The following is a 58915-nucleotide window of genomic DNA, read 5'->3' as shown; positions in this document are numbered from 1 at the left end:
GCCCAGTGTTGTTTGAAACAGTTTGACTCCTGTGGTCAGAAATTGACCATTGATGCGTGGGGCAGAGGGAGGCTGTGCAGTAACAGACAGGCTACAGTGTGTAAGTGTATGCTGATATAGTGGAGCTCATAAAGTGAATAAAAAAGGAAGATTGGTGTTTCTCATTAAGTGGTCAGTTTGTGGAAGCACAAGGTAGGTGTTTCTAATAAAGTAGACAGTGAGTGGAAGTACAAGGTAGATGTTTCTAATAAAGTGGACAGTTAGTGGAAGCACAAGGTAGATGTTTCTAATAAAGTGGCCAGTGAGTGGAAGTACAAGGTAGATGTTTCTAATTAAGTGCTCAGTAAATGGAAGTACAAGGTAGATGTTTCTAATAAAGTGGCCAGTGAGTGGAGGCACCAGGCTAGTGTTTCTATTAAAGTGGCTAGTTAGTGAAATTACAAGGTTGCTGTTTCTAATAAAGTGGCCAGTGAGTGTAACAGCTATTAAAAGTTTAACAAAGCTAGACGGGTCAGTCCCTGTCAGTCAGTGTTTGTCTTATGTTTTCTAATAACACAGTTGGCCATTACTGAATGATCTTTAGACTTAAATTAGAGGGTCTGATCTGTCTTGTTTGCCAGGCAGTTTGTTTTGATGGAATATTTGTCGTTGTTATTTTTAATACGCTCTTAGGAGCTGAGATGAAACTTACCAGAAATCTCATTAGTAGTACACAACCTCAAATCACTTTGTGCCCACTCACTTCTCAGCTTTTTCCGTATTCAATTAAACAGTGAATGCATGCCAGTTCTGTTAGCCTTCAGATGAGAATGAATTAATATCCTCAGAGAAAATGGCTCTCCCTGTATCTCTCTCTCTCTCTCTCTCTCTCTCTCTCTCTCTCTCTACCATTTGCAAATAATCATGAGGAGTATGCACACAAGGTTAACTGCAACTAAATATTTGATGGCTAATATTAAAACACATTTAGCATGATGACCCCGCAGTCAGAATTCAGCCTGAGTTGAATCTCCAGTGTCCATGAGAACAGCACACCAGGCCACGTTCTGAACTGCAGAGATGGACCAAATTCAAATGTATTTGCTCCACGTTTGAGCTGGAAGTGTTATGTATTTCGTTTTGCCACTTTGTAGAGTTTGGAGACTGAAACAGATATTCAAGTACACTGGTTTGGCAATGTTGGAGTTCTCTGGTTCTCTGGTTCTTTGGAGTGATGCCATAAAAGAAACACATTTGCTTCTCCAAAGAACCTCTTAATGAATGGGTCTTTAAACAGTGGGGCAGATTTATTAAGAGAGGTGCTAGTTACCGATAGTCTACCAACACTTTGCGCTGGGAGGGACGGCTAGTTTAGGGGCCTGGGACCATAGAACCTGCTATACAAATGGTCACAGGCATAACTGCATAGTTAACATATTAGTAGCACAATATAAACACCTGTTTGGCTCATGTATTTAACGTATAGAAGCCTGTTTATTAATCTCAGTGTTACTGAGCTCTGCTAAAGCCTGAGTAGACTGATAAATCAATGTGATCAGTTATTAATCTCAGTGTTGCTGAGCTCTGCTAAAGCCTGAGTAGACTGATAAATCAATGTGATCAGTTATTAATCTCAGTGTTACTGAGCTCTGCTAAAGCCTGAGTAGACTGATAAATCAATGTGATCAGTTATTAATCTCAGTGTTACTGAGCTCTGCTAAAGCCTGAGTGGACTGATAAATCAATGTGGTGATCAGTTATTAATCTCAGTGTTACTGAGCTCTGCTAAAGCCTGAGTAGACTGATAAATCAATATGATCAGTTATTAATCTCAGTATTACTGAGCTCTGCTAAAGCCTGAGTAGACTGATAAATCAATGTGATCAGAGCTGAAAGTTTGATATAAATATAAAACTGTTAATAACAAAACACTTGATTGAAAAGATTTTTAAAAAATCCATTTCGTAACACATTTATAACATTTGTTTTTTCATGAAAGTATCTAATAATTATTTGTGTTATTACACATTCACAAATTTGGCAGTTCTCATTGGCAACCAAAACAGGACGTAACTAAAACTGTGGTTGTGTTTGCATTTAAAATAAAGAAGAGGCTTTTTATTTGAAAAGAATACATTACTGTCAATCAGTGACAATGAAGAAGAGTAGAGCAGTTTAAAACATTGTTTTTTCTGGAACTACTTGGTTTTTGTTTTTTTTTCCTTCATATTTCCTTCATCACATTAAGAATATGTGGCATGGCTTGTATTCACAAGTGTTTTTCCACTGAAAATCAATAAATGTGTTCAAAAAACTCTCTTTTTTGTCTGAGCATGAAGAATGGCAGCCAAGTTTGCACCAGAAAAAAGATGAGCTTATCTCAGGTGTTAAACAGCACACAGTCAGTACGTTTGTTAAATCAGAGTAGATTCATCTATTATAATAATCACTTCTCAGCGTTCTGTGCTTTGACAGGGGAACTCAGGAAAACTTTAGTCAGTCACAAAAGTCACTTTAATAACTGATCAATGTGATCAGTTATTAATCTCAGTGTTACTGAGCTCTGCTAAAGCCTGAGTAGACTGATAAATCAATGTGATCAGTTATTAATCTCAGTGTTACTGAGCTCTGCTAAAGCCTGAGTAGACTGATAAATCAATGTGATCAGTTATTAATCTCAGTGTTGCTGAGCTCTGCTAAAGCCTGAGTAGACTGATAAATCAATGTGATCAGTTATTAATCTCAGTGTTGCTGAGCTCTGCTAAAGCCTGAGTAGACTGATAAATCAATGTGATCAGTTATTAATCTCAGTGTTGCTGAGCTCTGCTAAAGCCTGAGTAGACTGATAAATCAATGTGATGATCAGTTATTAATCTCAGCGTTACTGAGCTCTGCTAAAGCCTGAGTAGACTGATAAATCAATGTGATGATCAGTTATTAATCTCAGTGTTACTGAGCTCTGCTAAAGCCTGAGTAGACTGATAAATCAATATGATCGGTTATTAATCTCAGTGTTACTGAGCTCTGCTAAAGCCTGAGTAGACTGATAAATCAATGTGATCAGAGCTGAAAGTTTGATATAAATATAAAACTGTTAATAACAAAACACTTGATTGAAAAGATTTTTAAAAAATCCATTTTGTAACATATTTATAACATTTGTTTTTTCATGAAAGTATCTAATAATTATTTGTGTTATTACACATTCACAAATTTGGCAGTTCTCATTGGCAACCAAAACAGGACGTAACTAAAACTGTGGTTGTGTTTGCATTTAAAATAAAGAAGAGGCTTTTTATTTGAAAAGAATACATTACTGTCAATCAGTGACAATGAAGAAGAGTGTGAATCTTCCCTGTGTGCTGTATGTAGAAGTTTTCAAATGCTGTATTCTAAATGTATCTGTAATGCATTCTGAATATGCTACTTCGTATGTATTGGAACAGGAAATACTACTGAATACATTTAGAACATTGTAATCAGTATTTAGCCAGTAGCCTTCCCAAATTAATTTATGAATAAATAAATAAATATTTGGTGTATTAGTTTATGGTTCTATACTGCATTACATTTCAGTGTAACTGCAGTCACATCACATCACATTTGTGTATTCAGTTTATTTATATAGAAGTAATTCTGAATTGTTCCGAATGTAATTAACTGAAGCGTTTCCTAAAAAACGGGAGCTGAATTGAATCACTGTGAGGTCAGATTTTCGACCTTGGTGTTAACCCAGTCAGCAGGTGATTTAGAGTAATGGAGGTGCTTCAGTGGAGCGAGGCAGGTAAAGCTAACTGATAACCAGCCACAAGCACTATTATTAGCCTGCAGCTATTGTGAAACGGCTCAGCGGTGTGCGAGAGTGAGTGTGGGGGTGTTTGTTTTACTGTGAGTGGTCCGGAAAGTGGATATGTGTGTTTGAACAGTAGCATTTAACACGTTATTGTGTTTGTCTTTGAGCTTTTCTATGTATAGAAGGAAGGAAGTTCCCAGCCTCTTTCTTAGAACTATACACCCAATTGGTGTATCGGTAAGTACCTTTTAAATTCACACTATATGCATGTTAATATATATTTTTTTCGATGTGTGAGATGATACATACTGTTAATCAAATAAACATAGATTTCATGCTATAAAGTGTGTGATACCCAGGATGATTTATATAGATCTATTTAACACAATTCATGATATTCCTATAAGTCCCAAACGTTGTCGGGAATGGTAAAACTATACTAATACTATCAGTTTGGCTAGCATGCCTTGGATGGTTGATTACCTAAACTGTTTTATGAGTGGAGAGAGTAAACGTGAGCTGGAATAAGCAGAGTAGATCCACTACTTCTCCATACTGAGAGGAACCATTTGAGGTGGTTTGCGCATCTGATTAGGATGCCCCTGGACGCCTCCCGTTGAAGGTTTACCAGGCACAGCTTACTGGGATGAGACCCTGAGGTCATCCTAGGACCCACTGGAGGGATTTGGCCTGGGAGCGGCTCGAGTTCCCCCAGAAAGACCTGGAAGAAGTTGCAGGGGACAGGGTCGTCTGGGATTCTCTGCTTTCCCTACTACTACTATGGCCCCATCTGGACCAAGCGGTTTAAGATGATGATGATGGTGATGATATTTCCTTCCAACTGAAATTGTGATGCTGTGTGAGCCTGTTGGACAAAAGAGCCTAAATGGGACTATAGCATGCAGTTAACCTGCCTCTGAAGGGAACATACTCAGCTTATATGTGAAGGAAAAGACAAAAAGAAAACGAAATATATGTCGGTACCTTTTTTTCAGGAGTATTATCAGTCCCATGTTACATATAGTGTTGTGACTGTGACTGCTGAATAATTGGTTTCACTGACCTTTTAAATTACATATGATGGGCTAAAAAGTGGACCTATCAAAAATTAGGAGCTTGAGTATTGGAACCAATTGATGCTGCCAGAGGTCAGGACTGTTGCTCTGTCTTCAGACAAAGAGATTGGGTTGAAAAATGGTGGGAAGTGGCTGACAACACAGCAGGTGCGGGAGGCCGAACAGCGAAACTCCAGCAGCAAAGTTTTGAGCAGAGAGCCGCTGAGCAGTGATGTAGTGTCTAGGTATGCAGGGAAAATTGTAGGCTTCTTATGTTATCAATACATAATGGCCTCAGCTTCTTCTTCTCTGCATTTCCCAGGCCTCAACTCAGATTCAAAATACATTGACGTTGACTCACTGCAAAAAACTGAAAGCTTGACTGAGATAGCGGTGGATAGAAGGGTTGCTCAGCAGTGACTGCAGGAAAAAATGAAGTGGACGTTTAGGACCATAGTGGAGAGCGTCAGGATTTTGATTGGCAGTAACAAGGGTGAAAGGAGTTCAAGAAGCTGTGCAGATTTTTGTCATAATTGCTCGTGAGGCCCCTTAGTGGCTCAGGCTCCTGTGCACACAGCCATAAAACTCATGAGATGATCCAGGGTTAGTCAGTTTACCCCACTTTTAAACTTCCTTGAGTGTGTTGAACATTAGAGCTAAGTCTGCTGCAGTAAAGGAGCATGAAAAATGCTGACTGTATACGGTCTTTGCGCAGGGATGTAAAGATGATACGCCTACGGCAGCAACCAAGGAAAGCACTGAAGGAACTATAGCTTTATTGGAGCGCAGGCATTTTCATTATTTAGATATTGTAGCTCATACTGATGCATTTTTGACACTGATGTGTTATTTCCAATGAAACGAACGCCACTTTGAAAGACCCTAAAAAAGAGAAAGGTTGCAGTGCGCATCAGTCTCTCTCTCTATCTCTCCCCCCTCTCTGTCTCTTTCTCTCTCCCCATCTTCTTTTCTGCTGTATTGTTGCTCCATCCACCCACTTACCTGCCTTTCTCTCCATCTAATAACATCACACAAAACTTTCCTTTTCTCTCCCTCTCTTTAGCTGCCAGACTTTCTGGTCTCTTAGCAACATGACTCATTTCCTTTGAGACGGACGAGGCAGATGAAGTTGTGTGGATGGGATGTGTGTGTGTGTGTGTGTGTGTGTGTGTAGTGGGGGTGGTGCTTATTGAAAAGTGTGTTTTTGGGTGTGCATGTGTGTGTAATAATAGTTTCTTCCCGCTAATATGATTATCACATTAGTATCAAAGTGAAATAATAAAAAACATCACAGCACAAACAGCAGCAGCCTGGGTCCCCACTGTGCTGCAAAACAAGTGTCAGTGGGTCAGTTTGTACAGGTAGGTGTGCATAGATAAATATATACATACATAAAAAGAAATCAATAAATAGAGCAATACACCTATATATATATATATATATATATATATGTATATATATATTTATATGTATATATATATATATATATATATATAGAGAGAGAGAGAGAGAGAGAGAGAGAGAGATAGATAGATAGATAGAATGACAGACAGACAGACAGATAGATAAAAACAAAATGCAATGATGTGCAAATCATTTAAACCCTATTAACAAAGACAACATATCAAATGTTGAAACTGAGAAATTGTATTTTTTTATATATATATTTGCCCATTTTCAATTTGATGGCAGCAACATGTTTCAAAAAAGTTGGGACGGGGGCATGTTTACCACTGTGTTTTATCCCCTCTTCTTTTAACAACAATAGGATTTCAGCTGCTCAACAGTTTGGGGTCTCCTTTGTTCTATTTTTCATTTCATATTATGACAAATGTTTACAGTGGGTGACAGATCTGGACTGCAGGCAGGCCAGTTTAGCACCTGGACTCTTTTACTACTGTTGTAATATGTACAGAATGTGTTTTGACATTGTCTCGCTGAAATAAGCAAGGCCTTCCCTGAAAAAGACATCATCTGGATGGCAGCATATGTTCCTCCAAAATCTCTATATATCATTCAGCATTTAAGTTGCCTTTACAGATGTGTAAGTCACCCATGCCATGTGTACCAATCTAACTGCATAATATCATGGATGCTGGCTTTTGAACTGTGCGCTGATAACAAGTTGGATTTTCCATGATTTTCAAAAAGAATTTAAAATTTTGATTTGTCAGACCACAGGACACTTTTTCAGTTTGCCTCAGTTTATCTTAAATGAGCTTGGGCCCAGAGAAGGAGGCAGTGTTTCTGGATCCTGTTTATATATGGTTTCTTCTTTGCATGCTAAAGTTTTAACTTGCATTTTTGGGTGCAGCAGTGAACTGTGGGCACTGACATCAATTTTTGCTCTTTTACATTGAAAAATGTAATTCCTGAGTTGCCTGCATAGTCTTTTACAGAGTGGTGAGTCCCTCCTCCTCTTTACTTCTGAAAGACTCAGCCTCTCTGGGATGCCCTTTTTTATATCCAACTGACCTGTTACTGACCTGTTGCCATTTAACCAAATTAGTTGCAAGATGTTCCACCAGAGGCATTTTCAATCTCAAAATGTTATGCATTGTTTTGCTATGAAACGGTGCGAAACAGTGTTTTACAGGCTTTGAGGTACATTTTCTCTCATTTGATGGTATGTCAGAGGTGTTGCACAATCAGCAGCTATGTATGTATAAACACTGCTGTATTACAAAGGCAGTTATTGGATTCCAATAAAGTTCTCTACAAATACAGCTGCTGCACCTCGGCAGCAGTTGAAGAAGTTAGAAGATGTACTTTGATGTGTTAAACACATGTATGTACCCATTTTATCAGACTCTGAAAATTCTTTGAAAAGAACTCAGATAAAGGCCTTCTCAGCGCCATTGTTGCAATGCTTGCATAACACAACAGGGTGTTTAATGAATCTCCATTTCCCTTTAAATAAATTACGTTTTGTCAGGGTGAAATGCAGCCCAGGGGTTTCTTTTTAGCATTACACAGTTTTATCAGTCTTTTGTTGCCCCTGTCCCAGTTTTTTCAAACACGTTGGCTGACGGCAAATTCAAAATAGGCATATGTTTTTAAAAAATAAGACGGATTTCAGTTTCAACATTTAATATGTTGTGTTTGTACTATTTTCAATTAAATATAGAATATAGATACACAGACATAGATGGATAGATAGATAGAAAGACAGATACACAGACATAGAAAGATAGACAGATACGCAGACATAGATAGATAGATAGATAGATAGATAGAAAGACATACACAGACATAGAAAGATAGATAGACAGATAGACAGATAGATAGACAGATAGATAGATAGATAGATAGATAGATAGATAGACTGACAGAGACAGATATAGACAGAAAGATAGATAGACAGACTGACAGATAGATAGACATACATAGACATAGACAGATAGACAGACAGATACACAGAGATAGATAGATAGATAGATAGATAGATAGATAGATAGATAGATACATAGATAGACAGATAAACTGACTGACAGACTGACTGAGATTAAGGAAAGGCCTTAAATTGGTCCCGTTCTGCTCAAATTAAGTTTTTGTTGATGAATGTATTTTTTTGCGCTCAGTCAGTTCATTAACTCCTGTCAGTCATGTTCTCTGTAGGCTTTGAAGACGATGTGAAAGGTTTCTGAATGGTTTCTAAAGCGTGTGGAGATCATGCGTAAGCAGTTAGTGCTGAGTGTACAGCTGAACAGGGCTCCTCTCAGGATGTGCTGTAGAATAAACACCTGGAGTTTTTACCACATTCTCACACCGAGCCATCAGCTCCCTCACAGCCCAGTAAAACCATCAGCCTTTTCTCCAGGAACCAGCAGATGCGGCGCTGTGGCAGCAATCAAAACACAGGCAGCTCCAACACACTGAGTGCTCTCGCGGCGTGCGAGCGTGAGAGGTAGCAAATTAGGGGTGGTGACATTTAATTCTCCTCTTTTGGTGAAGCGCCTCTCAGCGCTCATGAAGAACGGCAATTAGGCAGGTGAAGCGACGGGGGCTGTTTTACTTCCCCACCTGTCATTCATATCCAGGTCATTCGCAGGTCACCCAGCGGAGATTTCATCGCTACAGCTAGCACTGCAATTAATTGCTGGGGAAAGTCCACCAAATCTTTCAATTTGTGCTTGGCTGAACAGAAGGTGCAGTCTGGTCCAGTTTGAGATGCTTTACATTTTTAAAACCTGTTAATATTTATAAATCATGTAGTGCATGTCTGGGTGTTTTGAGCACAAATAGGCATTTTAATCTTTTTTTTTTTTCCTTTGTTCTCAGATACATCAATAAAAAATTCAAATATTCCAAAGAGGAAAGAGGGCACTGTCAGGTGCTGTGAAGTCAGAGTGTTGTTAAGATATGTGTCTTTTCCGTAAGGCTGGGCATTCTTTTCCATTTTTCCATGAAAATATCCACATTTTGAATGAAAAGTACTCAACAATCCTATATATTGTTATGAGTAAAAAACAGAAAATCATCATAGGTTTAGCATTAAATTGCCACAAGCAACTAGCATGAGAGATGATACATAACTGATGGTTGGATGGATTTAATTATTTGTCTTTCTGTTTTAGGCTGATTTTCTGTTTTATCTTTGTGTTTTAGGCCGATTTAGTGATTATCTCTTTGTTTTAGGCCAACTTAATGATTATCTTTGTGTTTTGGGCCAAATTAGTGATTAATCTTTGTGTTTTAGGGTTACTTAATGAATTTAATGGTTTATCTTTGTGTTTTATACTGATTTAGTGGCTTATCTTTGTGTTTTAGGCCAATTAAGTGATTTATCTTTGTGTATTAAGCCAAATTATTGACTTATCTTTGTGTTTTGGGCCGGTTTAGTGATTAATCTTTTTGCATTAGGGTGGCTTAGTGAACTTAATGGTTTATCTTTGTGTTTTATACTGATTTAGTGGCTTATCTTTGTGTTTTAGGCTGATTAAGTGATTTATCTTTGTGTTTCAGGCCAAATGATTGACTTATCTTTGTTTTAGGCCAATTAAGTGATTTATCTTTGTGTTTTGGGCCAAATTAATGATTAATGTTTGTGCTTTAGGGTGGTTTAGTGAATTTAACAGTTTATCTTTATGTTTCATACAGATTTAGTGGCTTATCTTTGTGTTTTAGGCCAAACAAGTGATTTATCTTTGTGTTTTAGGTCAAAGTATATCTTTGTGTTTCAGGCTGATTTAGTGATTAGTCTTTGTGCTTTACGATGACTTAGTGAAGTCTTTGTGTTTTATACTGATTTAGTGGCTTATCTTTGTGTTAGGCTGATTTGTGATTATCTCTTTGTTTTAGACCACTTTAATGGTTTATCTTTGTGTTTTAGGCTGACTTAGTGATTAATCTTTGTGCTTTAGGGTGATGTAGTGGATTTAATGATTAATCTTTGTGTTTTATACTGACTAAGCGGTTTATCTTTGTGTTTAGTGATTTATCTTTGTGCTTTAGGCTGATTTAATGATGATTTTTGTGCTTTAGTAAATGGAATGAATTCAGTAAATGAATACTTTAATGATCCACAACTACTATTCAGATATTTCTTTTAGGCTTCAAGGCATGAGGTCCTCTTGCACTTGGAATCCTTTTCATGTACTGCTTCAAAATTATGTAATATTTTATAATATCTAATATAACACAACTACATTATACTTTGGTTCAATAGCTAGGACATTAAAACTATGTACCTATGTTGAACCATGAAACTGAAGTGTGTGCAATGTGTGGAATAAGACTGGAATAAGAATAAGGCTTATACAGCAACACTTATGCACCAATTTAGATACATTTGAATTGCAAATAAGCCCTGATGCAGTTTGATGCTGGGTTTAGAAATGCAGAATGAGGGCAGGAAGGTGATGCTGCCCGCTGAAACACATCGGCACTTCGCCCACCTGCTTCGTACAAGCTTAAGAATTGATGTTCGATTTCAGAAAATGATCGAGAAGTTGGCAACACTCCAGCATTTGGGGGCTGGAATGGCCTGAAGCGTGTGTGATACGGCTTCCATTAAAAGCTTGTTTCGTCTTCTGTTGCCTGTATTTCACACCCACTCTTTTATTCTGCATCTAGAATTAGTGGACGTCTATACTAACTACATTTAGTATTTGTCTTTTTACGTGGGAGAATGAAAAGACCAGATATATACAGAAAGTTGCCAGCTTAAAAGAAACACCTATCTTGTACTTCCACTCACTGGCCACTTTAACAGAAACACCTACCTTGTACTTTCATTCACAGGCCACTTTATTAGAAACACCTACATTGTGCTTCCACTCACTGGCCATTTTAATAGAAACACCGACCTTGTTCTTCCTATCACTGGCCACTTTTTTAGAAACACCTACCTTGTATTTCCACTCCCTGGTCACTTTATTAGAAACAGCTACCTTGTGCTTCCACTAAATGGCCACTTTATTAGAAACACCTACCTTGTACTTCCACTCACTGAAAACTTTATTAGAAACACCTACCTTGTACTTCCACTCACTGGACACTTTATTAGAAACACCTACCTTGTACTTCCACTCACTGGACACTTTATTAGAAACACCTACCTTGTACTTCCACTAACTGGCCACTTTATCAGAAACACCTACCTTGTACCTCCACTCACTGGCCACTTTATTAGAAATACCTGCCTTGTACTTCCATTAATGGTAGTGTGTGTGCTGGTGGTAGAGTGGTGATACTTGTATTGCTTGTACATAGGCTTTGTAGAAGAAGTGTGTTTGTCCTCAAGTGTGTTTGCTTCCTTTGATTCAGTCTCAAGATTGTTTAGTCTCAGAGAAGTGTTTGTCCTCAGTTCCTTCTTTCATCTTCTGATTCAACAGTAAAAAAAAACCCTCCAGTTTAGAATGAGAGAGAGAGAGAGAGAGAGAGAGAGAGAGAGGGGGGGGATTATTCAGCAGCTTTGTTCCTAACTCTCTCATCCACTTGGAGATATGACAGAATGAAAGAGCTTGATGATTTGAGCTGCTATTTACCATTTAAAAACTGAACAGCATGAGGACCAATAATGGTACTTGGATAGTCCAGACAGTAAACTCCTTAAACTCCAGGCTTATTATTCAGTGAGAAATTCTTATCCTTAAAGGCTTATTACTCATTAGCTGCTTGAATTATTCAGTAAATCATATTACAGCTGGATTAGTTTTCTCTGAGGAAGTTGTGTTGGATTTCATTGGCTGATTTGTTCGACAAAGTATTTGTGTAGTTTCCCCAAATTCCCACAGCTATTCCTATATTAATAGGTCACTGCCTAGATGTTCACATCAATGTTGCACCACAGGACACACTCAATAAAAATACCAACACATTGCATGGCTGTGGTTTTGTTATTCCGTCAGCATGAGGTGGATTGGAGCACTACTGAGGGACCTTCAGGTTCATCAAAATCCAGAAGACTATTTACTCAAAAATTATTGCTGTCAAACTGTAAAAACTACACACTGCATGGATTAAAATGACTTCACAATAGACCCTTTTCACAAGAAACGGAAGTGCATAACTGCTGGGTAAAACAAGTTCCGCTGTTGCCTTACGGGCAGGTACTAACCTCAGAAATACAGGCGTTCATATCACTTCAGCTCAACACAGAAAGGTGAGACACTTTGTCATAGTTGCCAAGATTGAAATTCGAAGATCCAGAAGTGTCCAGAATTGTTGGAGAACCAACCACCAAAAATGAGTCCAAACTGAATGAAGGATATAAATGCTTTGTGGAAAAATTCCTTCACAGCTATTAGATTACAATAATGTCAACTAACGTCTATAGAGTAATAAATAGATGGATGGTGAAAATAACTATAACCACAATGCTAGATTAGCACCTCTGTAGACGTTTACACAAACACCAGCTCCAGTGAACGATCATCTACTCCCCACTGAACACTCGCTCTCTCCGATGCTGACAACTTTTGATGAAGACAATGAAAACTGTTCCTCTGAAAGCGGCTGTAGCAGCAACTTTAAAGCACAAACTACACGTTAACGCTGACCAGCAGCTATGAAATGAGGTTCTTTTCCTCTGTTTCCGCACAAACTAATTATTCCTCTGCTGATCGTCAGCTGACAAACCACTGAAACTGAGACATTTGTTTTTGCTTCAAACTTGGACACTTGAGTGAGCTGTACAAGCTCTACTTATCATTGTTGTTATTGTTAAGCAGCGTATTCCTGCAACGAGAACCTCCAGGAGAAAATGTGTAGAAATGTGAAAGGGCGCCTATTATTAGCATTAGACTGTGAAAAACTACACATCCTGCAGATTCACACTGGTTTACATCACAGGTCTCTTTGCCAATCACCTAAATTCGAGAACCTCCCCTGGAAAAAGGAATTCACCTGCAGAGCATAATACGTAAGGTATGTATTCATGAGGGTCAGCAATGTTTCCTTGGAGTTTGAAGAGTTAAACTGTCCACTACACTAATTGGCTCTCTATGTCACTCTCGACTAACTGGTGAGGAGAGATGCTGAGGGAATACATGGTCACATTATTGGAAATTTCTCTTAGAGCCATTCCAGTGTCTGAAATAGCTCTCAGAGATGTCAACAAGTCTATAAGGCCATAAACAGTGTGCTGTAATATAAAGCCGTACAACTTAATTGCCTCAAGCTCAGTAGTGAGAGCATCAGTTTACCTCAGTGGGAATCTATAAATCTATTAACAGCCTGTTTTGCTATTCTCCTTAACTGCTGGCCAACTGGCATACACATATGTATAGCCGTGTCTCTTTAATATCCAGGGAGCTAATAGATGGTCCAAATCCTGCTGATATTCACTGTGGGTTTGAATTATTGATAATGGCTGAGGCAGCTTGACTGACAAAGGCAAGAGTGTTGCAAACAGTAGCACTAATAAATCGCTGTTCTCACCTGTTTATTTCCAAAATGGTTAGGTTATATAAGGAGGAAAAACATTTGTATTTTCTTAACTTTAACTTGGGATTTTATTCCAAGTAAGTTTTAGACCTTTGCTTCCAAACAGGAGGAACGGTCTGGAGGCTTGCTGCCATGTGCAGCACTAGGGAACTAGCTACCAGCATGCCGGCGCCCTCCGAGGGCACTTGTCAACGCTAGAGCCCGTCCCTGCTGCCACATGGGAATTACAAGGTTTTGATGTGACAGTGATGATAAATAATACTCTACCTCATGTGTTTTTAGGTTTTCTTTTCACTGCAATAATTTTGACCAGAAATTGTGTTTGAAAAGCTACCAGTGCTGCAACTGAGTAGAACCCAGTTTCTCTTAAGCACTCAGCGAATGTTTTGCGGAATGAAGTTTGCAAAGATTGCGCAAAGCTGAAAGCGTCTTCATGAGCTTACAAGCTTGCTCATTTTCTGCGGTTTCCTTTCGCCTGTCGCATAAGCTCGTCTACTTCAGGTGACGCTGTGACAAGTTTATGATAAGTTCCATGACTACTGGAAAACGATCATAGTTCTAGTTATGCTGATGTGCGAGTTATTGGAAGCGTATAAACAAATGCTAGAATAAGAAGAGGAGGACAAACTGTTTTTGCTGCTCTGTCTTTGTGAAGAGAAGGAGCAAACAGAAAGACGCCACCAGCATCTTCACTCCAACACTTCACGCATTTGTTTGCTTTTAAAAATTTGTTTTTTCCACTTTGGCAGCAAACATTTGAATCGCTACCAAGAATTTCTCTGATTTCTCTTCATGAGTTTAAAACACTGAGTGTCTTTATAATCTCTAAGCATCGAATCATATCATAAAGGCATCGATACCTTCATACCTGCTGAGAGTCGTTCCTTAAAGTTGTCCATCTTTGTTTCATGGCACGCCTCTTTTGCACCGACCAATCACAGGCTTTGTCCCATAGTGTTTTCGTGTAGCCCAGATGTTAAGTGCCATTTTGTCCTTTCAACAAAAATCAAACCATCTTGGGAGCCGCAACATTTTATGTCCATTTTACCATCTTGGCTGTAAATATGTCTCAGTATGTGCTGATGTTCTAGTATAACCTAAACATATAATATAAACGAAAACGCAGACTTACTTTGCTCTGCTTTAAGCTTTAGCTCAGCTATAGCTGCTTTTCTCACATCTCTGGCAGGACACCCTTCCAAAAAAGTAGAATGGTTTCTTGTAAAACATCTCTTAATGTTCGATTTTTTTACCAGGCTGAAGTCAGCTCCTCATTCGCCAGCTTCTTGTTCGAATTGTCAGAATGTATGAACTTTGCAAATTAAAATGTTTTTAATGTTTGACAGTTTCTCGTCGCAGATTAAACGTATCAGGAAACCAGCTGGAGTGATTATAACAAGTCCATTATCTCCAAATCATTGATGTTTGTCTTAAATCTTTCTCTTTGCCTTTTCATTAGCTACTAGCTAGACAAGATTGTTGTCTTCATTGCTATGGTGACCAGCAATCTGCGCACAAACCTTCAGAGTTAAAGGCTGGTAAATTAGCAGATATAGACTACATTAACTCCAGTGTTTAAGACCATTTATTGTTAAAACTGTGTTGAACGACCAGCAGAGCTTTATTTTACTGCAAAGGATGTTTATTTTAATTTTACCTAAAAATCTAATTTTGCTGTGGAGCCACAACAGGGCAGTAAAAGAGCCGCATGTTACCAACCCCTGGTCCAGGAAGTCCAGCTGCCATGTGCCCAACATGGTGAGTGAAGCCCCCACCACATCTGTGGTTGGTCATGTTCTCCACAATATATTTCTCATTCATATTATTTGCAAAAACCAGGTGAACTTGGTCTCAAGAGGTATACTGAGGCCTTAAGGCATTGTGGGGTTATAACTTCACCTGAAGTTCTGTAGAGCTTTCGAACATGGTGGCCTTTCCTATGATGATCTAAACTTTTAGGGACATAAACGTCAGTGCAAAATCCACTTAGGCTGTACTTATTCAAGAAACATAACCTACTTCAACACATATGCATGTAAACTGCTAAAACTATAAATAGCTCTTTCATAATAGTTCATAAAAACATGCAAACAGATTTGAGTTTAAACGTAAATGGCAGGTTTGATGGATTCGCAAGGTCGTGAGAAAAGTGCTAGATAGATGCCTATGCAATTACACCAGTTTTATTTTTAGACATATGAAGTTATTATGTCCCATTTGCCGAGTGTGTCCTCGCTGTCACAACCATCATAGTTTATTTATGAGAAATTGGCAGAAATGTGTAAACACCACCATGCTGCTTGAGGTCACCTGTATTTATTCCCATTCGCTCTCACTTACCCACTTACTGAAGCATCTCTGTGGCTTGCAAAGACAAAGTACAAAGGAAGGAAGCGCAATGCCGACAAACAGTCACAAAATATTTATTTCACTCATTTTTTTTATGAAATATAGAAATCTAGGATTTGGTAAAGAGATGAAAAGACGCATTGAATTTAGTACAAGATTTACCAGTTGCAGAAAAATCCCCATCTTTTAGTAGAGTTGACCACTGTGTCTTTATCTTCTCTGACCACTGTGTCTTTATCTTCTCTGACCGCTGTGTCTTTATCTTCTCAAAAGAGTGAAAGCCAGTTAAAAAGGGACAGCTGGTGGCAAACTGACAGTAAGAACACGTAGGACACGAAACAAAGTCTGTCTTCTGTAAATAGATTTCATATACATTAGGCACCTGAGTCCAAGACGGCATAGCTGATGGGAAACAGACACTTGCACTGGACCAATGCAACAAAACTGGGCTGCCTTCGAGGACGTGGGCTCGGCATTGCATTTTCATCCTTGAGTTAATGACTCTGTTTGCACAAGGGCCCCATAGAAGTCCGTGCCAAGAGGTGGGAAATGTCATGGTGTTTACCAGTAGCCCGCAGCACTGCTTGGCTCTTTGTGTCTCCATGTCATGTGTGGGCAGGCCTCAGTGGGCGGCAAGCATCCAATGAATTCGTAGAAATTCATTACGATCCAGAGGCCAGTCCAGTCACATGGTCATCTGGTTGCTGCCCACGGCCAGAGCTCACTGCTTTTTCTGCCAGGCTGGACTGTACAGTTTGTGTGTAACACCACTGAGGAGGAATGGGTCAGAATAGGAAATAATCACAGTAAACAAGATGGGTTTTAACCAAACAGGAACAAGAGTACAACACTTGACACCTAAGCATTTTCTCAGTCTTTTCTTTTCCAGTCTTTTCGTCAACAGTCACACCAAACTAAAAGCTGTGAAATCCATCACCAACAAGGCATCGCGCAACACCAGGCTATCAACAAATGCAAACTGTAATCATTTATAGCTGCTTCTTATGCGCGGCCGCTGTGTGTGAACGGGTAGGTGGATGTGGTTGGCGATGATGCAGTAGAGCTTGCCATGGACCTAAATGTGCAGACTGTGATTTATTTACAGCTCCTTTACAAATGATCTGAATGTCAAATGATCTACCTACACTGTTACACAGAATCCTCCCAGACCATTGTGTGTGTGTTTAAGGGTCTGGTCGAGTGGGTGGGTTATTGGAGAGTACAATATGGTCGTAATAGGAGGCACTTAGAGCCATTATATGTTAAGAAAGGCCAGATGCATGTGGTCAGTCTCAGAGAGGCTGGTGCTCTTAAGCTCTTAAGCCCAATGTCGACATGTCTAAGCAGTAACATTTAAATTACTGGTAGGAGGCCATTCATTCACACTCACTGATGAATTATTAATGATATTTTTTAAACATGATTTTCTCCTTGGCTAAATCTTGGTGGTATGCAATTGCACATTATACTGGGTATATTAAAGGTCTATGTCTTGGTCCCTGCAGATCTTAAGCCTTGTTTAAGATGGGTTAGCTACATCTAAGGAGGTAGTGTAATATAATAGATATGGACAGGATTTGTGAATTTAATCCAGTATGAATCTGTAGTGTGTATAGTTTTCATAGTCTGACAGTAATAATTGTAGTGATTTTAATCCAGTATGAATCTGCAGTGTGTGTAGTTTTACAGTCTGACAGTAATTATTTGAGTGATTTTAATCCAGTATGAATCTGCAGTGTGTAGTGTTACAGTCTGACAGTAATAATTGTAGTGATTTTCATCCAGTATGAATCTGCAGTGTGTGTAGTTTAATCAGTCTGACTGTAATAATTGTGGGTGATTTTAATCCAGTATGAATCTGCAGTGTGTGTAGTTTTCATAGTCTGACAGTAATAATTGTGGAGTGATTTCAATCCAGTATGAATCTGCAGTGTGTGTAGTTTTCATAGTCTGACAGTAATAATTGTAGTGATTTTCATCCAGTATGAATCTGCAGTGTGTGTAGTTTAATCAGTCTGACTGTAATAATTGTGGGTGATTTTAATCCAGTATGAATCTGCAGTGTGTGTGTAGTTTTACAGTCTGACAGTAATAATTGTGGAGCGATTTTAATCCAGTATGAATCTGCAGTGTGTGTAGTTTTACAGTCTGACGGTAATAATTGTGGAGTGATTTTAATCCAGTATGAATCTGCAGTGTGTGTAGTTTTACAGTCTGACAGTAATAATTGTGGAGCGATTTGAATCCAGTATGAATCTGCAGTGTGTGTAGTTTTACAGTCTGACAGTAATAATTGTGGAGCGATTTGAATCCAGTATGAATCTGCAGTGTGTGTAGTTTTACAGTCTGACAGTAATAATTGTGGAGCGATTTGAATCCAGTATGAATCTGCAGTGTGTGTAGTTTTACAGTCTGACTGTAATAATTGTGGAGTGATTTTAATCCAGTATGAATCTGCAGTGTGTGTAGTTTTACAGTCTGACTGTAATAATTGTGGAGTGATTTCAATCCAGTATGAATCTGCAGTGTGTAGTTTTACAGTCTGACAGTAATAATTGTGGAGCGATTTGAATCCAGTATGAATCTGCAGTGTGTGTAGTTTTACAGTCTGACAGTAATAATTGTGGAGTGATTTTAATCCAGTATGAATCTGCAGTGTGTGTAGTTTTACAGTCTGACTGTAATAATTGTGGAGTGATTTCAATCCAGTATGAATCTGCAGTGTGTAGTTTTACAGTCTGACAGTAATAATTGTGGAGCGATTTTAATCCAGTATGAATCTGCAGTGTGTAGTTTTACAGTCTGACAGTAATAATTGTGGAGTGATTTTAATCCAGTATGAATCTGCAGTGTGTAGTTTTACAGTCTGACAGTAATAATTGTGGAGCGATTTTAATCCAGTATGAATCTGCAGTGTGTAGTTTTACAGTCTGACGGTAATAATTGTGGAGCGATTTTAATCCAGTATGAATCTGCAGTGTGTGTAGTTTTACAGTCTGACGGTAATAATTGTGGAGTGATTTTAATCCAGTATGAATCTGCAGTGTGTGTAGTTTTACAATCTGACGGTAATAATTGTGGAGCGATTTTAATCCAGTATGAATCTGCAGTGTGTGTAGTTTTACAGTCTGACTGTAATAATTGTGGAGTGATTTCAATCCAGTATGAATCTGCAGTGTGTGTAGTTTTACAGTCTGACAGTAATAATTGTGGAGCGATTTTAATCCAGTATGAATCTGCAGTGTGTGTAGTTTTACAGTCTGACTGTAATAATTGTGATTTTAATCCAGTATGAATCTGCAGTGTGTGTAGTTTTACAGTCTGACTGTAATAATTGTGGAGTGATTTTAATCCAGTATGAATCTGCAGTGTGTAGTTTTACAGTCTGACAGTAATAATTGTGGAGCGATTTTAATCCAGTATGAATCTGCAGTGTGTGTAGTTTTACAGTCTGACTGTAATAATTGTGGAGTGATTTCAATCCAGTATGAATCTGCAGTGTGTGTAGTTTTACAGTCTGACTGTAATAATTGTGATTTTAATCCAGTATGAATCTGCAGTGTGTGTAGTTTTACAGTCTGACTGTAATAATTGTGGAGCGATTTTAATCCAGTATGAATCTGCAGTGTGTGTAGTTTTTACAGTCTGACAGTAATAATTGTGGAGTGATTTCAATCCAGTATGAATCTGCAGTGTGTGTAGTTTTTACAGTCTGACTGTAATAATTGTGGAGTGATTTTAATCCAGTATGAATCTGCAGTGTGTGTAGTTTTACAGTCTGACAGTAATAATTGTGGAGTGATTTTAATCCAGTATGAATCTGCAGTGTGTGTAGTTTTTACAGTCTGACAGTAATAATTGCAGAGTAATGAATGTGGCCTGTAGTGTAATGCTGATATGAACATCTGGGCAATTAAAAAAACCAGGCTTTCTGTGGGATTTACTTCATCCCAAACCAATCGGCCAAATGCCACAGAGATTACATTACCTGTCTTCCTCTGGGAAGACTAATCCAGCTCCAACAGTATGTAACATGAACAACAGGCAGAAAGACGAACTTGACAAACTTCTGCAGAGGTTGGCCTTTTAACGTTTTAACCTCGCTTGTTCCCGAAAAGGTTGGGATGCTTTGCAAAATATAAATACATAAAACAGAATGCAATGATTTGCAAATCATGCATTTAAACCCTATATTTCATTGAAAATAGTACAAAGACAACTATACAACTAGACAAATACAAATGTTGAAACTGAGAAATGAAACTGAGAATATGCCCATTTTGAATTTAATGCCAGCAACATGTTTCAAACAAGTTGGGACAGTGAAATGTTTACCAAGTCTTTTTTTAACAACATGCTGTAAGCATTTAGAACCTGAGGAAGCCAACAGCTGTAGATTTGAAAGTGAAATGTTTTCTCAGTTTTGCTAGGTTTTCAGCAGTTCAGGGTCTCCTTTGCTGTGTTTTTCATTTCATTATGCGGCAAATGTTTTTAATGGGTGACAGATCTGGACTGCAGGAAGGCCAGTTTAGCCCCCGGACTCTTTTACTATGAAGTCATACTGTAGTGACTCTTTAGCACAGAGGATGCAGCATCCATGATTTCCAAAAAGAATTTCAAATTTTGATGTGTCAGACCACAGGACACTTTTCCACTTTACCTCAGGCCATCTTAAAAGAACTGGGGCCCAGAGAAGGGGGCAGCATTTCTGGATCCTGTTTATATATATGGTTTCTTCTTTGCATGGTAGAGTTTTAATTTGCATTTGTGGATGCATCAGCAAATTGTGTTCACAGACAGTGGTTTTTGGAAGTGTTCCTGATCCCATGCAGTGATTTCCACTACAGAGTCATGTCTGTTTTAATGCAATGCTGCCTGAGGGTGCAAAGATTACGACCAGCCAATATTGGTTTTTAGCCTCACCCCTCGCATACAGAGATTTCTCCAGATTCTCTGAATCGTTTAATGATATTATGTACCATAGATGGTGAAATCCCCAAGTTCTTTGGTAATTTTCATTAAGAAACACTATTATTGAATTGTTGCAATATTTGCCTGTGCAGTCTTTCACAGAGTGGTGAAACCATCCCCATCTATACTTCTGAAAGACTCAGCCTCTCTGGGATGCTCTTTTTATACCCAATCATGTGACTGACCTGTTGCCAAATAACCACCAGGTGTTTTAAGCATCACACAGCTTTATCAGTCTTTTGTTGCCCCGTCCCAACTTTTTGAATCATGTTGCTGAAAATAAAATTCAAAATGGTTTAAATGATTTACACATCATTGCATTTTGTTTTTACTTATTTTTTGCACAGCGTCCCAACGTTTTTGGAAACAGGGTTGTAGACTGTTACCTGTCAGTGCACTTTGATGCCTCTTCAAGTATTGTTTACAAAAATCTGAAATGCAAAGAAAGATTTTTCTATCCAATAAAACACACATTTGTTTTTAAAGGCCCCTGAGGGAGGCTTCTAAAACATATTTACAAAGGATACATAAATACCCATCCAAGAACAACGCAAAAAACAAACTGATCTGTAACCAGATGCAGATGACCACAGACTGTCAACGGTGTTAATGTGTCTATGTAATCAACGGTCAAGTCAAACAACAGAGTTTTGTTTACATAAGTGTCTGCTTAATGTCATAAACTGAAGCAGCACCCTTGAAGTAAAGCATTTCTGATTCAATAAATGAAAATCAGCTTTGTTTCACTGTTATGGTATCAATCAGGTTGGAAAAAAGCCCAGGACAAATTTAGAGAATGTTCATGCAAGCATATTGAAGAAGTGATTTTTGTATCACACGAATCGCACAAGATGGAATTTGAGAACACAGGCAGAACAGCGATGACATCATCTTTACAAACTCTATAGTGTGTACAAGTGAACAGTAAGGCCAACTGCTGCTGAGGAATATTCCATAATTTAAGCTTCTATAATTTACAGAATAATTACAAAAGAAATAGCATTAATGTCGGTACATTCTCGTCTTGGGTAGAGGTTTCAGTCAGGGCTCACAAGAGAAGCTGCAAATTTGAACAAGGCTCCAGTGTGGCAGTTAGGCTAAACATTACAATGATAGAAATACTGTGGCTCTGTTTCAAGTAACGTATGAGACATTTTTAGAGTCATGTTACAAGTAGCTAATCTCCAGTGAGGCGTTCTTCTCCACAGGTTCCTCTGGCAAGGGTTTCACACTGCCATTTTTTGCCCCGTTTAGCAGGGTTGTGGATGGTCCATAGCCAGAACCTTTGCCAAGCCCATCCCCACCTGGGCCTCTCCTGTCTGGGGTACAAGGCTCAGACAGCCCTGGAGCTAATGGCCTCTCGGAGAACAAGGCACGGGCACTCTCGGCCTGTCCGCTGCCATTTCCGTTCTGGGTAATCTTGCAGATTTCAGTCATCTCAGTCACTTCCTCCCTGTCCTCTTCCTCATCCTCTTCTTCATCATCTCTTACCACCCTGCGCAGGCTTTCTCTGGGCATCAGGATCTGCCTGCGCTCTTCTTGCTCCTGGCGCTCTGTTGGTTCGTGGTTTTCCACCTTCCTAGAAGAGCGGCACAGTGCCTTCCGGAAACCCCGCTTGAAGTTGTCAGAGAGGAAACTGTAAACGATGGGGTTGGCACAACTGTTGGCATAAGACAGGACCACCACAAAGTAGTAAAGGCCCTGAAGGTTGTTGCTGGGTGGAGACACGATCAAGTTTATGATATTGAGAGCATAAAAAGGGAGCCAGCAGAAAACAAACACGGCCACCACTATCACGACCATGCGAGTTACCTTGCGCTCAGACTTGCGCCTTTTGGTAGAAGTGGCATGGACCTTCTTGCTGGAGCTCCGTATCTTGACCACAATGAGCAGGTAGCACATACAGATGACCAGCAAGGGGAAGAAGAATCCCACCGTGGATGTATAAATAATGAACGCGGCACGCCAGATCTCATATGGTTGTGGCCAGTTGATATTGCACGTACCTCCTTTTTCAGAGACGTCGGCAAAGATCACCATAGGAAGGACCACCAGGAAGGACAAAGCCCATACTGATCCATTCACTGCCTTGGCTACCTGTGGCCTCCTCCACTTGGAAGAGCGGATGGGATGCACCACGGCCAAGTAGCGGTCAATGCTCATCACTGTCAGACAGAAGATACTGGTGAACATGTTGATTCCGTCAACTGTCATCACCAGACGGCACATGAAAGAGCCGAACGGCCAAGACATCATGGCATTCTGGACGGCCAGGAACGGGAGGCCTAGCATGAAAAGCTCATCAGCAATGGCCAGATTGAGGATGTAGATGTTGGTGACGGATTCTGTCTTGGAGTAATGTAGGACTATGTGGATGACCAAAGTGTTTCCAGCCAGGCCAACGATGCAGACGATGATGTATATGAGAGGGATTAGTACTCCGGCCACTCCTGTGCCTGGCCGGTCTCCAGAATTAGTTCCATTGGCGCACTTGGAGTTGTTAAAGTGGCATGTGTTATTGAGGAATGTATCATTAAAGAGGAACCCTGGGAGGGAGATGTTGCAACAAAGCTCTGCTATGGCAGAAGCGTCTGCAGAGGTAAACTCCATCATAGCACTGGTACCCTCTCTCTCAAGCTGTGCTCAGCTGGTGGCCACTGTCCTATGAAAGAGTGAAACAGAAAATGTCATTTTCTTTTCAGTGTTCCCTGACACTAAAAGCCACACTTTGGCATGTAAAATGCACATAATTTTGGATTGACTCCTACATTGCTCAAAGTCAGAATGACAAAGAACACATGGTATATGTCAAAATCATTATAGAAATAGAAATATATGCAAGCGATAGCAAGAGTATGACTCTGGGCTACTTCCCAGACACAGATTAAACTTCATTCTCAACCGTCACACATAGCTAATTTTGATTCTTCACTGAAAGTTTTTTCTGTGAAGGGCTAGATTTCATATTTTTCAGGGAGACTTGCCTATAGTAGAGTTTTGAAATGCACTGCTTTTGTTTTTCAGATAATCTGACAGGCCAATTAGGCAGTGTTTGCTTGACGTTCAAAGGCAGAGACGTGAGTGATGAGAATGGCAAAACGTGCAATTAGAAGATGTCATTACACCGTGCAAATACAGACATGGAAAAATCAACAGAGGCCATGAGAAGAATGAAACAACACCGACGAGAAGAAGGAGGTGGTGTAGGACGTAGGGGAGCAAGGGAGGTTAGATGGAAATAGTAATTCAAAAAACATAATTAAATGATAACGGGGTGAGAAATAAAAGGACCAAGCCAAACGTGGTGGCAGTGGGCATGAGTCATGCAGGAAACAATTAGAGGAGATGGAGAGGAAGTGAGAAGGGCCGCTCTGGGATGAGCTGCCATAAGAAGTGTGTGTTTGGCCAGCGTTGTGTATCTATTGAACCCTCAGACAGTTTAAACATTGCGTGTTCCCACATGCCACGGCTAATAATTGACATTTTACCCAGGAACCCTGGAGAACTGAGCAAGCTACGGAGATCATAATAGCCATGTAATGTGCGTGTGTTCATGCATGTGTGTGAAGTGGATATTCTGGATGGAGCTGGGCTCTTTCACTGCATGAGTAAGTGTCCTTCAGTGACTGAGACTATGTGTGAATGCAAATGGATGAAGGCAAAGCAACCTTGTCCTCATGTTCTTATTCTCTCTGGACAAACAGTGGCCTGCTTACGTCTGTGTGGAACATTCACACCTGTGCACACCACAGAGAAAGCCATCTCTCTCGTTTTCTCCCTCCCTCCCTCCCTCCTTCCTCGTCTCCATGAAGATGAATATTGGAAATGCTGGCTTTAAAAGAACAGCTTTCCCTTCCCTTTCCTATTCCGATTAATTTTGACATTCTAGTATCCACAAGAGTTACTGAACGGATATCTGGTTAACTACATACTTTGACTGAAATCACCACAGGGCTGGACCTGGAGGCTCACTCTTTTAGTGACAGTGCTGGTGTTACAAGGGAAAAATCAGTAGCACAAATATTTACCAGAGGAATGCACATGAAAACATGTTTAGTTATTCAAAAAAGCTGAGAAATCTGTTGTTTTTGTGTTAGATGAAACAGAAGCTCTTCAAATGTGAGCTAACCGATACAAGAGTTGATGCGGATGAGGACTCGTCCTCTTACACAAGGCATTTTCTCCTCAGTGGACAATGTGCCAACATGTTTGTCAGAGAAATATATTTCCGTTGTTTCCACTGAGAGCTTGTTGTTGCTGAAAAACACTTATTAGGGGGTTTCAAATTTCTTTCTTGTTTCCGTTTTATTAGCCTAAGTTTAAACTTTGTTGTTTTTTAAATAATAGAACGTAGAGATCAGATTCACTCTTTGTCTTGGAAGAAAATTTTATTTGCATTTAAGCATAAGCTTACAGTCTTAAAAAGATGGTTCTTCAGGGTTTTTTAGTACAGGCAATGGTTCTAAACACCCAAAGAACCTTTTGCATGCTTAAATTGTTCTTTGCTTGGTGAAATTGTTCTTCAGACTGATGGAGAATGCATGTATGGTTCTATGTAGAACCTTTTCGAAAAGGGTTCTCAATAGCACCAAAAAGCTTCAATTGTTGGATTGTCAAGCTTGGCATCATAACAATAGCAGAACCCTTTTTGGTGTTATATAGAACCATATGCAACATATTCTCCATCAATCTGAAGAGCCATTTCATGCTGGAAAAAACCCTTTAAGCATGCAAATGGTTCTTTCAGTGTTCATGGTTGGATATAGAACCACTGTCTTTCCTAAGGAACCATTAAAGATGTTTTTTTTAAGAATGTAGATTAGATCAAATGTTGTTAAGATTATAAAAAAATACATATTCAGCTATGTGTCCAAACTTTTGACAAGAATTTTGTTGATTTTTAGAGTTAATAGTATGTCATTTAATATCAGAAACCGCATAAAGTCAGTTTTAAGCTCACTTAAACTGGCTGTAAAATGTCCTGGCTGATCAACTCCATTTTGGGATGTTAGAGAAGATGTGTTTGTTTGTTTATTTATTTATTTATTGATTAACTGGTTGATTGATTAAATGATTGACTGCTTGCTTAACTGTCTCTTTAAGATTAACCCTGATGTGGTGTTGATGTGTTTGTTACTCAGTGGTCTGGTGGACCCACCGCATTACTGTTTTGAAAATCAATACAGTCATAACAATTTATATAAAAATACCAGATATTTAAAATATCACAAGTGTCCAGCGAAGGGTTCTCCTTTAGTAGCTGTAGCCAGTCAGCAGCCTGTCCATGTTGTCCACTCTCACACACACACATATACAAACACATACACACACAGACACACACATACTAACCGCAGGCCATGTAGGAGGAGAACAGACTGAAGGAAACAGCACCTCCGCTCTTTTACTCCCAGCTGGTTCACCCAACACCACATGTGTAATATAAATGTGTGGGGGGTGAACAGAGTGAAGACACTGAAAATGGGTTATTTTATATGTTTTTCACAGAAAATGAGCAAAGGCCAAACTAATTTGAGGTAATAATAATAAATCACATAATTTTTTCTTTTGATAAACACTGAAAATGGGTCCCACAGACCCCAACACCACACAAGAGTTAAGGTCTATTCCACATCAATACCGCTATTCTATCCTGCTTCTCATTCACACCCGTTATTGATCCATCCATATTTTCTTCAAAGCCAGCCATTGGTGTGAATTCTTTCGGCAGTGGCCTTGTGCACCCTGTTTCTTTTTCTGCCCTGAGTCTAGTTTCTGGACAGGCAGTGTGTGGTGCTGGCCAGGCAGTTTTACAGAGAAACAACAAAAGCTCAGTCCACACAGCTGCTTTTAGGAGTTCACTTACATGATATATAGATATCTTTCATCTGTACAAGAGAGGTGCAGTCATTAAATGCTGGATGAAGACAGATTTGGGTGAAATATGTCATAATTTAATTTTATGACCTTTAACAACCTTCACAAAATAATCAAGTGACACATATTTGCAATTAACTAAAATGAAGAATGCATATAAATGTATATAAATATAATTTAGATATTAAATACTCTATTTTCTTGTGCAACAGGATTTCTTCCCTGCTGTCTGGCACCAGGTATGAAAAACAATCCTATTTTTGTGAAGAGTTGCATCATTAGTGGGACAGTGGGACATCAACAAGCCTGAGGTCTGTGTGTGTGTGTGTGTGTGTGTGTGCGTGTGTGTGTGCGTGTGTGTGTGTGTGTGTGTGTGTGTGTGTGTGTGTGTGTGATTTGTGCATAAAATTCTTACAAGCTACAGACTGTATACATTTATGGCCAATTCACACCAGATGTGCTTCTGGGTTCCATTGCAATCAGAGATTCATTCCACGTCGGCTGTGCTTGACATCTTATGTCCATCAAAATGCCTTCGAACCTGACACACAGAACGTCCAGTCAAATCACACAAACCTGCTTTCCATAACGTCCTAACAACATTTAAAATAATAATTTATTAAAATGTGATGATCTTGTTGATCTAGAATATGCCTGGTAACTCCTGAGCTGTACTACACACTTTAAAAAGTTGCCTCTTCAAAGGTTCTTTAGTAAAGGCAATGATGCTATTTAGAACCATGAGTTCTGTAAAGAACCATTTGCATGCTTTAACGGCTTTGCATGGTGAAATGGTTCTTCAGATTGATGGAGAATGTGTCTTATATTGTGACAAGCTTGATACTGTAACAACAGCAGAACCATTTTTGGTTCTATATAGAACCATTGGTAACACTTTCTATGAATGTCACGTTTGTAAGCGTCTATAAACACATTTATAACATGTTATAATGCCTTCATACAGCATTATAAACATGATTAGAAACATTTATAAAAATGAATTACACTTTATAGCCATGTTTATTATACATTATGAAATGATAATATAATGCATTATAAGTAGTGTTGATAACATGTTATACTGTCAGTGTCAAAGAAGTCAGTCCCAGCTTGGAGAGCGTAAAGTAAAGTACCAAGCTAACGGTGGTGTACATTACCTTTCCCACATTGGGTAAAACACTGATGGCAGCTCTAGTTTAAACTCTGACATTTGAAGCCTGTAATGTGCTTTATTGTGAATGTTTTAGTGTTTCAGTAAATCCGTCAGTAAATACTTCAACTTGAAGCCTCACTCTGAACACTGGAGGAGGCTTTAGTACAGTACGCTTCACTTTACTTAGAGCGGACAAATACGACTTATGAGCTCTTATAATTTGTTATGATCAGTACTTATAATGTATTATGTTAACAATTCATTATGCATAATAAGCATGGCTATAACATGTAATGCATTTTTAGAAATATTTATAGCCATGTTTATAATGCCTCATGAATGCATTATAACATGTTATGAATATGTTTATAGATGCTTACAAAGGTGACATTCATAGAAAGTGTTACCGTTAGAACCATTCTCAAAAAGGATCTATATAGAACCATATACAACACGTTCTCTATCAATATGAAGAACCATTCCATGCTTAAAAGGCTCTTTGCATGGTGAAATGGTTCTTCATATTGATAGAGAATGCGTTGGATATGGTTCTATATAGAACCTTTTTGAAAATGGTTCTATATATGTAGGTTCTATGTAGAACTCATGGTTCCAAGTAGAACAATTTCCTTTGCTAAAGAACCTATGATATGCCGAAGCTTTAATCTGACTCAAAATAGTGAGTCAGATCTGCTGTTTGTACTGTGAAGCTGTAAAACTGCTATATAACTATATTAATCAGAAAAAGGAGACACACAGTCGCTTGTGCTTCACATACGCTGACTATGTCACGTCTAGTGTGAATTCGGTGTTACTCAAAAAGGTGCCCCCACTGTGAACATAGAGCACTCAGAGTATTCCTCAAATACTCTGAGTGCTTCATGCAGAGGGAAAAAAAAACTCATTCTGTCTAAATTTACTCCTGTAATCAAGTGATGTGATCTCTAAATGCTGTCATGGCACCTGCTTTTAAATGAAAAGAAAATGACTTTAATTTGCTCTTCTAATTAAGCGATGTAATCTCTCGGCGCTGTCGCTATGCCTATTTTTAAATGAAAAGATGACTAAGAAAAGAAGAAATACTGAGATTTTCATTCTGAACATGCATTAGGAACAAACAGCATTCAGTCAGAGGTCGATGGCGTCCAGGCCCCTGAACCTCTTTTCTGCACATAACTCTGGCTTAACTCTGGCATAACTATGGCTGAATGATTTGCCGCAAACATCTAATTGTGTTTCTTCTTACCAATATTGTTGCTTCAGGATATTAAAAATATATTAGTAGTGTGATTGTATTGATAAAGATCAGCCTGCATTTTTTTTTTCATTTTTCCTCAATTTTCTCCTGAATTTAAACGTACCGTGTTCCAATCACATGACACCACCAGACCAGTGCTAAGAGGGCGAAAGCCAGCACAGGCTTCCTCTGAGTCCTGTGAAGACAGCTACCGCATCTTTTCGAACTGCCGCTAACACAATGCCATTGGACGTTTGGATTGCGCTTGGAGGAAAACACCAACCGCCAGTTCTGTTATGTCAGCTAACAGATGTCTGTGCTGGCTAGCATCATCACGCTGAGTAATGGGGGGAAACGGGGGGGCCATCCTACCCAACCAGAGAGTGAGGCCGATTGTGCTCTCTTGAACACCAGCCTGCATTATTTTAACCTAAATAATTTACTTAGGTTGGATTGTTGGATTATATGAACACCTCAACGCTCACAGTAAGGAATGTTCTGAATGGTTAGAGGGCTCATTTGCACAGTGCAGTTCTGCAATATCAGTACTGTAAATGTAGAGGAGGGTGATAAGACAAAATATATCATGATACTTCAAAAAGTTTCCTTTACACACTTGTTATGATATTTATTTTTTATTTCCAGTAGTGTCATATAAAAAAAAATCACATTAAAAACCCTAAATCCAGTGAAACAGGACTAATTATGCCCTCTTTGTAATGAAACATGTAGTTCTTCAATGGTATAGAAGTAATGGTGGTATCCACGATATGCCAAGAAAAGCATATTGTGATATATTCTATAGAAGGTTGTTGCGATAAATATCGTTATATTGGTCAGCCCTATGTAAATGCCAGTATCACAGCCCTGATATAAGCAAAAAAAGAGAGATCTTTCTTGCAAATTAAGCAAGGGGGAAGAGGTCAGCTTCATCTGAATAAAGGCCAACTCTAATCAGCCTCCTCAGACGGTGCCACATGGGAACCATTTGTCTCTCCAGTGAACAGGCCTGATGCAGAGTGACTGCCTAATGTGATTATGAGCACTGCTACCAGCACTGCAACGACACTGCTAAAGGCTGGTATACACACCATGATTTCTGTGAGAATTAGACAAAAACCACAAGTAGTTTTTTGGTCAAGACTTAAAATCAGTGGTTTCTGCAAATACGGGCTGTCCACATTTTTGATAAAGGTACCTCAACAAAAATGTATTTTAAGCATCGGAGCCTGTAACACAAGTTCATACAATTTTGAAACTTTTAATATGACATAAATGTGCCTTTACTGTAAATTTAATAAGAACTGAATGAACTATTCCAGTAAGAACATGTCACAGTCAAGACGTCCTTGCTGGCCTGTTGCATTGTGTTGAACAGACAATACCTCTTATATTTGATGTTACATAAAAATGAACCTGTTTTAAAAGTCTATTTAAGCAAAAGATGATATTCACTTTGCTTTTCTGTGAATCTCATGTCCTCTTTGGCTAACTCACCCATCAAAAAGTAGGCTTGCTTTTTAAAGACACCCTACTTTAGGTCATGTGGTCAGTGTCACAGTAAAGACGTAAATTATGGGGCAGACATTTATAGGAAAAATGACATAAAAAGCTGGGAAACAACAGTAATTATCTCAATACAGTTTGATTTAACATTAGTACAGTGTAGCTTCAATTACAATAATGTAATTTTGACATTTAGTAGTTTTGACATTTGACATTTTGACATTCTTTTTATGTATTTGAAGAAATCAGAGGTGTGAGACCTGAATAAACCTGCTGTCAAAATATGCTTCATAAATTACATTAAACTAAGGACCAATTTTGTGTGTGAAAGTATTATGACAATAATAAAATATTGTATGCTTTATGCTAAAAATGCTATAAAAATTGTTTGGTCAAAGTACATAAATATGCATGCATGTTGTAGGTGTTAGTTTATATTTCTATATTTTATTTATATTTATTCAAAACCTACATTAGCCCATCACATTTAATGTTGCAACTTGTGGACCCAGTTAGCTTACCTGGTGCTGTATTGGTGAGTGAGCTGTACTGCCACTCTTTTATAGCAATTAAATGATCAATATGTGGCAACAAAATCATTTGGCAAAGCATTTAGTATTGTGCCGCTTATATGCTGCACCTCCAACCTAAACGCCCCATCCCAGCATGCAGTGAAAGCATATGGCCACTGTTATATCACAGTTATATCACAGAGGTAAACAAAAGAGTTCCATCAGACAAGAGCATCTCCAAAGAACTGCAAGCACCTGTGCAGAGTGCGGTTGCTTTTTGATGTTATTACGCTGAGAGTTCCACTGATGTCTAAGGGGCCTCAGGCTTTGATTGACTCTTTGCTTTGTTACTTGATTGAGTTTGGATGCACTTTGTTTCTTTGTGCTAATTGCAAAAACCAGCCACGTGCTTTTCCATTTATATCCACTTGTCGACCTGCACCACCTGCCATTGCCATCTCCCCCTCTATCTCAGCGCTCCTGCCCTTTGATATGGGCCCTCTTTGATGCTGGTTTGACTCTATGATAGGCTGGTTCTTTAGCGTCCTTTTTAAAGTGGCAGGTCAGTACCGTTGTCCTCCTACTCTAGACCTCTACTCCGGTCAGACCACAGAAACTGAGCTCAGCTGTGGCTTTGCTGTGTGAATATGGGTACTTTCTTCCTTGAAGCACTTCAGCTCAAGCAGCCTTAATCTAATCCAACATTCTCTTACCATGTAAAACGCAAAGGCTTTGGTCAATGCATAAAAATTTCATTATGTATCGGCTCTGCAGTGCATAATTCATAATACGTTCAAAGTAAAACCACTGTTTATCGTTATTATTACATGAACGTTGCATTATGTATGTTTTAAGGCCAAAAGATGAAGTAAAGAAAGCAAAACTCTCCTGATTTCTCTCTTTTTTTCTTCTTTCTTAAATCTGTTTATTCTGATTTAGGCTGATTCACTTTCCTGGAAGCAGTGCTTTTCTACGCTCCCATGCTAGTGGATTACTAGACTTGTTGAAGGTGAAAGCAATCTTATCTGCTGTTGCGGCGCAGTTTGTCTACAACACTTCTCAGTTCAAACACATAATCTTTTTAAGAAAACAAGCCAGGGTAAAGTGTGCTATTAGATCCGATGCAGCAATACATCAAAACAGCAGCATTAAACTTGTATATAGTAACTCTAATTTCACACTTAAGTTCCCACATGTGGAGATTACAGCTTTTGCAGGCTTTTAAATGGACTCAGCTAAGATCTAATAAAAACTGTAATGCAAGAAAATCACATGCATGATTCAAAAACTCGTACGAGCGCAATACTCAACAACACACCACCATGTCAGTGTCACTGCAGGGCTGAGAATAATCCACCACCCAAATAATACCTGCTCTGTGGGGAACCTCTGGGGGTCCTGACCACTGAAGAACAGGGTGAAAAAGTATGCAGAGAAACAGCTGGACTACAGTCTGTAACTGTAGAACTACAAAGTGCTCCTATATGGTCAGTGGAGCTGATAAAATGGACAGTGTAGTGTAGATATAACGTAGATGAACCTAATAAAGTGCTTAGTGAATGTATTATTTAATATTATTTAGTAAACAGGTTAAAATGAAGTTAGTTCTCTCTAGTTCTGTCAGTTCCCAACATGGTGATTTTAACCTTTCAAGACAGCATTACTATGTTAATTCAGTAGCATAAAATAACAGCAAATTATGTATAAAAAAAAAACAAAAAAAAAACATTTCCTCCAGTAGTTTGGTTTTGGCGTGGGTCCTCAATTAAAGGATCGGCTTCAGTTAAGAAATTTCACTTCGGTGCATCTTTAATAATCACTAGCACACCTTATGATGCTTTAGCAAGGTGCAAAACACAGTTCTTGGAAGTGTTACTTCTTCTACACACCACATTTGTGCTAACTGACTGGTTTTCATTCAAAGGCCTGGAATATGCTGTGTAGAGCAGAAAAGCATCCATGCATACACAAAACCCATAAGAGTTTCTTTCAAAGGGACTGAAAAACAACAAGCAATCTATCACCTTTCCTGTCTGCAATCCGGAAGCGTTCTCTCTAATGCACATCTTGGTGGAACACTGTGCCAAGATTTCAGCACTTAAGCACTCCATGGCTCAGATAAGAAAGCTTTCAGGTACAAATTGGCCCTGCTTTTCTTTTTCTTTAGGACAGGTACAGTACAGCATGTGACTGGATATACATAGATAATGGTAGAAGATAATATCCTTAATGTAAGTCTGGACTCTCAGAGGTTTAGAGCCATTACTCCTTAATTTACATAATTATTGAAATGCAATTACATATTAACTTACATTGTGATAACTCTAGGGCTGGGTGGTTTAATAGTGGTAAGGTATACAGTAATATTTAAAAATGATGATGGTATTTGAAAATTATGACAGTGTCAAATTTCTGTTCCAAGTTTATCTAGTACACAGCCAAATAAACACAGTGTACTTGTGAAAAATGATTAAAATGTAATTCTTTTGTTACCACCAGCAATAATTTTGGATGAAAAATACAGTTTGACCCAATAAAAATTCCCTACAATTTCCAACATTTTCTATTGCTCCAACACTTTTCTACTTATCTGTCTAATGTAGCATAGCTTGCATGGTACTTCTTTCAAACTGTAATGGGATTACGTGTGGAGGTCAGACACGCATGTGGAAATTTCATACAAAGCTGGACATGGATAATCTATATAGAGGAAATTTATGTTTTAAATGCATCATGTATAATTAATATTGCTCTGTTAGAAAGTCAGTAACTGTAACAAAAGTCAGTAACTGTAATACGATTAGAAGAATATAAACTGTAACACACTGCACTATACACTTAAAAATCATGGTTCTTTAGGGGTTCTAAATAGAACCATGAACACTCTTTCTAAAGAACACTTTACATGATTAAAAGGTTCTCTGCATCGTGAAAGCCTTCGTCAGATTGATGGAGAATGTGCTGTAGATGGTTCTAGCAGCTTTTTGAAAAGGGTTCTATATAGCACCAAAAAGGGTTCTTTTTTGTAACAAGCCTGACATCATAACAATAGAAGGACCCTTTTTTGGTGCTATATAGAATTCAAAAAGATGCTATACAGAACTATCTACAGCACATCGTCCATCAACGTGAAGAACACTTTACCAATGCGATGTACCCTTTAATCCAGCAAAGCGTTCTTTGAGTGTTTTTGTATTTATATAAAACCATTTTCTTTATCAAAGAACCATCTACAGCACATTCTCCATCAATCTGAAGGACCCTTTTACGATGCGAAGAACCCTTTAATCATGCAAAGGGCTCTTTAAGAATTTGTGGTTTTATACAAAAAAAAATTTTCTTCATTAAAGAAAGAATCAGATTATTGTAACGAGGTATTACTTTGTACCTCGTTAGTCCAAACACTGCTTGCATTCTTCAGTTTGCTGGATATGCTAATATGCTAAAGGTTGTCACTGAAACCTGTAATGCTGGGAAATCTGCTAAATATAAAAAGGCACTTATAAATGTTTTAACACCATATGGGGTGCGTGGTGTTCCCCTGTTTGTTATCTCTACACCACACAAACGGTGTTGTATACTAATGTCTGCAAAAACACAGCGGGGGTGGAGGCTGACATTTAGATATTCATCTCTGTCTAATGTTTGCCAGTCAGATCATCACGGTTTTAGGCCTTGCAGGTCGTAATAAATCCATGCTCTTGTTGAGGGAGGCCTGGCCTGCCTCTGTGCTTAATGGGACATGTTCTACATTTTAATAAGCCAGTTATCTGATACACCAGCTGAGACAAAACATGAATACAACTCAGAAAGTCACATGGCTATTGAGAAACTGTGGTGGCAGATCATAGTGGACATGAATCAGGCATCCTGATCTAGGACTGGGCAATAAAATGACAGCAAAAGTTGTCAATATCAAACTCTTTTATATATATATATATATATATATATATATATATATATATATATATCAATAGTGTGCAATAGACATATTTTTGATAAACTGATTATGCTCTTCTGTTTCTCGACTCCAACGTCAGCAGCAAAAGTTTGAAAGGTCTCAGTAATGCGCTAGAGCTTATTTCACACTTTTACATGGGAACTGAAAGGTGATGAAATGTAAAAGAGTGAAATTACTGGTAGGGCTCATATGTGAGCAGAGGCCAATGTATTACCGGCAAAGACAATGATGTGTTACTTACAAAACACTTTTGTTTTTACGGTTTTGAGTTTTTGAAAGTGAAAAACATCATGAGAATGTTTTTGTACACAACTGTATTGGCATATCACTTGAAAGAAGAGGCAAAAAACGGCTCCTTTGAGAGTGTGGGGCTACTACTATGCAAAAGTGACACAGTATGGCCGACAAAACACAGCATTTCTGTGACATTTCTGTTTTTATAATGGAGTTTTCAGCATTTTGCATTATTGTACTTTGTGAAGGAGCCGTTGGCCATTTATGCTGAGGATGTCATATCTTTTTTAATTGGAATGTCATGGTAAATGTTTATGCATACATACTGGTAATATACTAGACAAAATATTTAAAAAATACAAACCCAATTTCACAAAAGTTGGGACAGTAGGTAAAATGCAAACAAAAAACAGAAAGCAGTAATTTATAAATCTACTTTAACCTGTTTTTGAACAAAGGACAAGATTTTTAAAGTTTTATCTTATCACATTTATTGTTTTTTGTAAATATTTGTTCATTCTGAAATTGATGTCTGTAACTTATTTAAAAAAAAGGTGGGGCATAGGAAACATAAGACGAGGAACATTGAGGAATGTTTAAAAAAAACATCTTAAACAGGTGATACAATCATGCTTGGGTAAAAAAGTAGCATCCAGGAAAACCAGAGTCCTTTATGAACAAGGATGAGTCGAGGCTCATTACTTTGCCTAAAATGCATCAGCAAAAAATTCAACAGTCTAAAAATAATGTTCCTCAACCAGACATTGCAAGGATTTCGGCATTTCACCCTCTACAGCGCATAATAACATCAAACAATCAAGAACTAGCAGAAATCTCTGTGCGTAAAGGAAAAGGCCAAAACCACAACTGAATGCTCATGACCTTCGACCCATCAGATGGCACTGCATTAGAAAAGGTCATTATTCTGTGAAGGATGTCACAAATGGGCTCAGGTATATGTTGACAAACTGTTGTCAATAAACACCATTCGTTGCTGCTTCCACAAATGCAAGTTAAGACTTAGTGGAAGTCATATGTCAACAACGCTCTGGACTCAAACTCATCTAAAATGGACTGATGCACAGTAGAAATGTGTATTATGTGCTCTGATAGGTCCACCTTTGAGACTGTTTATGGAAATAACAGAAGTTGTGTTCTCCGGACCAAAGAACAAAAGGACCATCCTGATTGTTACCAGTATAAAGTTCAAAAGCCAGGGTCTGTCTTTTGATGGTATGGGGAGGATATTAGTGGGTAACCTGCACATCTGTGAAAGCATTAACACAGAACAGATTTTAGAGCAACATATGCTGCCTTACAGATGATGTCTTTTTCAAGGACCCCCTGTACTTATTTCAACATAACAACACCAGGCCACAATCTGCACATGCTCAACAGCATGGCCACGTAATCAGAGAATGCAGGTGTTAGACTGGCCTTCCATCCAGAACTTTCTCTCATGTAGCATTATTAAATATGAATAAATAACAGAAGAATGGCAAAAAGTTCTGCTTTCAAAACTGGATCAGTTTGGATCTTCAGCCCCAAATGATTCATCAGTGTTGTTAAAGGGAAAGCTGATGTAACTTAGTGGTAAATGTGCTCCTGCCCCAAGGTTTTGGAACGTGTTGCTGGCATCAAATTTGGAATAAGCGTATATTTACAAGAACTAAAAAGTCAAGTATTGTGTTTTTGTGCTGTTATCAATTTCATACAGGTCAAACTGAATTTATTAATCACTGATTTCTGTTTTCATTAGCATTTCGCACACTGTCCCAACTTTTTTAGAAATGGGTTGGTACTATAGGTGGCACATTCACAACAGCACACACTAAAGAAACAGATATTAGCATTAGCATTAACTGCTTTCATTGTTGAATGTATGGAGAGTTTAAGAATGTTTTGAAACATCTCAGAACAAGAAGAAATTGTGGCAAAAAAAGACTTCATGTCCTCTGCAGTGTGGAACTTGGTCAGCTTGTATAAATCTTATATAACATTTTCTAATCAACTGTATGTTGCTTTTCTCTGGGCGCAAAATTCCATACAAATGCAAATCGTCATTATCTTATAACATGAAAAATGTATTGTGTTAAGATTTTGGTCCACATAGCCCAGCCTTCCCACAAAGGGTTCCTGCAGAATCTGTTGCGAGTGTAGAAACTTCTTGATAAATGAGGTCTTAAGAAAAGCTCTACACCTACTCCCAGCCATGATCTTATTGAAGTCTTAACTTCTCATCACTTTGAAATACAATCTTCAAATGTGAGTATATTGAGTATATTGCATCAGAGCAATTTGGCAGAGATAGCTTTCGCACGGCTACTTTGGTGCAAAAGAGGTGCTAAAATATGATTCATAAGATATAGAATGAAGATAATCATCACACGTTTTCTTTGAGGTGTTTCAAGCTCATGTAAAAGATGCTTTTTAAGTTGTAGCAGCATCTCCAGTGATAACAAAAGCTTCTCATACTTTCATCTGAATAACGTCTCATTCGTAGCTCACTGAAGAGGAGAAAGTGCAGATTTGAACATTTTAATCAACACCACGTTTGTGTTTGTGGGTAGAAGAGGAGATATCTTATGATTTGAATTTGATGAAAAGATATTGTTTGTTTTTATGTTTGTCATTTTTTGACATTGAAACAAACAGAAAAAGTCACACAGGCAGATTTGAACCTGTCAGTATATAATCTTCTAAGAGTTAATCTGCCTCTTGTTATGAGGTGGTCAGTCAGCCTCTCTTGTAGGGGTCAGAGGTAGGGTGGTTCAGTGGGCTGCTTCTTTCGCTTTATCTCTCTTTCTGGGCTTTACCTGAGGACTAGAGCGAGACTGGATGGATTTCACTTGGCTGCATCATCCCGCAAAGCATCCGTTTAACATGCCTAACACGTTGCCTGCTTCAGCAGTCTGCCTTTCTAGTCACTTTAGGCCGCCTTCTGTACACCAATGATATACAAATGGTGGTACAAAGTAGGGGTGGGCAATATAATGATATGTTATAATTATCAAAATAAATTATTAAATTAGGCCTGTGCCAGTAACAGAATCCTGTTATTCGCATAAACCATGTGGGTATTCTTATTGTTTTGCTTTATCTTTTATTTGACCAAGATTAAGCTTCAACTTTCACACTACAAATGTGTGTGCTGCTGCATCTGCTTCAAAGTTAGGATCTGTCTCTAAGAAAAAGTGATATTTCTATTGTTATTATTATTATTATTACTACTACTACTACTACTAACCCATACTACTACTACTATCTCTATCAGTACATCTGCTGAGGCAGCAAGGAACATCACTGATGGTGTCCAGAGGTACTTCTACTACTACTACTACTACTACTACTTCTACTACTACTACTAATAATAGTAATAATTAATAAAAATAACAGCGGTGGTGGTTTTGAGACGGTTCCTAGCACAGCCGACGCAGGAGCAAACACAGTAATAGTGTAGGATGGAGCTTAATTTTTTTGTCAAGCAAAAAACCTAACAATAGAGCTGTTCTGTAAAGTGGTGTTTGTAGTCTGCTGTCATCTTTAATTAGGCCATGAAACTATAATTAAACTAGTAAACTTTACCATTCACCGCTGTGTTGTCTGTAGCCGCTTCGCAGCTTAGTCTGCTTGTGTACTGTTAAAATAAATTGCTGTTTTAACTTGAACAAAAAAAGTTCATTAGTGTTTGGGCTGCCTTAAAAATTTGAGTTAAATGAATTTCGACTTGTAAGATAACGGAAGAAGAATCTGTGTTTTATGCCCTATCAACTTATTATCGTAAGGTCAAATAACTCAACATTTTAAGGCAGCCAGGACACTAACTAACAGGGGGGGGGGCAGTCATGGGCTGGAGGCTAGGGAACCAGCCTTGTGACTGGAAGGTCGCCGGTTTGATCCCCTTAGCCGACAGTATGTGATTGAAGTGCCCATGAGCAAGGCACCTAACCCCCAACTGCTCCCCAGGCGCCATGGATAGGGCTGCCCACCACTCAGGGCAAGTGTGCTCACTAGTGTGCATGTATGTGGGTGTTTGCTTGCATTTATGTTAAATGCAGAGGTCTAATTCCTCTGTGTGCGAACACAGTTGGCTAATGATTCTGAATTCAAATGTACACAGTAACATTAACTTGGCTTTTTGTACATTCACACACAATATTTGTGTCCTGCTATGGTCTGCCCGAAATAAACGAATAAATGGACAACATTTTTTACCAAAAAGCAATGTTGTGTCCTTATCTTTACACATTTGCATGTCCAGTTAAGGACAGCATGTACATGTGTAAAGGGCAACACACTCTGTGTTCACTAAAAGTGTTGATAATATGACAAAAATGTTCTAAAACTACTCAGGAAGTGTTATTAATTAGCTACATTTTTTAGAGTGCACCAAAAGAGTTTGTAAGCAGCAGTCAGAGCCATCACACTGAGCTCACAGGATGTTCGTGCATTACTATATTTATATTTATTTGCCATATTGCCCATCCCTCTCACCAAATGCATTTGCTATGCCATTCTTTCCTTCTCCCTCTGAATCAGTCAGTCTTAGACTAGGATCGATGGAGCCTCATATGCTTGAAGGTCAGGGTCAGTGGTAAGTGCTGTTAGCATTTTGCTCTGTTTGCATGCCGTATCTCCATCTCGGCACGTCTGAAAAGCCTTTATCTACCTGCAGTTCAGATGATGATAACTGCCTCTGGCCATTAATGGGTCAACATTCTATAGACTATAGTCGGCGCAAGGTTGCAACTCATTGTATTTCTGCAGTGTTTGGAGGTCTTGATTTGCTGAAATGTTCACACTGCCATGCTGCTGTCATTGTTGTTCCAGCTATGGCTGAACTGTGTGTGTGCTTGTATGCATGTTCTTATATTGCGTTCAAAATTAGAACAATGCATAGAGAGGTTCTGAAAAAAAAAAAGAACAACACATAAATGCTATATTAAAGCCTAATACATACAACCTCAAAAGCTAGCGCACAAGGCTTGTAGCCTTGGCTCGATATGTTTGGATTCTTCAAGTGCTTTGTAGTCTCATTTTGTGCATACTCTTGTTAGTTTATTGAATTTATGTCAGGCTCACTTTAATAAACCTTTCACTCACATACGTATGTTGCACGCTTGACGTGTTTATTTGCATTTATATTAAAAACATACCGCACATGTGGCACACGTGGGCGGGAATGGAGTTTGGACAGGGTTTTTCTGTGTGTGTGTCTATCTCACATGCATTAAATTACCAAGCAAGCAGCAGGGGCCCTCCATCTGGGAGTTTTCCCATCCTCCTCCTCAACTCTAATCAGCCAGGAAGCCTCGAATAAATTATCAGAGACATGATCAAGCACTCGTCTAAATGAGCATGACATGTTAATGCTGTGATTTGAACAATGCTCACCCTAAATCGCTATAGGCAGCGCATCACACCTTGACTTTCACAAGGTCTCCAGGGTGGCACCGGTCTCTTGGGAGCCAATTCTGAATCAGCGGATTGTGAACGCTTTGAAATGGATTAGGTCTTATCGCCGTCTGTGCCGTGGGCAGTAGTGTAGAACTCTGCATGCCGGAGCGTCTGTGCACACTGTGATTCTTCAGGTCTCCCCCAGGGCTCAACTTTGTCCAAATTATAGAACGAAAACAGCAAAAAAATAACCCAAGATCATCACCACAGCGTTCTCAAGAGTTCTCTAAACCCACCCCCTCACAGAATGCTCCACGCATCTCCAGGGGTCCTTCTGAGATCAGACAAATGTCCTTTCTCAGATCTCTATCTCAAGTTCCTAAACTCATTGTGAATATCAGCACAGCACATTTCCCTAGTTTGAAGCAGTGGGTATGCTGTGACTGGCTGACCCCATCATGGTCAGCAAGACTAGGCAAATTAATGACACATTTGTGCTGCGGATATATAGTCCTGGGGCAGTACTAGAGAAACTTCCTATCTCAAAAGGACAAGATATGAGTTTTCACAAATTCGAATTACAGAAGCTTATTCCATCTTAATTAAGGAACTTTATCATATCTTAATGAATACATCTCAAGTCAAGAAATCCTAAATTACTTGAACGATAATCTATTATTATTTCTGTTACCAGACAACTGACAATTTCTGTACAGCAACATGTTATCAAAATAACATAAAAAATGTACAGTGGTGCTTGAAAGTTTGTGAACCCTTTAGAATTTTCTATATTTTAAATTTGATCTAAAAAGTCCTAATAGTAAATAAAGAGAACCAAATTAAGCAAATGAGACAAAAATATTAGACTTGGTCATTTATTTATTGAAGAAAATGATCTAATATTACAGATCTGTGAGTGGCAAAAGTATGTGAGGCTTTGCTTTCAGTATCTGGTGTTACCCCCTGATGCAGCAATAACTGCAACCAATCGTTTCCAATAACTAGTCCTGCACATCAGCTTGGTGGAATTTTAGCCCATTCCTCAGTACAAGACAGCCAGACAGCTACTGATGTAAAAAAATAGTCAAAACAAAACAAAAATGTGATAAACTGGAAGTTAAGAATATAGTGAGTGCGCCCCCTGCTGTTTAACATGACTCCACCGCTCCTAGGTTTCGGTTTCCATTTCCCAAAAGCTATAGCCGGTGTGCGATCCATGCTAATGTTATTCCAGCCACGCTCAGTTCAACTCAATCACCTCATTATTCACCACCATCGCTGTAATATTTCTTTTGGTGAGTTTTCATTAACATTAACACATGAAGATAATCTGAGGGAAAGCATTTTTGAACCACAGAGGAAAAACAAAAAAACAAAAAACATTTTGAAACCACTATTTTGAAGTATGAATAAGTGCATTGTCGTTATCCTAGCTATAGTAAGTCCCGTTATGTTGTCCTGCCTGTTACAGTGTCCTAAAAAAGATACAGCAGAACCAGAAGGTTAAAACAGAGTTTAGGATCCTGTTGGGATTCTCCTAACGTTAGGACAATATTTAGGAAATTTTGTTCTTCTGTGTTTTCTTATCTGGAGTTAGGATCCGATTATGAACTTAGAAACTGTTGTGCTCTATAATAGCTATTGTGAGGTTGTCATGGTGCCTCAACAGATAAGATTTCGCAGTTACAATGTGACATGAGCATTTTTACCTGCTTTTTGATTAATATTCATCATAAGGCAAATTTAGTTATAGCCTCCAAATGTAGTTAAAATAGCTAATAGCAGTTAGGATAAATGTTAGGGGACATCAAGATTCTAAAGGTCTGTTTACCAATTTTTGACCCTGGCAACCAGCCTGGCAACAGAAAAACAGAATAAAAGGCACAAGTGTTCCTAGATTTTATTCTTTTCAATACCCTATGCATTTTAAGAACACCTTGAAAGCTTTGTTTTCAGTTTGTTTGCTAGCTTTATGAGGAGCATTATTTTCTTGGCTGTTGAAAATAGACTTGTAATGTCCCTGACTATATTTCTTTCTTGCATCCAAATTTCAAATACAATGGTAGCAATACCAATGTAAGTGAATATCTTACTGTTCATTGTGCATTTTTGGAGGTTTAGAGGTTAGTGGCTCCACACAAAGACAACATTCCTGCCATTCCCTAACCACCAAACTGCTCACAGACATTCAGGAAATATGCCAAACCCATCAGAAACAACCACGGGGATCAATAGAGGCACCTCTAAACATCAGCCCTTACAAATGTCACCCAATCAGAATGGCACAAATCAACCTACAAAACATGTAAAACCCCTACCTGAGGCATCTCACACCTCTCGACCATCTACAGAGGAAGAAGAAGATGAACAACAACAGAGTGGAAACAAATTGCTACCGTTTTCACAAACTATCCCTCTCCCGAATGATGTCATTGGCTGTATGAGTCACATACATTCAGCGGTGGAAAAAAAAGAAAGAAGCTGTATTTAAGTGAAAGTTTGGTTATTGGGTTGAAATTGTAATTGAAATCACTGAGTCAAAAAGTATCTTCATTTAAACATACAACTCTGTAACATTAAAACTTATAACTTAAATATAACACAATGAGTAAGGACTAATGCTTTTTGAAATCGAAGGAACTTAAATATTTTAATGCTGGGCATGAGCCAACAGGCTCTAATTCCATACAAATTAGATTTTTTAAATGATACAATAAAATATGTAAGCATTTGAAGGTCTAAATGATAATGTAAGGAGTAAAAAGCATATTTTTATCTTTTGGAAATGTAACTGAGTAACAGTACCAGTATTCAACTTCAATAATTACATGAGTAAAATACAAATCTTGCAAAACGACACTTAGTATAGTGACAAAGTGCAGATACCTAAGTATTTTTCAGAACCCCTCTATGCATTGTATGCTCAGGGCATTACTGTATTTGTCTAACCTTATCAAACTGTAATTAATCTCCATGATTTTATTAAAATCTGTCCAGATTAGACGGTGTGTGTGAAAGTTTACATCAGGCGTGGGCTAAAATTAATTAGCATGGTATCTTTTTGATTAGCGGCTTTGAAGTACTGTTATCAGGTTACTCCCAGGCCTAGTCCACGTTGGTTATAGTAGAATGGATCAGCATGTATAATTGGAGCTTTTTGTGAACTACTGTGTTTTCTGTGACTGTATAAAGGAAGCACCGTGCTGCCTTTTTTGTTAGATGAACTAATATTTCAGAGCAAGCTTGTCCTCACTTTCAGAATGCAATTCACATCACTACTGAAAAGCTTATTTAGAGTAAAATAAAAGGCCACTGAAGTGTGAACTGCATTCCTATTCATGTGTTTGTTTAAAATGGTGGCCTGAGGCACAAACAAAATAAAAACTGATGGATTTTTGGCTTTGTTAGATCACGTTCTTAATATATCCAAATCAGCACTAAGAAATCACCTTATTAAGAAAGAAGAAAAGTAGACCAAAGGCATAAGCTGCATAGACCATAATGTCTTTGAAAACAAACTCTGCACATCTGCACAGACCAGACGTGCTGTACATTTATGTACATCTGTCAGTGTAGTTTTGTTGAGTTACCACAGAGCACCCACTGCTGAGTGAGCTGATAGGGCCTACGGTGCCCACGGTTAATGCAGAACTGAATCGAGCACATGTGTCTGATAGAGGCTGAAAAGAGATCTGTTCTTGTCCTTTCGCTATAATGGTGAACTTCGCCCACGGTCAGAAAATATAGCGGCGGATTGAGTGAACGAGAGAGAGGGGGAGGGAGAGAGAGAGAGAGAGAGAGAGAGAGAGGGAGAGAGAGGGAAAGCCAGTGAGCCTGAGAAAAGGTAAATACATTTTCATAACCCAAGGCGCTAGGCATGAAATCATAAAATGATCTATGACCAATAAACCGTCTACTACTTACTGCTTATTGGAAGCTGACAGGTAAATGATTGATTGTGGACGAGCTGACAGCAAGTGTTTAACCCTTTAAACTCCGAACTAATATAAAGTTAGTGCTATGAATTATTCAGTAACTACTATGAATCATTCAGTAACTACTATGAATCATTCAGTATCTACTATGAATTATCCGGTGACTACTATGAATCATTCAGTAACTACTATGAATCATTCAGTAACTACTATGAATCATTCAGTATCTACTATGAATTATTCAGAATGTACTATGAATCATTCAGTTACTACTACAAATTAGAAAGTAACTATTATGAATTATCCAGTATGTACTATGAATCATTCAGTAACTACTATGAATTATCCAGTGACTACTATGAATCATTCAGTAACTACTATGAATTATCCAGTGACTACTATGAATCATTCAGTAACTACTATGAATCATTCAGTAACTACTATGAATCATTCAGTATCTACTATGAATTATTCAGAATCTACTATGAATCATTCAGTAACTACTACAAATTAGAAAGTAACTACTATGAATTATCCAGTATGTACTATGAATCATTCAGTAACTACTATGAATTATTCAGTATGTACTATGAATCATTCAGTATCTACTATGAATTATTCAGTATGTACTATGAATCATTCAGTAACTACTATGAATTATTCAGTATGTACTATGAATCATTTATTTACTACTACAAAGTATTCAGGATGTAGTTTGAATCATTCAGTAACTACTACAAAATGAATGTGTATGTTATCTAGTTATGAGACTAAACTGAAATTTTGGCTCCTTACCCCAATTGCAGTCGATCAACCAAGACATGTTTGGTGTTGTAAGTTTGCTTCTTTTGTTTTGCATTGAAACTACAAGGCTAATGTAGCTAACAAGTAATGGAAGCTTATACCCCACCAATTAGCATACTTGCCTTGTGCTTCCATTACTGAATCATTCAGTAACTACTTTGAATTATTCGGTTTGTACTGTGAATCACTCAGTAACTACTACGAAGTATTCAGTATGTAGTATGAATTATTCAGTAACTACTACAAAATGAATGTGTATGTTATCCAGTTGGGACACGGCATTGAAGTTTTCGCGCCTCACTCTAAATGCGGTCAATCAACCAGGACACATATGGTGTCTTAAGTTTGCTTCTTTTGTTTTGCACTGAAGCTATGAGGCTAATGTAGCTAACAATTAATAGAAGCTTATACCCCACCACTTAGCATACTTGCCTAAAAACTGTGTTGAGCTGTTGATTAATCTCAAATAGGCTTGCTTAGATAATTTCTGACACTGTGAGGCTGTTCACAGCTTGTATCCACATGCGTTTGTATTCAGGACAGGTGTAAACACCCCCAGGACACGCTGTGATCGGATTACAATCTGATCATATAAACCACATTCAGAAGTGGTCAGAGATGGACAGACAGGAATGTTATTGCAAGGTGTAAACAGGCTTTGCATTACTGTTATCTGTAAATATGGACAAAAACACATCATATTGCTTAAAAAAGGTATTGGCAGCCATGTGGGAGCCTGAATTGTGTCTATTTTGTTCATATATATATATATATATATATACTATTCATACTCAGTACATAAGCCTAAGCATCTTTTTGTGTGTAATGATTTAGGCATATAGCATGCACAATACTAGGTGATGGTTTATATGCTATCATTACTCGTTGGCTACATTAGCCTCAAACTTAAAGAAGCAATCTTCAGATACCGAAGATGTCTTGGCTGATCAACTACATTTGGTGTAAAAGGGGAAAATGTTGTAAATTTGTTTTTTTGGGGCCAGACTCTTCTTCTAGCATGTCTAATAGTGAGGCTTATGGTAGGCTTCGTGCTATATGAGGTGCACATGGCTGCAGATGGTGGAGTATGTGTGTGGGTGGAAGTGTATGCACAGAGCAGTGATGGTAAAGACACGCGAGTAGACAATGCGCTCGGACACTGTTCGCACACCGAGTGTCATGCTGAGGCACAAAGTGGCGTGGGAAAGCATGCGTTGGAGGTGCTGACATGTTTATGAGGGAAAAATAACAAGAGACACATACCGTACAACATAATGCCAAACATGGACATGCACACAACTGCAGTAAGCAACAAAAACGTGGTACCTGAATGTGAATAATTTCTGATTGAAATAAGCTAGGAAATTGGGTAGAAAGTGCAGATTCTAAACTTTCAAACCATACTACATTTGTGTTAGTATGCAGAAGAGCATATTAGAGTATTTTATTATGATATTTGATTAAGTGCTTATTATGTACAGTCTTTATGTATGTTGTTCTGTAAGAAAAAAAAATCCTTTACATTTTTGCTGTGTTTTTGGCATCAAAACAAACAGAGAAAAGTCAAAAGTGCTAACCTGTCTGTGCAGAATGTTAATTGTAAGGATGCACTGAAATTTTTCATCCGAAAAGGGTCAAAAGTGCCAAAAGTGCCGCTATGTTTTTGGCCAGAAAAAAAGCAAAATACAAAAAAAACAAAGATTAAATAGTCTTACAGTAAAGTGTCAAAATGTAACACTTTACAAATCATCTTAATAGTAGCAAGCAAGCAAAGCTTATTTATATAGCGCTTTTTACAACAGGTGTTGTCACAAAGCAGCTTTGCAGAAAAATCATTGTAGAAAAAGAAAAGAAAATCAGCATTACAGAAAAAGAAAAAGAAAAATCCGGGTCCAAGCCCCTATGAGCGTCACCAGTGCCGACAGTGGCAAGTAAAAAAACTCCCTAAGAGCAGGAGGAAGAAACCTTGAGAGGAACCAAGACTCAGAAGGGGAACCCATCCTCCTCTGGTCGACACTGGATAGCAAACATTGTTAGTAGAGGTATTATAGTACAAAGTGGGGAAAACAGGTAATTATTTGTCGGCAGAAAGCAAAAAAGTCCCTGCGAGCTTACTGACGTTATTTGTAGACTTTTTGAAATGACAGAAAAATTCACCAAGGACAGCCAAAGTGCACAGTAGAACTTGTTGCCTTGGTTGACCAGCAGAGCAAACCGACAGTAATAACCAGACTTCTAAGCATTAATACACACTGCACCAAGCCAATGTACATTTCTGTACAACTGAATGTACAACTATGTAAAGTGACCACAGATTACCCACTGCTGTGTTTAAAGCGCCAGCCAATGTAAATCTATGTTTTCCAGGTAGGTTAATCTTTCTTTTGTGGGCACACAACGTATGTCCTGTGAATAACTTTCCCGTGTCCACTGAATGCATTTTGCCAACATCTCCTTTCTCAGTGTAAACTGGGTGGTCCTAATCTAAACTCTGTGGTTATTCATTTGTAATCAGTATCCTCACAAATCACAAAGCTGATGTGACTTGTACCACCCCACAGCTTTAACAAAACTTGAGAAAGTGAACCATAAAAAATAACCTGGCAAGCATAACTGAGCTAGCAAGAACATCCATTCATCCATTCATTCGGTCAGCCAGCCATGCCAGCAATCCCTGGACGCAGCAGCAGAGAGAATAAAAAGTTGACCTTCTTTAAAATTCACCGTATAAAAGCTTTTTTACCCATTTCTCTTACTGTTGTATTTAGTTCTGCTTAAGTGGTGTATCAGACTGAAAGTGTTGGACTGAGGGCTGTCAATCAAGGGTGCTGATTAGAATATTAGGCCATGCCCAGACAGTTCTCAGATCTTTAAGCAATTTAAGCCATGTTTTAGTACATTTCTGTCTTTTCCCCAATCAAATGCTGATGAATGTTTAATGCAACGCTGAACTTTAGTTCGTACAAATACTTTCAATATTTTGCACTGTGTTCCTTTTAATGGATTTTATGGATAATGCAGAAGTGAATCTAGCACTATGTTTGCAATAATATCAGCAGTTTTCAGCATGAACTAAAATGAAAATAAAATAATTTCACAACAGATTGTATTGACAGATTTTTGACTTTTTATTGCATCAGTATTTCTTTATGAAAACAAATCAACTACAATTCATACAGATATCAAATGATCCTCCCCATTACTACTATTGATTTTATAACCACATAAATGTATTGTCCTGCCATGCACTTTGCATGGAGATTGTAGCAGCAGAACTGTTTACTTATTAATTATTTACAAAGGATAACTGTGCAGTTATCAGAATTATTAAAATACTGCAGTATATCATCTTAAATGATAACCGTCTCATCTCTAGCACGTATGTCGCAGGTGCAGAGGAGACGCTCCAGTGAAAGTAATTACAACTGTTTAAAGAGGTGATTTAAGATTGATTCCGAGAGACTGACTGCCAGGTTTGTCAACTGAGGTGAAACACGGCTGGTGAAGAGCTGCTAATTGGGCAATGGGACAATGTGAGAAGCCAACTATTCATCACTCCCCTCTCTCTCTCTCTCTCTCTGTCTCTCTCTTGCTCGCTCACTCGCTCTTCATTTCTCAATACTGCTGTCTTACTAGGGACAATATGACAATTATAAACAGCTTCCAAACAACAACATCCAGTGTATAGTAACTGGAACGGCATAGAAACAAGTGGCTGGTTGGATGGCAGTGCATTATGACGTCATCTTATTTTCACCAATTATTTGATTTTTCCTCCTGTTTCTTCTTAAACTGTTTATATTTTGCAAAAGCTAAATAAAATATATTACTGTATAGCCTTTTTAAGTGTGCCATTACTGTTTTGCAGGCACATAAAAAAGATATCACAATATATATCATAAAAAAGTCACGCTACATTTTTGTCATACTGCCCACATTTATGTGTTTCTTTTTTTCTCTCACTCAATTACACACTCTCCCTCACTCTCTCCCTCAATCTTTTTCTGTCTCTCTATTCAACACAGTAAGCTTTCTTGGCATGATAAATGATGCCACATTTGTACTGACATATAGGACAGTCTGAAATGAACTGATAGGGCGACGGCGTGTGAGTACTCAATCTTTAGAGAGTGACATGACAACTCCTCCCATATTAGACAATGCGTTTTGAGCACATACACTGACTAATGAAGACTGAGTGGTGCTGTCTGTGAGTGATTTTTATAGCTTTGTTAAACACATAGGGCCGGATGGACAAGGCTACTGACAGCTTTACTAACGCTCAAACCATCTGCGCAACACTGCCGTCTGCTATGCAATGACAAGATCGAGTGGAGTTAGAAAGAAAGAAATCTCAGGGGTGTTTTTGAGCAGGATCTAATGAATACATTACAATAAGCTGGAATATGCGGTCAGCAACTTCTGAAATGTAAAACTTTTGGGGCTAGCGCTGCTCCATAAGCTGTCTAACAATTACATAATGGCAGTCTGCATTTGTCTCAGGAGACTAGTGGCAGCAAGTCTGGAAAAAAAAATGTACTGAACTATTTTTATTTCCAGATAGGCAGGATTTTTTTTTCAGGTGGACTGGCTTCTGGGGCTGAAGGTTTTCTGAGTCTGTCTGATTTCGTTGAAATCTTGTTTCTCTGAAGAAGCCAGCAAGATAAAGCCAGTGAAGTGTCTCAGCCCTCATGCTATTTCCATCTTATACACGGTTCGCTCCTTTCAATCAACTCTTCAGACAGTTACGTATAAATGGCTCAGTCCAGAGTTCCAAGACAAGCTATTCCAAAGCTGTATCTCGCTAATTCCTGACATCAATTTTTTACTCAACCTAGGTTACACAAGGCCGTAGAGTGGGCAAGATTGATAAAAATGTACCTTCTAGATGAGTTAGCAATGAGTTTTTATGACTCAATCACTCATTTCCTGTATGTTTAAGAATCCTGCATGGTGCTCATTTAAATGCATTTTTATTATTTAGCACTTTCTAAAAGCCAAATAACTTGATTAATTGTCAAAATACTTGGTAGATTAATAATTTACCGATAAAATCAATGGTGACAGACCTATCGGATTCTCACTAGCTACTTTTTTACAAAACTTTTAGAAGCTTTTCAAGCCCCTGCTCTTCTAAGCACTTGATTAGTTGATCCTAGTCCACTCACAGTCTTTCTTACTGCATTCCATTACATTCAGGCTTCACTCCTAAACTGCCTTGCACCATCCCTGAAACGGAAACAGTCATTGTGTACGGCTGGGTACCTAAAGTCAATACTTCTATGGCACCAAATTAATTACTTTAGTACTATTGCATATTCATACATTCTTCAGTAGTCAGTCGTAAAAGCATCCATACTTGTTCCATAATCTAGACTGCTGATTGTCTGTCTAAATTACATTTCGTATGCATGTTGTTTATGTCAGTGCTTCTTGATTAGTCTGCAATTCGTTTCAGTCCATAAATATTTCACCTTCCTGCACCTCACACTCATTTGTGACTTAAGCCACACTCACTTTCAGTTTGTAATTCAGGAGAAGGTATCTGGAGAGTATTGTTAAGGAGTCTGCAGCAAAGCCAAGGTATTTCTATTGGTAACAGCATCAACAAAATTAGACACTTTGAATAAAAGTGTCTGGTAAATGAATACATGTAAATGCAAAACAAAGTACACACCAAGTCTTTGTTGAAATACTCCACTGCTATGAAGGACTGGTTCCATTCTTCCTTCCACACATTACTCAAGAGACGAGAGAGAGAAGCTTAGACCAGCTGGCAGCCACACAAGTTCCCTTATACGGGGACAATCCAATAAAACACCTCGAAAGTTGTCAGGCTAGTAGTAGACTACGTGCAACTTGGAATAGATGCTGGACCCTTGAACTCTTTCCAGCAGGACAGTTGATACATAAAACCTGGCCTCAAAAAAGCCTGTTTACTTATTTAAACTCAATTACTGGATTATAAAATTCTGCAATATTGAAAGGCTCTGCAGAGTGGGTAACGTTCAGTTAAGTTAATTTACAGTGCTGAGTTTCTGCACCAATTAATCTTCAAAATAATCAGCAAATTACTTGGTTTCAGTATAATCAATAGTGTTAGCCGCAGGTCATGTAAACATGGAATATGCAAGCTGGGCATGTTGCATTCACCCTACCATCCACGCAGAACAGTGGGTTTGAAAGATGAATGCTCTGTTCAGTGCACAAAAAGGTCAAACAGCCAATTGGGCACAGAATGGTCAAACTTTGATTTGCGGTTGTCTGACTTACAAACTGACATGATGACAATAATTGCAACTGAATTTTATGTTGAGGTGTTTTATGTGCAGAAGTGTTATGCTGACCCTGCATTATTTGACTGAATGGAAAATATTCAGTTGAATTCCTACATTTTTTGGAGTGTTATGTAAGTGCCGACTACGCTACACAAGACATTCACACAAAATTTATTTGATTTACTGCCTCAAACTAAAGCTCCACTATATCCTACAGTCATAATTCTTCATGAAGCATAATTTTCACATGGAATATGAGAGTTCCTCATTAGTCAGTTGTCAGAGGCTTTTCATACACTGTAAAAAAAATGGCATTTTTACAAAGGTACATAACTTGGCTCCCATTTAACTCCAAAAGTAGGCAAACTATAACCAGTAAATTGCATTTAAAATTCTATTTAATCTCAATTTAAAGTAGGCAAGTGAACTCATTTTTTTTAAATGCTCAATCCCTTTTTTACAGTGTATTGTACCTGCCCTTTACACTGTGTAAACATGGAATAAAATCTCTTTACACTGTTAGATATAAATGTCCTGTACAGGTACATTTTTCATTCATGATGGTACAAACAATGTAAATGCTCCCTCAAAGGTACAACAGTGGTTTTAAGGTCCAATTGTGCAACTTAAATAAGTTTTTCCAGGTGAAAAGTTCGTATTTGTGCCTTTTCATAAGCTAATGTTTTAAAACAGAACAATAAAATAAAAGCCTGGAGACGAGACGGGGTGTGTGGAGTCAGTACAGCTTAGGAAATATAATTTCAGTGGATTATGGTGCAGTTATGTTCCCTGACTAAAGGTACTGAGATGTATCCTTGAGGTATCACTCCAGTGACAAGAGCGGTACCACCCCAGTGACAGTTCAGTACCTTTATTTCTGAGAGTGTATATTAACATACAAACATTTTTTTTTCCTATAAAACTGCTATATTGGAGATATACAATGCTCTGAAACAATATTCTTCCCTCCTGTGACATATGGCAACAATCTCATGGAGCTAAACAGGAGTTATGTAAGGAGAAAAATAGCTTTATGGTCTTCTTCTTTGCTCATGCTGTCACAGTAATGTGAGTGAAATTGACTCTTCCACACCATGGTGAGTAGTGAAAGACACCTTCCAGGCAGGAAACTGGCCTCCGTCCTCAGTCACTAACCGCATTAGGGGCTAACTATATCAGTAGCTAACGGTATTAGTGGCAAACTGTATTAGGACTGCGAGGTGATAGTGAACTCCATCAAAAGGTCATCAGCTGGCGAGACTAGCTTTAGTGTTCAGTGCCTGTTGAGTATACACAGTGTAGGAATCTATTCAGAGTTAAAGGAATTGTTTGGTAAAAAAAACAAAAAAAAAATACATAAGTTCACATTTTCTCAAATGTTGTCAACCAGTTAAGACATGTTAGGGAACTGAAGTTTGCTTTTTTAGTTTTGCAATGATACTATGATCCTAAAATTAGAGCCTCATCAATATATCAGCTGGATGATAATACTGGCTTATATTGTCAGTATCAGCTCAGATAATGCCCTGATAATTCACATCTTTTTGTGGTTGTAGCATCACCAGAACTCAAACTTATGGTCTTCTGCTGATCTTTAATCAGATCATTTGGGAAATCTGTAACAACCATCACCAGTTTATCTATTCAACAATAAAGGCTGAATTATTAACTTGAACATGGACTGTAATATTTCTTCTGTTGTATTTTAAGAAATGTGAAACAGACAATCATATCAGTCAGTAAAGCACTCTTCACAAGAAGAGTATAAAATTAACATTTTAAATATAAACATTTAACTATATTGGCCAACATTATTGTTTATCTGGATTTTGGTTCGACCCTACCTAAAACATTACATCATTTGATTTTTCAAAACTTCTGCGCAGTTTGTTTAGATGTAAACAAAGTCATTCAGAGTGGTTTGGTGTGAAAAGTGGTTTGTGTTCCGTTCTAGAGAAACTTACTGAGTCAGCATTGTTCACAGCGGTGGTGATAGGAACCAGACATCTGAAGAGTTTAATGGCTCTAAAAGTTAAACTATTTTGGAATTGCTTTGAATTTAGATTTGTAAACTTATTTTTAAAGCATATTAATGGCAGATAGGTACATGCAGAACATTTTAAGGCAAAATAGTCCCTAAAGAAAACTATTTTTTTCCAACTTACCACTGTTTTATCATCATAAACATGTGGGTTCACTGGTAGTTTGTGATAGTAAATAAAATGGCTATATTTGCGTAATAAATATAACAACCCCTGGTTCCTATCACCGCTGTTTCTTTACAGTAAGCCACTTTACATCAAACCACTCCTAAGGACTCTATTTACATCTCAATGATTGAATGATGAAGAATTTTTGAAAACCTGTGTGGAATTCCCCTTTAAGCTGATAAGTATTGTCAAATATGTGTTTCCTGGCACTGTGAGGCATACTGTTATCTGTAAAAATGGACAAACATACGTACATCTGTCTTGAGGCCTGTCAATTTTTATAAATTACAACTGGTCAGAAACCATATAACCAAACAAGCAAACTTCAAGCACTAAACATGCCAGATGTGATAGTCCGCATTTAGTCTGAGGTGGATATTGTGTAAATTCCTTTAAGGCAGGGCCGACTGACCTGTGCCTACACATCATGCCGTGAGGAAGAAAAGCGAAGTCTAATGGACGTACTTGAAAACGGAGTCGTGCAAAGCTCTGTAGCTATAACTCTCCACAGAAATGTTAAGTCATCAGTCAGCCCACTTGGCAGGAGAGAATTCCAGTTTCAGCAAAATCACGTGGAGGCAGCGCCAACCCACATGCAGGCTATGACAAGTGACTGAAGAAAAGTATACCAAAGCACAGCCCTAAGCATACCCCTACCAAAGAGTAGCTGCCTTCAAAGACGTCAGATCCGTGTCTAGAACTCATGGTGAGAGGAGAGAGGCTGGTGTATTTTGATTATTTTTGCAGCAGTGTGACAAAAACTTTTTATTATAGCTTGGTGCTGCTTGGCTATGCTTTACACATCTAATATAGAATACAAATTACGATCTTTTCACAGTCGTAATATTCTTTTGTTGCACACTGTTTACAAAGAGGGGTCTATACATTGCCAAATCAGTAAAAACAGGCTCTTTAAAGCAGTAGTTTTCAATCTCAGTCCTGGGGACCCAAAGCTCTGCGCAGCTTCAGGTGTTTTTTGCCTCCAACACAGCTGGTCTGGCTCATCAGGTAATTATCAAGCTCTTTATGAGCTGGATCAGGTGTGTTGGAGGAAAGCGAATACCTGAAACCGTGCAGTGGGTCTGCAGGAATGGGATTGAAAACCACTTCTTTAAAGAACCATATACAATATGATCTCAATCACAGAGAACAACAAATCTGAGAACAATTTAAGCATGATAAGAACGATTTAAGCAATCATGGTATGTTAAATTGGAATGGTTCTATATATAACTTTATCAAAGAACAAACAGGTTTGTGAAGGCTACTTATACATCATTACTGAAGTAACACATAGACCTTATAAATCATCGTTGCTGAGCTAAAACCTTGAGTACAGGGCTGGGCAATATGAAAATGTATGTATCACAATACAGTACACTTTTCTGAGCATACTGTGGATATCAGTAGTGCTTGTAGAACTGACCAACTGCATGTTTCAATATAAAGAGAGCAACATTAGTCCTGCTGGAAATATAGCTGTTGCTCTCTTTATATTGAAACATGCAGTTGGTCAGTTCTACAAGCACTACTGATTTAGTGGATTTAGTGCAACACAGAATGCAAAATATTGGATGAAAATCAGTATAATCACAGTTTTTGACAGTATATTTTAAAATGTAGCACAACTAATTATTTTTTCTCTTTTCCAACTGATTAGATGTCTGAAAAAATAAATACCATGACAGACTGTGTATCATGAAAATGTCGAAGTATCGCAATATTGTATTTTTTGCCATATCAAACACATCTACTTGTATCTCTGTTTTTGTTTCATTTTTACTTATTTGCACAATTTGAAAATATTTTCACACCATGTTTAAAAAGCCACAATGAATGGACCAATAGAAATGATCCAAAATTACTTGGAAAAAATCTTGTTACACTACAACTTAATAACGTGTTTTTGGATGAAAGTATAAGGTTTCTGGATGAAAGTATGAGGTTTTGTACCATCAGCAACTGTACAGTACATTGCATGTCACAACCATTAAGAAATCATGGGAATTGTAAACCAATGTCGATATTTTTAAGTACATATTTGCCATTCAGTGCATTTAGATGCACGCCAATAATGTGAATGTTATCAGATTCGGCAGTTGTCTGATTCTTCAAGTGGTCACGTAAACCGCATACTCTGATTTTAGATCGGAATAAGGCCGTTAGATTTTTAGAAATCCAATAAAAAAAGCTGTGATCAGCTTTTTTAGTGCATGTGTACTCTTACTCTGATTTCTTTCGTTGTTCATAGTCTGTCACAGCTCCAGCGAGATGCCAACAAAACACTTCTAGATGATGTTCTTTCACATTTTCTGGTAAAGTGACAATGTTAAAAAAAAGCCTGATGTTTATGTTTGACGTTACGTTTACATCACGTCTTACTCTGTGAGTTTACTGGCTGGTTGCAGAGCAGAAATCCGATTACTGCCTGACTCATGTAGACCTGGATTTTTCTCATTAAGTGATTACCCAAGTGCAAGAAAACGCGCTGAACCAATTACTGACAAAATCTCATTTTCTGCAGTTATCAGATTACTGAGTGCATGTAAACACCCCTGATGCCAAAACACATATGAAATATAGAAATTAAGAAACTTTACAGAGAAATATAAACTATATATAAAATGCACGGCGTCGAGTACAAATTCTGCTCTTCAAATATCAGTTTGAAATATCGGTCAAATCTAAACATTGATCAAAGCTGATACTTTTTTAATCAATTAAGTGCCAAAATACTGTGCATCCCTAATGACCTGTTTATATTTATTTGTGCCGGGCTTTTTTAAGCAATTATCTGTTAATATCGAAATGATTCCAATGCTATGGTGCATGCCTCATGAAATGTCCATATTATCAGCCCACTGACCATATAGGACCACTTGGTAGTTCTACAGACTTTAGTCCATCTGTTTCTCTGCATACTTTATTACCCTGTTCTTCAATGGTCAGCACCCCCACAGAGCAGGTCTAATTTGAGTGGAGGATCATTCTCAGAACTGCAGTGACACTGATGTGGTGGTGGCATGTTAGTGTGTGTTGCGCTGGTACGAGTGTCCACTCACTGTCCACTCTACTCCACCTGGTCAGTCCACCTTGTGGATGTAAAGTCAGAGACAGTAGCTCATCTGCTGCTGTACAGTTTGTGTTGGTCATCCTCTAGTCCTTCATCAGTGGTCACAGGACGCTGAACATAGGACTCTGTTGGCTGGATATTTTTGGTTCTTAGTCCAGCAGCGACACTGAGGTGTTTAAAAACTCCAGCAGCACTGCTGTGTCTGATCCACTCACACCAGCGCAACACACATTAACACACCACCACCACGTCAGTGATGAGAATGATCCACCACACAAATAATACCTGCTCTATGGTGGTCCTGTGGGGGTCCTGACCATTGGAGAACAGGCAAACAGAGTATGCAGAGAAACAGATGGACTACAGTCTGTAACTGCAGAACTACAAAGCGCTCCTGTACGGTCGATGGAGCTGATAAAATGGAGCTGCTCGTGTGTATCACAGACCAACGCAGTCCCATGGTTGAATACGGATTAAAACACAGCTCACTGCACTTGGGCAACTTAATTCCCCCCAAAGCAATTAGAGCCTAACAACACCTGCAGCACCATGCGCCTTCTCCTCAACGGTGCTCTTATTTAATGGTGTTATTATCCCACACTGTTACAGTTGAGCCGAGTTTGAGGCAGACACTTTTCCCTGACCTGCCTCGGTCCTCAGGTTTTTCACACTGCAGAGATTTAAAGTGGGAAATCCCTCAAACGAGTTGCGCTTGGTGTTGCTAAGCACAACCCTGCTGAAAAAGGACCATTAGCAGCCATTAGCATTAAAACCTCATGGTTTTGCTTTCCAATTTGAATTGGCTTTAGAGTTTCCGATAGAGACCAGTATAGTTTCCTGTAGAATACCTTTAGATTCCATTAGGAAACCATCAAGTGCATTCAGAATCAGTCATTGGTCACCTGTTAAAGGATTTGGATCGTTTACATTGTGATATTAAACATAAACACATTACAAAACCATTAGGAAGTAACTTAACAGAGGCATTTCTGCTAATGGTTTCTGTTTTTTCAGCAGGGAAGAAAACAGCGAGGAAAAAAATCCAAACTTACCTTGACTAAACCGAGTGAAAGCGCCAGACTGTGATCCCTCGGGACTCATCCTGACAGGAATGAGGCAGTAAAGTCTCTTTTCTGCGCTGTTTTCTGTCAGTATGTTTATTTTTTGAGCTAACGTTTTAGCTTTACTTGCGTTAACGCGGCTGTTCTACAGCGCAGCGGCGTTCCAACCGCTCGGCGCGCGACTCGAGGCAGCTTGAAAGGCGGGAAAAGCGCGACGCGGGAAAAAAAGTCTCCTGTCCTGTCTCGTGTCCCCTCCAATAGAGAGCGCGAGGCGCGGAGTCCTCCTCAGGCATCAGCTCTGCGTTTCTAGATGCTCGTCAGCTCGTTATGACTCGGTGCTCCATCGCCCGGCTGTAACCAGGTAACGGCTCTTCCGCGAGAACTCACCTCAGGGACGAAAAGGGGGAGGTGTTGATACAAATCAGTGCGCGTGTGTGCGCTCGTGCACGGGGCATGTAATTTATATATAGGCCTATGTATTTGTGTTTGTGTGTGTGTGTGTGTGTGTGTGTGTGTATCTGAGCGAGCATTTAAGCCTTTCAGGGGACCCCAAAATGTCCCTTGGATTAAAGGGCCCATATCATTGAAAAGCCTTTTTTATTGATTTATAAGGGAATTCCACCTATTTTTCAAAATCTCTGGAT

The 58915-nt window shown here is 38.5% G+C and overlaps 1 protein-coding gene across 1 annotated transcript; it reads right to left on the bottom strand.

The window, feature by feature from the left end:
- Nucleotides 1-21915: 21915 nt before the first annotated feature.
- Nucleotides 21916-58645, bottom strand: sstr3 (somatostatin receptor 3). Its single transcript, XM_036589716.1, has 2 exons — nucleotides 58263-58645; nucleotides 21916-23698 (listed from the first exon to the last, which is right to left on the bottom strand). The coding sequence occupies exon 2, from the start codon at nucleotides 23647-23649 to the stop codon at nucleotides 22204-22206; it is 1446 nt and encodes a 481-aa protein (XP_036445609.1). The 5' UTR covers nucleotides 23650-23698; nucleotides 58263-58645; the 3' UTR covers nucleotides 21916-22203.
- Nucleotides 58646-58915: the final 270 nt, after the last annotated feature.

The sequence above is a fragment of the Colossoma macropomum genome, unplaced genomic scaffold, assembly GCF_904425465.1.
Source record: "Colossoma macropomum unplaced genomic scaffold, Colossoma_macropomum, whole genome shotgun sequence".
NCBI classification, from domain to species: Eukaryota; Metazoa; Chordata; class Actinopteri; order Characiformes; family Serrasalmidae; genus Colossoma; species Colossoma macropomum.
This window is presented reverse-complemented; position numbering and strand designations above follow the sequence as displayed.

What these genes read in the sequence shown, in the direction of transcription:
- sstr3 (XM_036589716.1), bottom strand. Translation starts at nt 23,649, where the DNA reads ATGATGGAGTTTACCTCTGCAGACGCTTCTGCCATAGCAGAGCTTTGT.